This window comes from Macadamia integrifolia, unplaced genomic scaffold, assembly GCF_013358625.1.
Source record: "Macadamia integrifolia cultivar HAES 741 unplaced genomic scaffold, SCU_Mint_v3 scaffold538, whole genome shotgun sequence".
NCBI lineage: Eukaryota > Viridiplantae > Streptophyta > Magnoliopsida > Proteales > Proteaceae > Macadamia > Macadamia integrifolia.
Window position 1 is genome coordinate 122,649 of NW_024870479.1, and position 63,396 is coordinate 186,044.

Below are 63,396 nucleotides of genomic sequence, written 5' to 3' on the forward strand. Positions count from 1 at the left end.
CCTAGGTGCCTGGCCACCACCTCTGCTGGCCTTTGTGCCATGACAAGTATAGATTCGAATCATAGTTCATATGGATGTAATGGCTTTTAATTTTAATTTGGTCAAGTTTGATTTAACCAGTGTTATTTATTTTGGAAGGCCCGGTTGATCTTCACATTTATGTGTGTTAATCCATGAGGTCTTCAGAATATTCTTGACTGTCTTGTGCTTAAACTGATAGAGTAATACAAGTGTTATCTTTCCTATTTATGCTTGTGTAGTTCAGAATTTGTAGTAAGGTGGTCGAATCCCATTAATTGAATTCTTATTATGTTTCTAGGAACATGGATTGGGGGAGGATGGTTTAAACAGGATTTTGCGCTGCAAATCCGAACCTGGACTTCATGGCTGTTGGAAAGAAATTGGTGAGCATTCTTTGTGCTAACTTAGGTTGTATGCTCCTAATTATAATTGCTGCTCTTGCACTGTCTTAATCTTTTTCCCTGCTAGCCCTTATTATTTTTTTCTGTTTATTCATTGCTAATCCTACCTTGATCATATAGGCTGTTGGAAGGAAATCGCTGGGCATTATTTGTGCCAACTTAGGTTGTATGATCCTAATTATATATTGCTGCTCATGAGCTGTCTTATTATCATTCCCTGCTAGCCCTTTTTATTGTTTTCAGTTTATTCCTTCTTTTTTTTCTTGTCTTTCCTGTTTCATCCATTGCATGAGTGTTTTTCTAGTTCTTTGCAAAATAAATTTTAATGTATAATGATAGTTATTCTCATGGCATTGCTTATCTTTCCTGGTTATCGTCTAGATTCCTTCATCCTCTTCCCAAGGATGAGGGAGGCCTTGCTTGAGAAGAATCAAAGAAGTTAATTGAGCTAGCATTCTCAAGCTGATCTGGGAGCTTGCGGCTAAGAAGATAACTATCTCTCTGGTTTTCTTTGCAATGATTCTAATTAGACTGCTCCTCCTATTTTTTATGCTTCCTGGGTTTGGCACAAGGTTCTGAAGTTTGGGCCTATTGCTTTCGGGTTCATTTCTTGCCAAATTTATAATGGGGCTTCTACCTTTCTTTGGCTCAGCCATTGGCACCCTATGGGTATTCTCCGCATCTTTGGTGCTAGAACCATTTACGGCTCGGAATTTAGTAAGCAGTCCATGGTGGCATATATCATTAGTCATGATGACTAGGCCCCCCTGCCTACTTCTCCCTTGTTAAATGCTGTGTGGAATTCCTTGTATTCTATTTCCAGAAGGTCTCATTGTAGGGGAGATAATGTTGTTTGATCTACATTTTCTTCAGGTCTTTTCAGTTCCAAAACTGCTTGGGACTTCATCTTATCACATGGGCCATTGTCTCTTTGGCGCAAGTTAGTGTGGTTCAAGCACCACATCTTTTGTCACAATTCACTATCTGGCGGGGCCCTCCCAACTACTTCCAAATGCAGTTTTTCCTCATTCACCAGAATATTCCAATCTCTTATTTTTGCTGCATTTGTTGGAATGCTCTGGAAGATGTGGATCATCTCTTTTTTACTTGTTTTTTTCCTCTTCTTTTGTAAAAGGGTCCCGATAAAATGTTGGCAATGAAGCCAGAGGATTCTTCTATTCATGAGGGAATGGGTCTGGGTGGATGTCCTTTGTCAGTAAATGTTCCCGTGATTTTGTGGGTAAGCTCGCATTTAGTGCCACCATCAACCATATTTGGATGAAGTGTAATCTCAAAAAACGGTCCTTGAGTTCCAGATCCTTTCAATAGATTTGTGGCTCCATCTTCTTTGATATTAGAAGATTCAGAAGCAAACTTCCTTCGGTCTCCTCCTCTCGTTGTTGATTCCCCAAGGAATAGACATATTGTTGTCCTAGGGTCTTCCCCTCTCGCTTCTGCAGCTCGTTTCCTCCTCTCCATAAGGATTGGGTTTCTCTTTCCCCTTTTGGTAGTGAATTATTTATTCACCACGAGAAAATATATATATATATATATAAATATTTAGAAGATTTTGTATATTTATGTTTGAACCTTAAATACTTATCATTTATAGTCACACATAAAATGTTGCTAGTTGTACTGTTAGCGTGCTTAAAATTAATGTATGTTACTTAATACTTAGTAGTTGGATACTTATTAGAGAGTCTAGATAGGCCATGCATCAAATTTCAGAGCCTAATTCCCATATATGTCTGTACACATCTACTACTACTTAGATCACTACAGTATGTCTCCTGATTTTTCAGTGCTTTGTTTTGCCACATGTCAATAGGGTACTTTGGGGCCTACCTGTCCAAAAAATCTTAGCAGGATCTAATGTACCTCAAGTGTATCCAGTGTCTCTTATTGTCTCTCCGAGATGTCTCTTAAAACCATTTTCCTGATATGCTTTCTGATACCGATACTTGATACCTGATTAACATATTCAAAGAAATAAAAATGGTTGATATTTCTGAAGGCAAAGAGCCTTATGCAAAGGGTGCTGGGAAAGCTCAAGAAAAGATGCGGTATTTGGTATTGGTATCTGTCAGTAACCATAGAAAAGGCTTGTGAACCAAGTAAGAAGACCAGGATAGAGATTGCAGCTTCTATCAAATTTTAGAAGGTACTTGACGTTCCGACTAATTATATCGTTGGATTAATGGGTTTTCAACTTCTAAAAATGGGAAGATACTCAAAGGGTTCTTCTATTAGAGGCCGTTGATGGGGAAACCTTGAATTACTAGGATTGTCCTTTGGTCGTCCTTCAGTCCTCTTACTTGTTTGCTAGAATTTTCTTCTTCTCCTCCCCCCTTTGAGGAGCTTAGAACCCCCATTTATCTTTATAGTTTCCTTCTACCTTCAATGCATATATTTTTTTTATACTAATAAAAAAATCTGAACAATCCGGCAAGAATACAGGGCAGTGAGAATTAGTTCACGGTTATAGATGTAGAAATAGTGGAGGATGGAATTAGGGTTCTTGGGAAATGTATTTGTAGCAATCGAAACACCAAGACTAATGAAATATTTCGTTACTTTTCAATGGTCCAGTACTGAACAATCTGTTCATTCTCAGACCTGATTCATTTAGTGGGGTCCATGCCTGAACCTGGACCTGCTGACACCCCTAAAGTTATAGCGAGCTTCTCACTGCAGTCTGCTTCACTTGCTTTGAAGTCCTGGGTGTATATGCCTTTCATTTCTTGTTAAATTTGATATATAGTTCATAAGAAAGATCCAAAAACGATTTAAAGCAATACTTAAAAGTGTAAACATAGTGAGCAAAATTTGTGTACGTCAACATTAGGAATGTGATAAGGTGAAACCTTGCAGCCTGATCTTAAGTGATCACACACTCTGCGCTGCAACAACAATAACAACAGCTTAGCCTTTTCCCAACTAAATGGGGTCGGCTAAATGGATCCACGAAAAAAAGAAAAAGACAATACACAAGAAAAGAAAAAAGGCAGCACTGGAACATTCCGCCTACAATCAGTCGGAAACATGGATCTTTGCCCCCCAAACAGCTCTGTTTGAGGTCAAACTGGAGTCAATACCTAGCCTTTGCATGTCTTTTCTTACAACATTCTCTATGGTCATTTTTGGGCTACCCCAAACATGCTGCCCTGCAACAAACACATAATAAATTGTTGATTTTGTGATGTTATTGTTGTTAATTGCAGCTGCTGCCTTACCTTGGAGAACTCACCAGAGTGTGTATTATAGAGGGCATGTTTTGTTTGAAAGGGATGATGCGCATAAATGGACTGCAGAGGAATATGAACTTGTCCGAAGGTGTGTTCAATTATATATTGGCTTTTACGTATTCTTTTTTTCATTCAAATCTTGTGTGGTTTTACCCCGACCCTTTGTAGAACAAGTATGTATTGTGTTGGTGATGAATAATAATGTTGTATATTTGGTACCTTTTTGTATTTAAGGTTGTTAATTTTTACTTGATTATTATTATTATTATTATAATTTTTAAAAAACTTGTGGATGACAATGCATATACTATAGAGTGCATGAGAAGCATGGTTCGAAGTGGAGGATGGTGGCTGATGTGCTTGGCAAACATCGGTTTCATGTGAAGGATGCATGGCGCAGAATAAAGTTGGCCAACCAGAAAAGGGGTAAATTGCTAATTTAACTGCCTTTATTTCCCCCACTTTTCCTCTATAAATAAACCAAGACTTAATGATTTCGTATCAAACTATCAATCATATTTGATGTATTCTTGAATTCTGACTTGAGGTGTGGTTTCTGTCATTGTTGGATACCTTGTTTCCAACTTGGTGCTTGAACGTGATTCATTTTGGCTAGGTACTAAAATAACGTAGTAGTAGGTTCACACTTCACACTGGATAAACAAACTCCCAATATTTGAACAGCCCAAACCAAAGCAATTCTGAACACTCAAACCAGTCTTTACCGAAACTGGAAAATAGAACCAGAGAAAATAAACTCAGCAGAGAAGTTAGTGACCAAACCTGTCCAGAAGTATCTGGGAACAACTCAGAAAAAAAAAAAAATCACTCACAGCAGCAGGAACAACTCAGCAACAGATCTCAACAGCACAAACACTACCCATACAAATCTGGGTTTCTGCCAGCACAGGGAGAAACCCTGCGGTTCAGTTTTGACTGGGCAGCAGGGGCTGAAACCTTGGTCGAGTGGTCCCTTTGAGATGACCTTTGAACCCTCCAAATGGATTTCGAAGCTGCTGGACAGAAGAAAAGAAAAGGCCCTGCTGATTTGTATTTTGAAACCCTAAAAGGCTGCAATCGACTTTGAGCTGTTGAACTGATTTTCAGAGGTTTTGATCCTTGTTAAGTCTTCAAATAAGTTTAGGCTGTGTTTGGTGACGTTCTAAAAAAACGTTTCTGGAGTTTTTTCGTTGGAATAAATCGTTTGGTGCATTTATGGTGTGTTTCGGTTTTTTTGGAACAAAAAGTGGAAAAAAAAAAAAAAAAACGAGAATTACGAACGACAAAAGGTAGTTTGTTATCCAGTTTCGTAAAAAAAAAAAAAAAAGACATTTTGACACTGCAACTGAAATTTCCATATTTGACACGAAACGTTGTTACCAAACGCAGCCTTAGTTTATCTCTCAAACACTCCTCTCACAGCAAGTAACAACAGAAATCAGAAAAGAAAAGAAAAGAAGATATTAAGCAAGATAGATGGGGGGGGGAATGGCTATCTCAGACTGGGTATCTCACCTACAACTATCCCAGCTGTTTGTTTTCCTTTCTCAGGAGAGGGAGCAAGCAATAGCTGCAACAAACTTCATTAATTCAATCCTGTTTTGTGTCTACGCAGCCTCTCTATATATAGAGGCCTGAAATTACAAAAATTAGAAGCTTAACTCAAATTAGAAACTAATGCAAAATAGAAACTATCTCTATCTCTTCTAATTTAAGAAACAAATAGCAGCTACTAGGGACTTTCTAAAAAGTGTAAACAACTACTAAAACAAAGAAAATAAAGGGTTAACTAAGCTGGCCCGATAGGTCAGCATAGGAGTGGTTCGAACTCAGCCCAAAGGCTGGTTTGATGGCTTCTTCCTCCTGTGGTATTGTAGCCCATGATGGGAATCTACATCGTAAACTCCTACTATCAATGGTTGATTAACTAATGCAATTATTTATATATTTTTATTTTATTTTATTTTATTTTTGGTAGACCAAGTGGTTTCACTAAGGAAACTAAAAGAACTTTACAAGCCCCTAACATGGGGATATGGCACATATCAAATTTTCAATCCATGGGTATGCGCTACATTTGCTCAATATACAATGATTCTTCCTCAACCTCCTCCCCTAGTCAAGTAATCTGTGAAGGAATTTCTGGATCTCAGATTCTCAGCTTCCAAATTAAATAAGTTTCCGGCAAAGATGGGCCGCTGGCTGTCTTGGTAATGTGGTACTGATGTTTCTAATCAATCACCAACACAACAGGATCGAAACAGAGTAGGAAAAGTTCAAATTTAGGTGAAAATTAATAACTCTGAATCCATGACTTAGATCAGGAGATCCTCCTGTTCGAGTGCTGGTTCATAAGCCTAGAACAGATGCTGAAAATATTAGCAAGATCCAAGGGTTGGATCTGGTTGCGTGGACAATTCCTAGTGTCACTAGGAGAATTCAAAACTAGCCAAACAACAGATCTTTTGAAGAATCAGATATCAGATTCAACATATGCAGTTTCAGATTTGTCTAAGAAAAAGAATACACCCAGTGCATGAGGCTCCAACAAAGAAGAAGAGTTAACCTGGGTGTTTAACCGCAAGTCCTAACTGTGATGCAGATCAAAGCTTGAAGAAGACGACCAGAAAAAAAGAGTGAGAAAATACTGTTCACAAATGATAAAACACTGCTGACATAAACAGTAATTTTGGTCCATATCTCCTATTTTAGTTTCCTATTTAGGTTAGTTTAATTAGTTTCTATTTTATTTCTTTCTTAGTGAGCAAGTTAGTCCTTAGTTACTAAAGTCTATTAGTTTCTAATTTCAAGTTAGTTTCCTTTTGAGTTACTTTCTATTTTGTAAGGTTGTACTCTCTCCTATATAAGAGAGATTGTTGTAACAGTTTGAGAATTAATGAAAGAATGAATTTTACAGCCATTATTGCTCCTTATTCCTGATATAGGATGTTCAACAGCTGGGATTGCTGTGGCCTGTGGCCGTGGGTGAGATACCTAGACTGAGATAGCCATTCCCCTACCCCCTTTCTTCTACCATTGATTTTCACCTTCTTCCTTCCTTTCTTCATTTTTTTTCTCCATCTACCATTTAAAGTGAAATTGAAGCCCTATAAGATTGCTGATTGCTGATCAGAAGACATGCACACAGCCTATCGATTTTCAGTTACAGAGTTTTCCTGGAAGAATGTTTGAGTGCGTAACTTCCAGGTCAGATTGCTGATCGCTGCAGGATTTTGAGTGTTGGTTGAGGACCTTACGAGGACAACTTGATCCAAATTTGAGGATCATCTGGCGCTTCCAGCCGTAGTTTTTGAAGATTCACCAGACCAGCCTAAGTCTCAATCCGGCCAGCAGAATTTTTTCAATTTTTTATGTTTTGTTCTCTCATATAGGATTTTCATTCGATCCAAAATTCATCTTCATCTGATTTGTGGTTTGTGAGTAATTGAAATTCTTATATTCAGCACTATTTTCCAGATCTGAGTTCTCTGTTGAAACTAAATTTGATTTGCATGTTGGAGTTTATGATAGATCCTTCTGGGACTGATTACCCCTTGGTAATTTAGTCTTACATCAGACTGGATTCACCACTTGTAGTCGGCTTCACCATCCTGAGTCATCATGGGAGAATGCTCTGATTCATCACAGAACATGAAGGAAATTTTTTTCAAATACTGTCAAAATCATGGGGAGCTTGTACCCCATGCTTTACTTATAGTAATCAGTTAAGGGCAATCACAGCCCAATAAGGAATAGTGATTCATAACAGGACTCATCAAGCAAATCATACTCTGAATAGGAAATATGTCCTAATGAAATAAAGACTAGGGTAAGATAAGACCCATGGATGCCCCAGTGAGGAAGAGCGATCAGTTTTAATTACATGGAGGACCTAAAATGACTATTGACGAAGTGGTAAGAAATGATATGCAGCTGGTAGGGCTCGATTCTAGTATGACCATGGATAGAGGTAACTGGAGGACAAGGACCTGTGTAGCCGACACCTTGTAAGTGATGTTCCAATGATGCTGCTTTGTTTACTGCTTTGACTACTTCTTTTACCTCCTTTGACTTCTTTTTAGTACTTCTATTTATTCTTATGCTTACTATTATCTTAGACCAAATCAGATCCATGTGCCGATCCCATCAAGTTCGGATAAGGTTATGGTGGTTGTTGTCATAAGATAACTGACCCACAGGACTGAAACAACTGACTTAAAACAAAACATAACCAGACCCAGGTCATGTTAAGCCTGTACAAACACTAGGCCATGTTAAGCTTGGTTCTTCATGGATCTTCTCCTCTGATATTTCTTAAGTTCTGCCTCACTTGGCCTGTAATTGTTACTTTCTCAGTTTGGCCTGGTTTGTTTTGGATGCTAATTTCTGAGACAATTATGTTCTTTTACGATTTGGATTGTGCTCAACATGTCTTTCTGCTTGGCGGGACTATACACTTGGCTCACCTACTATATGAAGTTTTAACTTTTAATGCTATAATCTAATTGGTGCTCTTTTCTATTTTGCCCCCCCCCCCCAAACACCTAATTCATGACAAAGGGCATTGGTCCCAGGAGGAGTACCAGACTTTATTTGATTTAGTGAACATGGATTTGCGCATGAAAGCCTTTGGGGAAAAGAAATCCAAGCATGGGATGGTAAACGATTCTTTTTGCTTCATTTAAATCCACCCCCCAAAAACCCCCCAACAAAAAAATGATAACATTACGAGGACCCTGTTACGTTCGTTATTTTCTGTGTTTATTTTCATCTTCAATTCTTATTGAAGCAAGATTGGAGTACTGGAGTACTTTTTATTTTCTAAATGATTGCTTTATGAGAGACCTTGAGCAGTTGCGAGATAATATTAGTTGGGGAGCAATTAGTGACAAGTTGTCCACTCGAATCAATTCATCTTGCTGCGAAAAATGGTGTGCATTCTATTTCATTATCTCCTTGATATTGCATTTTTCAATATATATTTTGTTCTTGGTAGTAAGTTTTGCTCGGAAGAAAACATTGCTGTTGTTAAATTTTATTTGGCTTATTAAAATGTATGCAAATAGGCGCAATATACATACATATATATATATGTATATATATAAACTTCCGCACATGCATGTGTTTTGACATATTGATATTTATATAATTGTCGTGGGAAAATTGACTTGCATATATAGAATATGGTACATCCAAAATTTTGGGGACCTTGTGCAAGAATAAGAATTCTATTAGAGGAGTCTGATGAAAAGAAAGGTCAAAGAAATCTGATTTAAATGCCACTTGAATTGTAACCTCATTTTCTGTCATTATAATGACATTGATTTTGGTTGTAGAAGCTTTGAAAAACCTACACAATGGACCTGTGAAAACATGATGTAAACTGTGAGAGTCATCAATTGTGGACATGGTGCAGGTTCTTTTTTTTTTGGGGGGGGGGGATGTGGGAGGAGTATTTAGACTGTCGATGCTGCCTCCTTGATGTCTGATTATTTTGTTTGGGAGATGTTGTATGAGTGAATCATCTTCTGGTTCAGTGTTACATTTGAAGTGTGGGGAGCTTTCTATATTAATCAGTACGAAATGGGTGATGCAATAATCTTGTTAGAATTGAAAGGGCCAACTTCTTTATGCAAGGGGAAAGAAACTATAGTACTTTATGCTAGCCTGCAGTTATCTTGGTTGATCCAGTTACAAGAAAGCAACAGTGGTTGAGAATCATATGGAGCCAGTTTGCGGGATAGTTCTGAAGATAAACATTATTTTGTGGGCCTAAATTTGTAAATAGAGATTTTCTGATTGACACATTTGAAGGAACTGGGCTGGTTCGCCAACAGCCTGACCTTTTAGCTCTTGTATTGTTTTGGGACCCTGTGGTGCAACAGTTAAGTTGAATTATTGCAACATGTTGGTCATAGGATTAAAACTTGGAAACAGCCTCTTCTGCGAAGCAGAGGGTAAGGCTGTGCATATTTGCCCCTCCCAGATCCTGCAGTAGAAGGAGACTTGTGACTGGGTTGCTCTTTTATTGTTTTGGGGCCCTTATTCCCTTTTTTGCCTTTTTTTATTATAGAAATTTGACTAGTCAAGAAAGTTGGGGGACTCATATTTAGAAGTTATTTCGTTTGAGAATTAATTTTATGCTTTAAAGGGTTTTTGTTCATTTTAATTTCAGATTGGTTAGTCAATGGTTTTGGACCTATCTATGTACTTAGGACCTAGTAAGCTGGAGTCCTAGTGATTAGAAGTTACTTTAGGCTGCTTTCTGTTATGTTCTGACTGTGGTTGTGCTAAGAAAATATTTGAGAAGCTTTTGAGAAATCCTGCTGTAGCTGTTTGGTTGCACTGATTGTTCAGAAAATTATGAAATCATAACCCTAATCCTAAACTTTAATTGGACAGATTACGCACTCAAATATCCTAAGTAGGATAGTGGTATATGAATCTCAGATTGGAATATCTCCAGGTAAACCTAAACGGAAAAGGAATTATGATAGTACAAATCAAAAGGCAATAGACCATTATGACAGAAATTTTGGCCTATTAACTTTGCTAAACAGCTTTGATTTAACAGTAAACAGAAATCAGAAGCAGGAACTAAGGAAAGGAAAAAAGAGTTGGAATAACTGAGATTCCACCCAGATAATGTCTAGACAATCCACCCTAGTCTTTAAGGAATCCACTGGTTTAGAGGAATCATCTTCATGGACAATGAATCCACACAGCTCAACAGAAGGAAAAACTTCATTACTTTATTCATAAATTCATCTCTCTATGGGCTCAGGGGCGCAAACTTTCTCATAAAAGAGAAACTTAAACCCCACACTCAAGTACTCAACTCTCAAGATCATGTAAGACTCGTTTACCCCCCCCCTCCAACAAAGAAAAGGGATATGGTACTCTAAAAAGGAAATAGAAACAAAAAAGAGACTTAAGATCCTACTTCTATTAGAAAACATAAGTAGAAGCTAATCATTAGAAGGGAGAAAAATAAAGCTAAACAAAATCGAAAATAATTCAAAAAAAAAAAAAAACCGTAGAATAGCTAAAAATAAAGCAGAACCAGTATTTTTCTGCCTTAAGAAAGGCCCATAACAGTGAATCCAATGGACCATAAGCCCAACATAGTCAACATGAGTACTTTTTCTGCCTTTGTTTTTTGTTACCATGTGTATCCTTAATATAGCCCCATTACAGTGAAAATCCAATGAACCAGAAGCCCACATATGTATAACCCATCCCACTACTCATTTTCTTGAGTCCTTTTTCTGCATTTTGAATGCGTCAATTGTTGTTTTTTGATATCCCTGTGTATATACAAACACACATACAATTAGTGGAAAGCATTTTATATTCTACTTTGTAAAAGCGGTAAAAAATGTTTACTTCATGGGATAATATTTTACTGCTGTCTTAAGAGTGGGGACTTCTGGAAATCTTGAATTATTGATGCTGCAGATACAATTGTCATTTAGTTGGTTGCATAAATAAACTTTCAATTTCTCCTTAATGTCCTCATCCTTTATTAATGCTTTACCATCTTCACTTTTAATACATCCAACATGGTCAAGAACTCTACTCTTCCTTTCCCTCATTTTAGTTATCTTATAGATAGCTTTATCCCATGTTCCCCTTCCACTGTAATAATCATAATACATAATCTAACTCAAACATATGGTATAAGAAAATGAAAATTGTATCTGCAACATAAATAATTCAAGATTTCCAGAAGTCCCCACTCTTAAGACAACAGTAAAATATTATCCCATGAAGTAAACATTTTTTTACCGCTTTTACAAGTTAGAATATAGAATGTTTTCCACTAATTGTATGTGTGTTTGTGTACACACAGGGATATCAAAAAACAATAACTGACGCATTCAAAATTGTTGTATAGGAAAAATTAGGGTGTCTGAAGTAAAAGAAGCTTTAAGGAGGATGAAAGTAGGCAAGGCACAAGGCCTAGATGAGGCCACAATAGAAATGTGGAAGTGCTTAGAAATCTATGGTTTATCTTGGTAAACCAATTTGTTTAATAAGATTCTGAGCAAAAATAAAATGCCATATGAATGGAGGAGAAGCATTGTGGTTTCAATTTACAAAAATAAAGGTGATATTCATAGCTGCAATAACTATAGAGGCATACAACGAATGAGTCATACTATGAAATTATGGGAGAGAGTTATTGAAACCCACCTGAGAAAAGAAACTACTATTGCAAAGAATCAATGTGGTTTTATGTTAGGAAGATCCATGACATAAGCTATCTACTTGGGAGACTCATGGAAAGATTTAGAGATTGCAAGAAGGATCTCCATATAATCTTAATTGATCAAAGAAAAAGCTTATGACAGTCCATAGAGAGTTAATTTGGCAAGTACTAGAGACAAGAAGTGTTCAAGTAAATATGTGGACATAATTAAAGATATGTATGATGGTGTGTTGACTAGTGTAAGAATTGTGTTTGGGGTGGGGGTCAAGGTAGTGAATTCCCAAATATAGTTGGGTTACATTAAGGATCAAATTTAAGCCTCTTTGTTTGCACTTATCATGGATGAATTAACTAGAGAAATTCAAGATGACGTTCCTTGTATGCTTTTTGCTGATGATATTGTTTTGGTGGATGAGACAAAAGCAGAGATTAAAACGCTAAGTTGGATTTCTAGAGATCATCCTTAGAATCAAAAGGTTTTAAGATAAGTAAAACGAAGACAAAGTATATGGTGTGTAACTAGGACGGATAATGAGGTGGTGAAAATTGATGAAAGGGAAGTTCCACGAACTGATTTTTGTAGGTATCTAGGTTCAATCATAAATAAGGAAGTTGATATAGAGGATGTTGTTTCATAAAGAATTAAAATAGTATGGATGAAGTGGGGAGGTGCGTCTGGAGTGTTTTGTGATCGACATATTCTTTTAAAACTTGAAGGAAAATTTTATAGGACAATCATTCTACCGGCTATGATGTGTGGTGCAGAATGCTGGGTAGTTAAGAAGCAAACAACAACAGCCATAACCTTATCCCAACTTGATGGGGTTGGCTATATAGATCTGATATTGTCTAAGGTAATAGTAAGCATAGAATAAATAGAAGTACCAAAAAGAAGTAAAAGGGGGTAAAAGAAGTTAAAGCAGTAGTCAAAGTAGCATCACTGGAACATCCCCTACAAGGGGTTGGTTGCATGGGTTCTTGTTCTCCATTTACCTCTATCTGGTATCATACTTGAATCGAGCCCTGCCATCTGCATATCTTTTCTTACCACTTTGTTAATAGTCATTTTAGGCCTGCCTCTCCTTCTATTTCTATGTAATTGAAACTAGTCACTCTTCCTTATTGGGGCATCCATGGGTTTCCGTTGAACATGGCCATACCACCTCAACAGACTCTTGCGGAGCTTGTCTTGGATTGGTGCAACCCCTAACTCGTTTCTAATACAATCGTTCCTTACTCTGTCTCTCCTGGTCTTGCAGCACATTCCTCTCGACATCCTCATCTTTGCTACACCCAATTTATTCAAATTACTCTTCTTAACTGCTCAACACTCTGCTCCATACGCCATAGCTAATCGTATTACTGAATTGTAGAATTTTCCCTTGAGTTTAATAGGGAAGATGTGGGTAGTTAAGAAGCATTATGCAGATAAACTCAGCTTAGCGGAGATGTGGATGTTGAGATGGATGAATGGTAAAACTAAGAAGCATAAAGTAAGAAATGGTCATATTAGAGCTGGTTTGGGAGTAGCAACGATACATGATAAGCTACGAGAAAGTCATTTGTGGTGGCATGACTATGTTCAACAGAGACCTTTGGATGCTCCAGTACTGAAGAGTGATTTGATTCAGATCAAAGGATCTAAAAGAGTTAGGGGCAGACCCAAAATGACCTTAGGAGAAATGGTGAGGAAAGACGTGCATAGCTTAGGCCTTGTATCAAGTATAATGTCGAATAGAGCTGATTGGAGGGCAAGGATCCAAGTAGCCGTCCCCCATTTAGTTGGGATAAGACTCAGTTCTTCTTTTATTATTGCTAAATGTTGTAAACATACTGCAGTCTTTGGTGTTTCTGAGTACAATCTCAAAGACATTTAATGCCTGCAAATATCTTGATTTTGATAATTGCAATCACTAAATCATGTCTCGCTAAATGCTTGATACTTTTAACTTTCCAGGTATGGCCAATTAACATCACCTATGGTAGCAGAAGGTTTATGGCAGGATTCTGATGATTATCGTCTGCTGATTGCGTAAGGCTTTGGCTCCACTAATCCATATCTATTGATTTTGTTACTCATTCTCTCTCTTGCAGACTCAAACTTAATCTTAGCATTAGAGAACCTAAACTGTTAGAACAGAAGTTGGAAGAGTAGGAACAAGAAAGCAACATAACCACAGTAGATGGCTATACCAGCAATTCAGATTAGCTGGAAGTAACTGGAAAATGCTTCAGCATAGCCAAGAACCTAAGAGATTCTTGCAGGGAACCAATAATCTTTCATTTGATAACGAAGACAGTGAGGCTCTCAAAGCATATATTTGTAGTCTCTCTGATGTAGTACTGTATTTGAAAGACTCAAAACAGTAGCCAATAGATGAGATCTTTAACTCAAAGGATAAAGGTTATAAGGAATGATGAATAGATTAGATTATGATAGGATGGGAAGGGCTGAGATGCGGGTGTGGTGTAGGAACTAAGGAGATTGACTGCTGAAAGTTACAGTCCAATCGGCTAAGTAAAACAGCAAATAGAGGTGAGTCCTAGTGAGTGTAGGACTAGGGTTATTTAGGTGATTTAAGGTCCTGAAATTAGGGTTTGTTAACAGTGAATCAAGTTACTGTTACAGGTATTGATTAATCCAGAACAGTAACTGATTATGAAGGTGAAAGCCAGACTCAATTTAGGTCTTGGGCAAGGTACAAAACAAGGTGTTAAGGGGCAGGGACAGAATTGAAAATATGAAGATATTTTGAAATCCAATCACAGGGAGCAGCACAAACTTGAATCAACTCAATTAGGGTTGATAAAGGTATAAACAAAATTTCAGATTGACCGGATGGCTCAGTTGCTTAATCTGAAATAACACATTGTCTCCAATCTTCTAGAATCTGGAATTTTAATTGAAGAACTTCAAGAATAGTGCTTACTTGATAATGGCATGAAGGGGAGATCAAATAAGAAAAAGAATGAAGTTCCAGCAGCAGTAGTGAAGCAATAACAGTAAGAGAACCATCTGTGCTTCGCACCACAGGACGTTGATGTAGGGGATTATGGATTACCGAGGAACTAGGGGTCCTACAAGGGCTGACCAAGACAGGCAATGATAGGCTAGGTAAACTCCAAAGAAGACCTAAATGGGGACTGGTGGCAGCATATTCATGCATACATTTAAATCAAAATGGAGGTTTTTCAAAGTAGTAATGAACATGATATTCTAGGGCAGCATACATTCAACTAAACGAGAAGTTTGATTAGGTAACGCGGAGTTCGATAATAAGCAGCTTTAAGATAAATTACATTCATGAACTTTCAAGATTCTGAAAATTGGGAAATGCTATATTAATCTATCAATAAACCAACTTAAAGGATAAAACATTAATTTATTAACTTGTAGAGATCTTGAATCAATGTTAGTTTATAAATTCTTCAGGGTTCTGTAGAACAGTGAAATCCGGGGGAGGGGGGATGCTTTAAAGTAACGTAAACCGTGGGGAGAAAGGTTATAGACAGATACAATGATTAAATAAAAGAAATTAGGATTGGAGAAAACAAGAAGTGGCAACGAAATCTGGAGTTAGAAAATAAGAAGGATACCAAGTAAGAGAATGGTAAATACTAATAAACATATTTTAGAAATAAATATTTTAAAAAGATGCTGTCCATCTCATATGAGGTCTATCATAGGGTCCTATATGCGTCTCATCCTTTGGTAGACTTTAAGGCCACGGTCAGGTTAATGGGCTGATGTCCTCATCAGACATCAGTTGGATCAGACACCAACTCCTTCACCTTGATCACACACAAGGACCATTATTCACAGCAAGAAGAAAGTTGCAGCAGCAAAACTATAATTTTCAGAATCGCTGGTGAGGTAGAAAGCCTTCCACAGTTTGCATTTTACTGATCCCACAAGGCTGAGTTAGAGTTGGCATGGGAAGCCCCAACCGACTCCAAATTTTCCAACAAAACATAGTTCTAAAGCCTATAGGAAACCCCAATAGTGGACTCCTTACTTGGCCAAGGAATTATACTAATGACATAGCCATTTCATATTAACACCTAACAAAATAAAATCACTTAGAGTGGACCACCCATTGGACCATGGTTCTGTACATAACTGAAGGACTAAAAATAAACCAAGTATGGAATACTGAAGCAGCAACATCAACTAGGCCACAGTTTGGCCTCTCTTGGTCTTCTTCCTATGTGAATAGGTCTACATCTCTGCATCACTCTCATCTATTCCTTTTGTTATGACTAGGAAAAAAGAGACTTTAAATATAAACCAAGACTAATATGGCTCCCCATACCATTTAGGAGCTCCATGAGTACTTAGACTGACACCCTATTAGTAATTTTGGCCATAACTTTCTCGATACAGATTGGAATCACAAGGTCTTGGTCTTGTTTGAAGGTTAAACCAGTAAGCTTTCAAATTCCTGATAAAGCTAGATTAAATATTCTTGACATTCCAAAAATTACTCCAAATAAAAACAGCAGAAGAGCCCAGATGACTTAAATCTATAAGAAAACTGGCAATGTTCTACACATTATGATCTCCCTTGAGTTTAGTATGGACTTTCTGAGAACATCAAACAGATTTGCAATTCCTATGGTTATTACACCCAACTTAAGTTCAAAACAAATTATGATACAATATTATAATACTGTTTTTGTTTATAACCCATATGAACTGTCATTGTGATGTTACCTGATTGAGTTATGGGTGGTTTTAAGGAATTTTTGTTTGTGTCCTCTGTGACATTTGATTTCATAGATCAAGTTTTTGAACACATATTTGCCTTTCTTTGGAATATTATGAGTTTTTTTTTTATTGTTCATTAAAATTTATTGAGAAGGCTTCAACTTTCTGAGACTTGAACAGACTTGGCCTAGTTTTGGTGAGTTGTTACCTTTTATAACCTACGCATGAATTTTATCACATTTTTATTTTTGTATCGCTAGTTACATGAAAATATTGTGAATCCAGGTCCGTCCTTTTAACTCTTTTTCTGTGATCTCCCTAAAATTTTAGAGTCAATTATACTTGTCTATCTGATACATACTTGCTTGCAGACTTTATGACTTGGATGCTTCTTGCATTGAAGATGTCGACTGGGACAATCTTCTTGACCTCAGGTAATTTGTTCTTGTTCTAAAATTTTCTATGAGCATCTATGGTATTTGATTTACGGTGCGCAAATTTTTTTCTCTTTTGGTATACTGTTTCCCAGGGTGGGGATTTATGATTGGTTAGGAATTTGGATTTTATTCAGAAGAAAAACCCACATGAGCAGCCCAAACCAAAGAAGGCAAATAAAGCTATTACCTGTTAATGCTGCCATAAAATGTGGCTGTAAAGTTTGACCGAGCAAAATTCAAGAGGGTGGAAAATGCTACCCAAAAGGAAGAAGGCATATAAAGCTACATTCCGCTAGAATGGTTCCATAAAGCTTGGGGTGGAAGGAAACTTTTAAGGTAAGATTTTGAAGAGGTTGTCTAAGGAACTGGTTTGAGGGAAAATTTTTACACTTGGCCTTCAAAATGCTGCATGGATGTAGTTGGAAGAAGAAACTAGTTCTTTGTATCAGGACTGCAGACACCTAAGGTTGTGATTGGAGAAGTAGGGTGTGGGAGTGTGGCCTAAGACTTGTTGGGATTGTTAATTGAGGGAAATTGGTTGGCCATGCTAATTAGCATTCAATAGATATTTTCTTTTTTTTTTTTTGGGGGGGGGGTGGGGAGTGTGCGGGACAAAACTACCCCCTCTTTATAACTGTATTCTCTAAAGTTGTCCCATCTGTTTTTTGAAAATATGCCATTCTTGGCTTCATTCCCCTACCACCTCCTGAGCATCTTCATCAGTAACTCCCTTTGCTTTTATACTTGCATGCTAACTCATCTTTTTGTGAGGACTTAGGGTAGATCTTCACAACACAAGAAGGATGAAGGACGGTGCGATGTACTAGCTGAAAGTTGAAGTGTTGAGGAAGTGGTAGATGAGTTGCATGTTGTAGGATGAAAACCTCGACTTCCCATGGTTGAGCTTTACCTTCTTGAGTGGATTCATGTAATACCTCTTGCATTGGCCTTCTCAGATTTGCAATAAGCACACAGTGGCCACACTTTCTGTTGAAGATGGGAATGACATGATCTCCCTTTTCTCTTGTCCAAACGCCTCCAATGCTTTCCATGATTCTGTCAGTCACAATAATGGAAGGAATATTCCTTTTTTGCTCTCTTGAGTTTAGAGGAAATCTATCTCCATCATCCTTCCGTCTCATCCTTTGATCTCCATTGCCCTGTTTTGATCAGTCTTGAAATGGCAGGAGAGGCTGGGGATGGCCATCTTGGATGTGGCTAAGAGCAGTGGAGGCTCAGCTTTCCTAACATGTGCTGTCCGAACAGGTTCATGGGGTTTGTCAGACCTTCCATTAAAAAACTTAAGTCATTCACACCGCCACGAAATCCCACAGCCAAATGGTTCTGAAGTACAATATGGTAAAAATGATTGATTAGAGGATATGTGGTTTAATAACAAACATGCAGATTTTTTATTAGATGCAGTACACAGAAAGAATGCTCCCAACATAAATACAATTTAGGAACCAAATTCTAACATGCATAAATCCATAAAGAGACTTGACCCAAACTAATTTCCTAACATTTAGCACTAATTGCGGTAAGTCTTCCATTTTTCCTTTATTTGTTCTTTTGTTTATTATTATTATTATTTTTATTTTTATTTTTTAGGGAAGTGGGTATTCGTTCTCATGTAAATGCATTTTCAGGTCCGGAGATGTTTGTAGGAAGCGTTGGAACCAAATGGTCAGTCACATAGGCAAGCATGGGTGCAACTCGTTCGCAGAACAAGTAGAAGTGCTTTCAAAACGTTATTGCCCAGAATTGCTTGAAGTGAGAGAGGCCTACGATAGCAGACCTGTTACTCCATGAAGTTGTTCATTAGTCCTTGGCTGCAGCAAGGTGCTTGGTTTGGAGTTTGGTGTGTATCAAAACACCATTAAAACATACAAATGAGATCATGACTATGAAAACAGAAAACTTGCAAATGGTATATCACATCCATGTGACCCTCCTAAGTGATGGTAAGGTTGAATTCTACAGGTTTTTGATACAGAGAAGAGAATCCACATTTTTGGAAGGGAAAATCTTGTCAGGAGGTGTGAATGAATAGCTAGCCAGCCAGTGTAACCACTTATGTAATCCATTGTGAAGTGAATATTTCAAAAGATTTTAATAGAATTAGGGGCAATAATATATTATGGTTAAGACTTCCAAATTTAAAAGAGAAGTTCGTTCCATCCTTTCTCTGGAGCTCCTCTTTCCCTAGAATTGCCAGAGTTATCGCAACGGATATTTTTAAAATTCTAGTCCAAAACTAATCATGTATGGCCCCACAGAGAAGTTTTAGTTTATTTTTGGAAAAAAGAAAGTGTTTTCTTCGGTAGGATGAAAAAAAATATGTTAAATGGTCATTTGATCCATGCCCATGTGCGAGGTATAGGGACATAAAAAATTACTGCCCCATCTTCTATGAAATACAAATTTCATTCGTGGTGAAGATGATGCTACTGTCTGTGCTCTCATTGGTCTCATGTTGATGTAGAAGTGCCCTAGCAACAAAAATTAGAAAAGGGATGTTTTTCATACAACTAATATACTGTATGGCATAATTTACCAAAAAAGAAAAAAAAGACATTACCAAAAAAGCAAAAAATATACTGTATTGCGTATGCTCTCTCACATGGGCTTTTTAATTAGTTTTTTTCATACCATGATCTTGTGGGCTTCATATGAATAATGTCTTTTTTAAGCTGCCACTGGCGTGGCGTGAGAGATTCCCCTCCCCTCCCCTCTATCCCAAACAATGACATGATCTTAAAATGTAATAAGGCTTGCTTTGGTTGTAAAGGGAATTAAACAGAAGGAAAGTGAAATTTTATAATCATTAAAGCCATGTTCTTTTTTTTTTTGGGGTTTTTGGGGGGGGGGGGGTGGTGGTGTGGGGGATGAATAAACTTAAAGCCATGTTACTATAAGCATATTAGCATTAACTTCAAATCATTCCATATTCCATTATTAAATTTCACTTTACCTTGCTTTGCATCTAAAACCCTTTGCTACATTTTAACCCAAAAAAAATCCCTTTACTACAAAATATATAAAAGAAATATATAAATGTGACTGCTGTAGATATTTGTTTTAGGTGGAACTTGTGTTATCTTCTATACTCATCAAAGCGAGTGCACTCTAAGCGGGTTTGGTTTGGTGCACCCTTAACCATAAGCAAACCTTCCGTAGGGACATCAACATCATACTTTCTTTGCACATCCTCCACAGGTGAAAGACACCTAACAACCCCTGGTAGCGTTCAATACATAGGGTGCATCAAACCAAACCCACTTAGAGTGCACTCGCTTTGATGAGTATAGAAGATAACACGTGCAAAGAAAGTATGGTGTTGATGTCCCTACGGGAGGTTTGCTTATGGTTAAACAACAAGAAGGTGGTGCATTATGGCTTTCTAAATACCATCTTCATTGAAACATTAGAAGGAAATACTCTGAATCCAAGGAAACGTAAGACTTCGAAATTTAATATAACCTGTAATTTCCTTCATGCCTTTCAAATGAACAGTTATTGCTGGAATGAAGAATACCCATCTGATGCCTAGGCCAGGAACATTTTGTTTTGTTGGAAGTGCAACACTAGTTATGTGGAGAGCTAGATCATGTTTTGGAGATCAACTCAAATTTTTTTACAATTCAGAGAATCCATTCCTTCAATGCAAAGAGGTCAAGGTATTTCATATATCATGGTTTTAAGTGATGTTGAAAATTGGAATGAACTTGAGACTCATTGGTTCTTAGCCAATGAGCAAGTACAATTGGTCTTGTTGCTGCACATTTCTGCCACGCATTAACCTACAGAACACATGTCAAAAACCAGCCTAGAGGAGGCTTCGGGACTAGGCTCCGATGCAGTAGTTAGTCTTAGTGATGCGATATTGCCAGCATTCAACAAGAATGAGAGCTTACCTTCTTCCTTAGCCCCTCTTGCCTTATATCGAGCGCAAAGGTCCCTCCTATTGGTCGAGGATCATGGACCCGTGTCTCCTCCTTATTAGGGGAATCTTTTCTCATCGTGGCTGATCGTAATGGCTAACTCGACCCAGGTTGGGAATCAAAACTGTTAACCTAACTATGGTGAAATTCCTCCAACAACTAACTCTACCACAGTCAACCTCATGGTTTAGTGGCTTGAGGGTCAAGCAACCAGATAGTCCCGCTCAAGTCCCTCAAGGTTTTAGGAGAGGTTAAGTGATCGTGGAATCAAGTTCGACCTACCTATCCTGATCCTAGCGGCTTCGGGATCATTTGCCCAACCAGTGATCGGTCAATGGTTATATGGCATACCATAGGCCCCCCACTCCTTGAGCTGCTAGCATAGGAGCTTAGGGAGTAATCAAGGTCTCGAGCATAGTTGTTTGTCGTATCCTTTGCTCGTGTCACTTTCGGGCCTATGGTTGAGTTTGGGAGCATGCTTTGGCTATATTATGACTTGGGCCTCCCACCCATCTTGTGTTGGTATTTGCGCTTTTGTGGGCGAAAAAGCTGCCACCAGTCGTCGTTCATAATTAGGGGCTATCATCATCAGACGGACGTGTCGATTAATGAGTGGTTCCAACCACTGAATGGGAGATCAGGTAACCATACATCGTTTGAGTCGTTGATTGTCTCTCATCGGATGGATGAGGAATGACCAAATTTGTGTTTCCTTTTGAATTTTTTTGAACTAACATTTTGGGTAATCAAATGTCACCCTGTCCGATCAATGGCTTTAAAAGGGAATGTCTCCATCCTTGTGTCATTTTGGTTGTGAGGTTCGGAAATTTGGAGTGGAACGGAGCTTTAGAGACGTTTGAAGAGGAGATCTTGGTTCCAGACTTGCCTCATTCTTCGTTCAAAGTGTCTGCCTGCCCTTTCTTGGTAAGTGTGTTGCTCGGTATTATTCGTTTGTAGTGAGTTGTTGTATGTGTTTTAGGACATCGGAGTCTTTTGGTTTTGATGCCGTTTCCCTAAGGTCTTTATCTTCTTCTTCTTCGTCATCTTCCCCTGAAGTTGTTGTCAGAATGCCTCGGGAAGTGATTAGGGATACCAGTAGGAGTCACCAGACTTCAGCAGCAGGTCCTGCTGCCCCCTAGGGGTTGCAGAGGATTTCCATGAGGATACGGGACCCACTGTTGGTCTTTCTGTGGGGGATGTGGCCTCTAGGGTCACTCCTGCCGACCTAGAGAAGTTCTGTACTAGGTATTATATCCCGACCTTGGTGGGACTTCGTGTGCCAGAGGTTCACGAGAGGGGGAGAGATTTATGTTTATAAAGCTGCCCTGATAAAAGGGGTTGCACTTTCCCTTTTATGCCTTCGTGTGCTTGGTATTGAGGCACTACGGTCTTCTGCCTGCTCAATTGGTTCCCAATTCTTGGATGAGTTTGTTAGGGTTCTTCTGTCGATTATCTGAGCTTTAAGTTTATTTATCGCCGTGTATTGTTTGTCTGCACACAACATGTTTCTCGGCTGGTTCTGTTTCCGTCGTCGGAAGAAAGTATACCAAATTACCAACGGAATACCGACCTCCATTCCTTAATGGAAGGATGATTTCTTTTACGCCCACCCCGCTGATGTGTACGACATTCTAAATTGATGGTTGTTGTTGAACACGGGCAGGGCAAACAAGATGCCTAACTTATGGTCTAAAGAGAAGGATGTTCTTTCCTTGTTGGGTAGTCGTGCTCAGGTGGTCCTGGCCACACACCTCAGTCTTAAACAATACTTGTTGAGGTTTGGTCTAAGTCTGGGTAAGTTTCACTGAGTCCATCAGGTTGTTTCTATGTTGTGATTTTCTTTTCTCTTTCTTTGTTGCTGTTGTGTGCTGGTTTTGATCAGGTGTTGTCTTCGTGTAGCGCCAATGGATCCAAACTTCATGCTTAACATAATGGACCTCACTTTGAGTCAGGAAGCTTCTCAGGGGCCAGGTGGCAAAGGAAACTGAGCGGGTGCTGGGTCGAGTCACTGGCCCGTGGTCCCCGAGCAGGAAGTTGGTAGTGCTCGTGGCGATAGCAAAGAGCGAGTAGATTCTGAGAATGATCTTTTGCTTGCCCAGGTCATGTCAAGGAAGTGTCGACGTGAGGAGGAGACTTCGGCAGGTCAGTGGAGTGACCAGAGTGGTGGTCATGGAGGACCACTGGGGCCTTCACGTTTATCCAACCTAGAAGTGTTCGGTACAAGTGCCAGCATTGGTCCCGATGTCGTGGAGCAAGAGGCAGGAGCTGAACCAACTTAGGACCTAGTGAGGCATCGAGAAAAGGGGAAGTTGGCTGAGGGGATGGCTGTGACCATCGGGGAGCCCTACGTTCCTCAATATGAGTTGACAGTCAATTAGTCCATTTTCGATGACCCAAAGGATCATTGTTCTGGAAAGTTCGCTCCCTAGAAACAAAGCATATTATAAGCGACCGACTTATTACGAGCTTCTTAGTTAATGCTTTACCCAATTGGTAGAGGTGAGGCACCTCTTTCTTCGTCTTTCCTTTTTTCCTTTAGTATTTCCTCCCTTTTTATTGCTATGGCTGATCATTGTGATGGCTATTTTTTAGGGGCAAGCCATGATCGGAGAGATGCTTGTTCGCTCCGATCAATGCTACAGTGCGTTGAAGGAGTGTGAGAAGAAAGTTGATGAGGGTTGTTTGGAGGCTATGAGGTTGCAGGAAGCCTTGAATGCGAAAGAGAAAGAGAGGCAGGAGATGGAGCATCATCTTGCTCAGAAAGAGAGTGATGTCCGCAAATTACGAGGACGGAATGAGGAGCTCCACCATCAGAATCTCGTTGTCGTAGCCAAGGCCATGGTATTTGAGGAGGATGTTAAAGAAAGAGATCTTGAGATTCATCGGCTTCATAATGACTTAGATAAAGAGAAGAAAAGGGTTGTTGTGGCAGTTACAACATGAGATTATGACAGGGAGCAGTTGGCCGTGGTTAGGGCGTGAGCAACGGAGAGTGAGCAAGTAGTGATAAGGAGGCATAAGGAGTCACCGGAGTATCGAATTGAGGTGGCTCTTGCCGGCATTTGTTTATATCTCAAAGGCATGTTACAAGTTCACGATGAATGTGAGTGGAGGAGTCCTAGTATTGACCTGAGTGTGTTTGATGCTGAGTGGGAGAAAGCGGCGTCCTTGGGAGTCGCGACCTCTAACCCATCATGGGGTACTGCTCCTCTTGCTACATAGGGGGCCACCTTCGCTCCGATCCCTACACCCACTCTACTGTCTCTTACAAAAAGTGTTTCTACCTCGGGTGCTAGTTCTACTCAGCCTTCTTTCCAGACTGCTATCCCAGATGTTGCTCCTTTCTAGCCCTTACCAAAGTTTCGTGCTTCGACATTGCCTCCTGTAGAGGTCAATGTCATTGTTCGCGAGATTGAAGGTGTTCTTCCTACCTCCGAGCCAATTATGGATGTTCCTGGTTCAGCTATGGACGTCGCTACTTCTCCCTCTAAAATTGTAGAATGATTTTTGTGTAATCTGTTTGTAAGGTGCTTTGTGATTTTCTTTGAAATGAAATGAACTTTAAATTTTTCTTTAAGTGTGGGAGCTCGTGGTTTGCACGAGATCTATCTTAGTCAATCTTCTCAAAAATAGTTATAGATATGAGGTTTTCTATGTCTTCGAGCTCGATCCTTGAAGAAAGTCGAGTGTCTCAAGGTCGGTTGTGTGCTCCAGCTTGAGCTCGATCCTTGAGGAAGATCGAGTGTCTCGAGGTCACATGTATGCTTGAGCTCAATCCTTGAGGAAGGTCGAGTGTCTCGAGGTAGCGTATATGCTCGAGCTCGATCCTTAAGGATGGTCGAGTGTCTTGAAGTCGGTGTATGCTCGAAGCTCGATCCTTGAAGAAGTTCTAGTGTCTCAAGGTCGGGTGTATGCTCAAGCTCGGTCCTTGAGGAAGGTTGAGCTTCTCGAGGTCACATATAAACTCGAGCCCGATCCTTGAGGAAGGTCGAGTGTCTCGAGGTCGGTGTATGCTCGAGGTCGATCCTTAAAGAAGGTCGAGGGTCTCGACGTCGGGTGTATGCTCGAGATCGGTCCTTAAGGAAGGTGGAGCATCTTGAGGTTGAAGGATTTTCTCATGTTTCTTGGTAGAATATGGAAAAAGTACGTGTGAAAGTCTGGGTAACCTTCTTCATTGATACTATAACTTTTCAAAATGGACAATTTTCAAAGAAACAGAGGAGCTTTTTTTTTTACTGATAATATTGTCTAAGGTTTGTAGAATTCCAAGCTAGCTCAATCTCTTTTCCCCCCAAGGATGACAAGTAGTATGTGCCTGGCCTAATCACCTTCGTCATACGGTACGGGCCCTCCCAGTTTGGTGATAATTTTCCTTGGTGTCTAGGATCTAATACTTCGGCTCGTCGCAGCACCGAGTCGCCCATTTGGAAGTGTCGCTCAATGACCTTTTTGTTGAAGTGTTTTGCCACTCGCTGCTGGTATATCGCCATTTTTTCTTGTGACTGTTCTCTTAATTCTTCTACTAGTCGAAATTGTCCCCGAGGCCTTTTCTTACTCGTCATACACCTGCATTCTTAGTGACATTTCCCTAACTTCAACTAGGTTGAGTGCTTCCGTGCCATATGTGAGTGAGTATGGGGTCTCTCCTGTTGCGGCCCTCTTTGTAGTTCTATGGGCCCAAACGATGCTTTAGAGTTCCTCTACCCATCTTCCCTTCGCATTGCCAAACCATTTCTTGACACCCTGGAGGAGGGTTTTGTTAGTATTCTCTGTGAGCCCATTTGTCTGAGAATATCCCACTGCAATCTTTCTATGGTCGATCGCCAGGTCGCTACATAGGTGTTTGAAGCTTCTGCTGTCAAACTGCTTGCCATTGTCAGTGATCAGCATGCGGGGGATCCTAAAATGGAAGATTATTGCTTTTTTTAAAAACGCTAAGGTTTTTGCTTCCGTTATGGTGGCTAGCGGTTCAGCCTCAACCCATTTGGTGAAGTAGTCGATCGCTATGACCACAAACTTGCATTGTCTGGTAGTAACAGGGAAAGGTCCTAGTATGTCCATTCCCCACATGGCGAAGGGTATTGGGCTACTTAGGGTGCTCAACTTCGTTGCTCGCTGTCAAGGTACTGGAGCGAAATACTGGCACTACAGACACTTCCTGACGTACTCTGTTGAATCCTTCAACATTCGTGACCAATAGAATCCTTGGCATAGGATTTTATGGGCTAGGGCTCTCCCTCTAAGGTGCTGACCGCAAATCCCTTCATGAACTTCCCTCATCGTGTATTCTGCCTCTCTCTTTCTTAGACATGTGAGGAGTGGACCAACAAAGGATCTCATGAGTAATGATCTATCCTCAATCAACATGAATCTCAGTGCTCAAGTTTGAACCTTCCGAGTCTCCTGTCGATCCCTTGGTAATGCTTCATCCTTGAGATGAGAGATGATAGGGGTCACCCAGCTACCTTCTTCATCAACTTGCATCATTTCCCAGGTGCTCAAGCTAGAATGAGGAACAACTTCGACAAAGACTGGTGGCATGATATTCAAGCATTGGGTGGTCACCAACCTTAAGAGCATGTCTTCTAGGGTGTTCTCTGAGCGAGCAATCTCCTTTATTTTTACGCTCTCAAATGTCTTCAATAGGTCATTCGCCATGTTGACGTATTCTTCCATCCTACTTTCTCGAGCTCCATACTCGGTTATTTGTCGCACGACCAGCTAGAAGTCACTGTGGATGGATAACCTTCGTACCTCTAGTGATTTTGCTAGTCTGACTCCTGCTAGAAGGGCCTCATATTCCGCTTCATTATAAGTTGCTTGGAAAGAGAACCAGAGAGCACATTGTATCTGGAAGCCACCTGGGCTGAAAAGGATCACTTTCGTCCCACTTCTCTTTGACCCCAATGATCCGTCTATAAACAAGTTCCATGCGGTCGGGACTTCCTGGTTGGGTATGCAATCGGTCTGTGGTGGCTGGTTGTTCGGCTCTTGCTCATCTCCAATCGTGGATTCAACTATGAAGTCAGCCAGAACTTGAGCCTTGACCGCGGTTCGTGGATGGAATATGAAATTGAACTCCCCTAGCTCGACTGCCCAACCAACCAGTCTTCCCGATGCACTAGGGCTTTGAAATATCCTCTTTAGCGGTTGGTCAGTCAATACCTTGATGGTGTGAACTTGGAAATACGATTGGAGCTTTCGCGCCACAACAACTAGGGCATACACTATCTTCTCCACCTTAGTATATCTGAGCTCTGCGTTCGCCAACACCTTGTTCACAAAGCATATCGGCTATTGGCGTCTGTCTTCCTCTTTTAGCAGGACTGCATTCACGGCTACTGAGGAAACTCCCAAGTAGAGTTGTAATTTGTCTTCCTGGATGGGCTTGGTTAGAAGAGGGGGAGAGGACACGTACTTCTTGAGTTGCTCAAAGGCATCTTGGCAGCTCAGCATCCATTTAAATCTTCTGGCTCCTTTCAGAGTTTGGAAGAATGGGAGATATTTGTCACTTGCATTGGAAATAAAACGGCCAAGGGCAGCTAGTCTTCCTGTCAGTCTTTGTACCTCTTTTACTATTTTTTGTGATGTCATTTCTAGGATTGCTTGTATTTTGTCAGGGTTGGCCTCTATACCTTTGCTCAAGACCAAGAGACCCAAAAATTTGCTTGAGGTCACTCCAAACGAGCATTTGGTCGGGTTGAGCTTCATACTGTATCTTCTCAGGATGTGGAATGCTTCTTCTAGATCGATCACGTGGTTGTGTACTCTCCTGCTTTTTACTAGCATGTCATCGACGTATACTTCCATGTTTCTTTCCATCATGGGTTTGAAAATTTGATTGACCAGTCTCTGGTATGTTGCTCCAGCATTCTTGAGACCAAAGGGCATAACTCTGTAGCAGTACAATGCTTTGTCAGTAATAAATGCGTCTTCGGTTGATCCTGTCAGTTCAAACTGATCTGATTATACCCCAAGTAAGCGTCCATGAAGCTCATAAGGTTATGCCCGGCCATGGCGTCTATAAGGAGATCTATCCTTGGCAGTGGATAGTCGACCTTCAGGCACGCCTTATTAAGATCAGTGAAGTCAACGCACGTACACCATATTTTGCTCGACTTCCTTACCATCACTGCGTTTGCCAACTAGTCGGGGTACCATATCTCTCTGATGAATCCAGCTTTCAGAAGCATCTCTACTTCTTCCTCAATAGCTGCCTGTCTGTCCGGTGCGAAGGTTCTTCTCTTCTACTTTACTGGTTGATGCATCAGATTAAGGCTTAGGCGATGCTCGATCACCCCTCTATCGATGCCCGGCATATCAACTGGTGACCATACAAATAGATCAATATTCCTCCTTAATAACTTTGTAAGTTCCTTGTGACCTTCAGGGGACATAGACGCTCCTACCAGTAGTTGTTTAGAGGTGTTAGCTTTGGAAAGATTTATTCGTACCATCTCCTCTGCAGGTTCTCCCCTGGTGACACCCTTCTCTGGTCATTCATCATTCTCGACTACGAGGATGTCCTTCTGCTTTTTGGAATCCTTTAAAGTATTGATGTAGCATTTTCTTGATTCCATCTGATCACCCCGACGCTCTCCGATTCCCTTTTCGATGGGAAATTTCATCTTTAAGTGGTAGGTCGACACCACCACCCTGAGGCTGTTGAGGGCTGGCCTACCCATAATAGCATTGTAAGCCGAAGGAGTGTGACCAGTAAGAAATTTACCATACTTGATCTCTGTAGCTCGTCGCTGCCCGCTCAGATTTGGAGCTCGATCATTCCTTTCGACAGAACAGGACATCCTGAGAATCCATACAAGGGAGTGTTGACTAGCCTCAACTTCTCTTCTTCGATCTCCATTTTTTGGAATGCCTTCCAAAAAATGATGTTCGCTGAACTTCCATTATCGACCAGGACCCGCTCCACCTTGAAAGCCCCTATCCAGAGGTTTATGACCATGGCGTCGTCGTGAGGAAACTCCACCCCATGGGAATCTTCATCATTGAAGGTGATCATATGCTCCGTCCGGGCCCTCTTGGTTGGGTGTTCGGTGTAGAAGACCCCTCGAGCATAGTTCTTCCTTGCCGCCCTTGAATCTTTACCACTGGACGGTCCTCCTAAGATGGTAGTGATGACTCGAGCACGTGGGTCCTCAAGGCGGTCTTGTGCTTGATCGGTCCTCCCCTCATTGCCTGGTCGTGGATGCGACTTCGAGCGGGCTCGGGTGGTCTACAACGATTATACTGTTTGTTATTCTGGTGCATTGCCCATCGGTTTTCCCTTTCTTTCCGGCGTGGTGCCTCTCTGTGTCGATCTCGACCCTCATCTTGTCCTACTGTGAATCTTCTCAAGAACCCCCTCTGGATGAGCTCCTCTATTGTGACCATGGGCTCCCTGCACTAGCTGGTTGAATGACCATGATCTCTATGATAGTCATAATACCAGTGTCGATCCCGATTCTCGGGAGGTGAGGGTATTCTCCTCGGAGTTTTCATCCTTGCCCTTTCCACAACATTGATGTTTATCAGTAAGTGGGATCAGGAATTGTTCAAGCTAGTGTACCCCTTGTAAGCCTTTCGCCTTGTTCCTCGATCGTCAACCCTGGAATGCTTATGTCTGTAACCCCGATCTCCTTCATCCCTGCCAGAATTTTTTCACTGATCCACCTAGCTACTCACACCTAGACCATTGGTAGTAAGCTCTTCTGCGTTACTATATCTTCGGATCTTCTCTCTTAGTTGGGCCAAAGTTTTTGGTTCAGACTTAGAGAGGGAGAACTTCAAGGTTCCTCCTGAATCTCACTTTTCAAGGCCGAGAACTCAGTGGTCTAATCAAGGTCTTTGACCTCCAACATTTCCAAGTTGAATCTTCATATGAACTGCCGAAGAGTCTCACCTGACCATTGCTTCACATCCATGAGGTCTGATGAGGTCTTACGACGTCCTTTGCTCCCCACGAAGTAATCCAGGAACTTCCTACTTAACTGCTTGAAGTCTCGGACAAACTCTGGTTCCAAACACGAGAACAAAGTCGTGGCCAAGCCCTAGAGGTAGGGGTGTCAACCGGTCAGGCCGATTCGGTTTTGGTCAGGCTTAATTGGGCTTGAAGACTTTCAAAGGCTACACCGTGTCCGCCCATTTAACTAATCGGGCTTAGTTATTGAGGGTATTGTACACTTTATATTCTGTCGGTCGGTCTCGGGCTATAATCGGGCTACCTTAATCGGGCTTTAGTCTGGCCTTAACCGGGCTACGGACATGTTTAATGTTAAACGGAATTTAATCGGTTTTTAAACGGGCCCTCTTTAAAATGTGCTATTATATTCCGACCCACTCATGCAAGCCCAAAAAAATGACAATAAATCAATAAATGATACCAAATATAACCATTATTTAAAATGAGAACATGTCTTTACTTTTTAGTTTTTATTCTTTAATTTGGGGGGTAAAATAGGTATTTTACAATCATCAAAGGGTCGGGCCAAGTCGGTGCACAATAGGCCGATCTCGATCGGGCGTTATTCGGTCAGTCTCGGTCGGTGCCCGACGGTCCAAGTAGCAAAACCGAGACTGACCATTTATAAACGGGCGGGGCTCAAGCCTGACACGTTTAATAAATGGTCCGGGCAGGGCCGGTCTATAAATGGTCGATCCCGGTCGATTTAGTCAGGTCGGGCCACTAATTGACACCCCTACCTAGAGGGATGCAGGGAACACCCTGCATAGGAGTGCCTCTGTAGCCCCCTGAATGGTCATAGTCAACGATACGCGTAGAGGTGCTCCCAAGGATCTCTCGTTCCATCGTAAAGTTGACACGTGGGCATTTTGGAGCTTTCTGGCAGTGGGATCCACATGATCTCTTCTAAGAGAGGGATTTCGCCAAACTTCTCGAGGTCTTCAACCTCCCTTTCATCATCGTCCTTCTCCATTCTTTCCACCTTCACCCTCAACTCCCTGAGCGGTCTCTCCGAGGGCATTTTTGGTTGGTTGGCTTGATCATACAGGGGTTGTTCTTGATTGGATCACCTAACTCCAGCCCTATGTCTGGGCCTTATGTTTCTGGCATCTTCCTTCCCATGAGAAGGATGTCCTGGTCCATCCTTTGGAGGCTAATTGACATAGCTGCTATGATCAGGTCCTTCATTCCTTCCATATCTTAGTGGGGACTGCGCTTCGCTAGGAAGGCTGAAATGCCCTCCGCGACTCAGGCTTTCCTTCGTAGAGATAGATAAGCTAGCTGCGGACTTTTTAGAAACTTCCTTCTCGCAACTATGCTGGCCTGGTTGGTCAATACGTGGTTGTTTACTAAAATTTCTTGAAGTTTCATGGATTGAATGGACCAGGCCCTGAACCTGCTTCTGAAGGTTGCCAAACTGTTCTGCCATGACGGGAGGAGGTGGTACTATTTCAGGATCTGAACGAGCTGGTACAGAGGCATTTGCAGCATCATTGATGACCGGGTCTTGCTTGACTTCTCCTACTACTTCTCCATGATTTCCCGGTGGATGGAAGGTTGTGGGTTTTCCTCCTTTCTTCGAGTAAGTTCTGGTGGTCTTCGTCATTCTCCCAATCTCATTGATCGTTAGGATGGCTTATCATAAAGTTTTCCACAAATGGTGCCACTGTTGCTGCACGTTTTCACCATGCGTTAACCTGCAAAACACATGTCAGAAACTGGCCCGGAGGAGGCTCCGAGACTAGGCTCCGATGCAGAAGTTAGTCTTAGTGATGCGGTATTGCTAGTATTCAACGAGAATGAGAGCTTACCTTCTTCCTTAGCCCCTCTTGCCTTATATCGAGCGCATAGGTCCCTCCTATTGGTCGAGGATCATAGACCCGTGTCTCCTCCTTATTGGGGGAATCTTTTCTAATCGTGGCTGATCGTAACGGAAAACTCAACCCATGTTGGGAATCAAAACCATTAACCTAACTATGGTGAAATCCCTCTAACAGCTAACTTTACCACAATCAGCCCCATGGTTTAGTGGCTTGAGGGTCAAACAACCAAATGGTGCCACTGAAGTCCCTCAAGGTTTTAAGAGAGGTTAGGTGATCGTGGGATCGAGTTTGACCTACCTGTCCTGGTCCCAGCGACTTCGGGATCATTTACCCGATCATTTACCAGTCAACAGTTATATGGCATATTAGGTCTTTCATGCACTTAGCAGCTCAGGTGCTTGTGTGATCATCTTGAGTGGAGATCAATGGCCTTTGGAAGGAATCTGTGAAAAGATAGATTGCACATTGGATGTTCAAAACTGTAGCTATGCATCAGTAATCAGAAGCACCATACTTGAGACATGGAAAACCTAGTATTCCTGATAGATTGACACAAAGGTACAACAACTGTAGTTTCTACAAATAATGTTGAGACAACAGAGTGCTAAGGAGGATTTAAAAAGAAAAACTCCAAAATCTTGTTGTGATTAGGGGCAATTAATTCTTTTCATTTCGAAACTAACATCAATCTAACGGTGTTAGGATTTGTGGGTTTAAATATTGAAAAGAAATTTGAGGGGGGAGGACGTAATATAGGCAAGCGTGAGGGGAGGTTGATGTAAATCACCTTTTTTTTTTTTCTATTATCCTCTCATGTCCTATTTTCTTATTTCAAAAGTTTAGATTTTTTTTATTTTATTTTTTATAATCATGGTTAAAAGAGGATTTCAAAATATAATTTATAGGGAAGAGTTGGTCCGTGACCACAAGGATCAATGAAAGCATGCATGAGAGCATCAACACAAATTAAAATTTTCATTTCATGGGGCGTAGGATGATAGTTTCGCGCATTCATGTTTGTGGTCACAAGAACCAGCTTTCTACCAAAAAAAAAAAAAAAAAAGAAGAGTCGGCCAACTGACCGGGTAGCATTCTTGTTCCCATAATTTATAAATAGGATTTGAATTCCTTATCCGATAGCATAGTATACACCAACACCTCCTTATGTCACTCTCTCTCTCTCTCCCCTCCCACAATAATAGCTATAATATCATATCATACTACTATTCAAAGTACGTATTTCACTTCTTTGGTATACTTCTTGAAAAAGACAAAAGAAAAAAAAAAAAAAAAACCATTAGCATCTACAAAAAAAAATTCAAAATGACTAAAAATCCCTTTGACATCTAAAAATAAAATAAAATAAATTCCAAAAACAAAGAGACACAAGACGAATGGCTCTCCTGGGCTGCATTTAGTAAAAACCATTGGCATCTACAAAAGAAAAAATCTAAAATAAAAAACTAAAATAAAATAAAATGACCAAAAAACCGTTTGATATCTAAAAATAATAATAAAAAAAATTCCCAAAAACAAAGGGGCAGAAGTCGAATGGCTCTTCTGGGCTGCATTTAGTGTAATTAAATGGTCTATTGATAGGGTTCGTTTGATTTTGTTTCTGGAAATGTGTTTTTCTGTGCTCGGAAACGGAAAAACATCCCAAAAACCGTTTGATTCTTCTGTTTCGTTTTACTTGTTTTTCGAAATAGAAATAGAAATTTATGCCTATTTCTGTGTCTAGAAATTGGAATGCAAAAACAAATCACACTTATTTTTCTGTTTCTAGAAATAAGTGGGAGGGATAAAAATTGTGAAAAACTCGATAGTTCACTTGACCTACCCCAACCCCAACCCATTGTTGAAACTTCTCGCTATCCAAAAGCGGCAACTCCAACCTGGTTGTGCAACGCTCATAGTTTTGTACTGCCTTCACCCTTTTGAAGCTCATCTCCACAAAGCATACCTGCAACTCACCCAATGTCGCTCCTTCACTCGTGAGTTGCATACTTGCAACGTCGTGCCTTCACTCGTGTCTTGAACCCCGATTGCATTGTTGAAAATGTTTCGGGAAATAGAAAAATCAAACACCTTTTTGCAATTCCAAAAACTATTTCTTAGCACAAAAAAGAAAAAAAAAAAAGAAAAAAACCATTTCTATTATTTTTAGACACAGAAACAGCCGAAACAAACTCAAACGGGCCTAAGAATTACATTAAAATCTCCAAGGTACGTAAATCCATGGGCCAGAGATAATTTGTCCCAATTGAGTAAGCTCACCCATTGGCTTTGCTTGATTTCAATGATAGAAACCAAACAAAGACTAACAAGTGAGTAGAGTCTGCCCAAGAATTAAACTATCAAGAACCGACCACACCCTTTTAAATGTTTTTCATGTAAAGGAGAGATGCTACAAAGAGATTCTGCGGTAAAGGAGTTGAGGTGGTGAAGAGAGTTTGAGAAAATCTCTTCTTCCCATCTTGAGTGTTGTGGGATACCTCTCTTTCTCTTCTTTAGTTCCATGAGAATGATGGGGGAAAAGGATAGCGTAGAAGTTTTGTGGTTTCCCCTAAAGAGTTCTGTTTTTCTGTTTTTATATTTTCAAAAATACCCTTCAAGATTCTATTTCTTTGACTATGAGCAAGGGTTGCAGTCAAGTAGCAGCTAAATTTTTCCATCATTTTACAAGGAGAGAGATAAAATCAACTTCGTCTAATAAAGGTTAAAGTAATTATGACTAGGTGTGTCAATCGGTTGGGCTAGGTCGATCTCGGTCGGGCCTATATCCTCGGACCATGACCTACCTATTTAAGAAATGAGTCGATCTCAGTTGGGTTTCGGGCTTTAAACGGGTTTCTCCTAATCGGGTTATAATCCGGCCTTAAACGGGGTAATGTACCAATAAAGCCTTGAATGAGCCCTAAACGGTCTTTCCTTTCTTAGATTTAAGATACTTTAATTTATTTTGTTAAATTATCAATAATTTTGAAAATATATTACACTTAATTACAGTCAATAATTGATACAAATATCAATATATACCTATTCTATCCCAAAAAAAATCAAAATACCTATATAAAAGGTCAAGCTAAACGTGTCGGTCCGAATCGGGCTTGTAAATGGGCCGGGTAGTTCGGGAGGCCCATTGGGCTTACCCCTTGCACCATGTACTACCTATTTATAAATGGGCCAGTCAAGGTCGGGCCATAAACGTATAAGACTCGATCGGACCTACCGATGTGAGCTTGGAATTGACACCCCTAATTATGATTGCTAGATCGTGGGAAAAATGCTTTCTCCTTTATTTTACTTCGAAACTACATATCCCACAAAAACTAGAAGGCTTTGATGGTCATCACGTTCTGCCAACTAGCAAAACAAATTATCCTTGGGGTTGTCCTATGATATCTTTCATGAATTCCATTTCCATTTTTTTCCCCTTTAAATCAAGTTAGTGTTCAACATGTTGAACCATGTGTCAATAATGCATCTTGAAAAAGAAAATTTGTTCAATACAATCTCTCTCTTCCTCTTATTCTTCTCCATTAAAATTATCCTTTTTTTTTCAGGTGTCCCATGCAATGCACCACAGACGAAGGCATATATTCCTAAGCTTACGAGGAAGATGAGGAAGAAGGGTTGAAGGGCACCTGTTCGGTACAGGTTAGGTTTTGATAGGGTCCAGCTTGGTCTTGGCCAACTCCCACCAGATCAAGGTAATTGAGGTAAAAGTTGATGATGTTAGTCATGGAATCCATGTTCCCACTCTGACCACACACCTGATCAGCATAGAGAATGTTCATTGTGGTTCCAAAGCCTGGCGTCCGATTGGACAACGTGTCGTTCCTGGTGGGCTTCCAGTTGCCAACAAAGACTTGGTGTGCCGACGGCTGTTTCTTCTTCATTGCGTTCATCCACCTCCACATAGCAGCTTGGAATGCAATGGTAGCATTCTGCTCTAAGTATTCCGGATGGGTCAACAGATCCACCTTCAAACCATTCCCAATCATCCCATAATTGTAGTTCCTGAACATCAGATGAATGTAACAATTAATTTTTGTTTTTCAATTGAACCAGCTGGTATTTTTCATATACTTGATAGATTAAGTTGTTTCCATTGAGAGGCAGGGAAAAAAAGGTATAAAATATGGTTGCAAGTGTCGACAATGGCCATGTGGTAAATCAGATAGAGCCCAGATTTTGTCAATTGGAAGGCCCCTACACATCCATCCCCCTACTCATATGCCAAGTTCTAGTGTAAAATAGAGTTTACCATGTGACAAAATGGATGTTTGAAAATCCAAGGATATGGAATACTGCATAGTAGTACTATACCGTAGGTGTGTATAGACATGCATGGAGATGTATACCAGTACACATGAGGATATTGATAAAATTACAACAGTGAAATTTGATACGTGACTAATCCAAACTATGGCCTCTATCCAATGGTCAGAGTAACCATATCATTGGTCTAGATGGCAAAAGAATTAAGCCATGAGGAAAAGATTCCCACCACGGGTGTGTAAGAAACATTTTCACCAAGTTGGAAGGTCTAAGACTACAACATAAAATAATGAAAAATCAAAGGAACAATTTTATAGATGATGAGCTATATGATTGAGATAGGTCACCAAATTTGAACAATTGACTTATCAGGATGATCAATCTATAAGAATATGCAATAGGAAAACCTTGTAAAAAAAAAACTAGGAAAGTTTGAAAAAAGGCATACCAATAGACAGGCAAGGCACCCCGACCATAGTACTCAGCTCCAGGAGCACAGGGATAGATGTAGCTGTTATCACAATAGGACTGGCTTGGGCTCATTTCATGGTTGTAGCATAGCCCCCAAGCATAAGGTCCCCCAGGGGCAGCTGCATGACCACCTGAAATCAAACAATATATATATGAACCTTGAAACCAAAGCATGATATGTTATAAAAGCCAATCCTAAATCCATCCTCTCATATGGGATTCTTTATCAAATGATGAATGATTCCATGAGATGAATTGATACTCAAGAAAGACAACAATTTAAGATACTTAACAGGAAGTCTGGCTGCCGACGTGGGCAAGAAACGCGGCAATCTCCTTCATCTGCATAAGCTTTCCACCAGTGGTGCCAAAGCCAAGGGGTTGGAAGAGGGAGGAAGCAGTAATGAAGGATTGGTAATCCCAAAAGCCAACAGCTTGAGCTACTGGTGAGTTACGCTTGGGGAAGAGGTTCTCAAACAGGTCTGCAGTGAATAATTCTGATATGGTCTTGTTGCAGCAATAGATTGACCCTTCGCATTCCAATCCTTTATTGCACTTCTTCTCCCCATTCACATTATCAATCGACGCTGCAACCACCACTGCTACAATAGCCATCACCAACACTGTTCTGGGTCTGCTACCCATTCTTTTAGTCTTCTTCTAATGCAGCAAAATGTAACAACCTGAAATAGCTAAAAGAGATGAATGAACCAATAACCACTTGAATACAACATAGATTTTACTTCAAGTAGATTGAGAATAAGATCAATAAATCAGGAAATAGAAATTCAAATTGAAAACAATGAGAGTTTTGATAATCCACACAAGAGCAGCAACAAATAGGGGAGGAATGACAACAAAATGAGATCCTCCTCCTACCCCCTTCACCTTTGTAATGGCATGGTAGGCAAATTCTCTCTCTGGTATATAATATTAAAGCAAACCTAACTAATTCTCTCCTCATTCTAGGTGATGACACATCTATTTTGGTATGATCTTTCCCTCATTACTTTATCCCTAAAATCTCATAAGCCTAGTAGATCCTTATATCAAATTAAACTTCTCACACAGTTTTATTCCTTAATTATTCAATACAGTTTCTTTATCCTCTAAATAGTTAGATTTTAGATTCCTTATCTAAGACCCATTTTGCTGCTCCACAGATGAACCAACCAACCAAATTTATCCTCCCTCCTCAATTCATCCAATTCTCTCTCTCTCTCTCTTGTTTCATATAGACAGTTGCAAAGTCTTGTTCAAATAGTTTGACAAAATATAATGAATATTTAATGCCTTTGTGGAGAAGCACTATCTAACTAGTCAATGAGCTTAAATGAACAATTTTGTAGCGTAATCTTTTCAAATAAGGAATATTCAACAATTAACGGGAAGGGTTTTTCTGAACAACCTAAATATATCTGCCACATGGCTACCCAATGGGGATTAGCTTGCAGTTGCAGGTGCAACCATTATGTCCATATAGGAGTTTTCTTGGTTGGATGTGGGGAAAAATAGAAATCCAATTAGCCCTCATATAGACTACTCCAATCAGCTTTCTCTATTGAACTGTTGGTCCCACTACTTGTAGCTGTACTAACTTATTAGTATTTCTAAATCCTCTACAAATAAGTTATTTATTTATTCATTTATTATTCTAAAAATATTATTATTATTCTTTGTTCTAGAGATTGGTAGTTGTTATAGATGATCTCATCAGTTGCCTTGTCTCTGTTTCCAATGTCAAAAAGAATTCATCTGTAATAATCTAGTTTATCTCTGCAGGGACTGAAACAGGGATCCTCCAACAGCTTATCTGCCACCTGTGGAATTGCAGACCCAAAAGACAACTCTATCTGAGTTGACACAAACAAAGCAATATGGTTTTCTCAATCTTCTCCCAACAAATATGCATGCTAATATACTTTGTTTATTTTTATTTGGTACCACACCTCACACAAGCTTCATTAGATAAAGCCAGAAAGGGAATTAAAACATACAAGGAAGGAAATAACACAGTCCTATTCCAGTTGAAAGGGTCAAAGTCTTATTGGCTTATAAGCAAGCACCTAGATGATTACATGATCTCCTCACAAAACAAAATTTGCAGGAAAAGGTGATTAAAGATGTACAAGATATCATGAACAATAAGTGTCCAATGTTACACATTCAACTATGTTAATTACTCTTCAAATCAGTGCAGGGGCTAATGGGAATGCACAAAAAAGAATCAAGAGGGAAAAGGATTTCCTCTTTTCACTGAGGGTGGGCCATGGGCAATCATTTCAACCCATCCTGTATTGAAACCCCGCTCTCCTGAAGAGAGTCCTTTTTCTCTAATAATAATGTATGGTACTTTGGTTCCGGAACCTACCAAACACAAGGGTCTTTATTGTTTTGCTACGTCCATGTTGGCTCTATGTAGATATTTTATCTAGTCACCATTGACATGGGAGAGACTCTCTACACACCATGATGGAAAACCTTCCCCTTTTTTTTCAATGGGAAAAAAAAGAGATTCAGATCCTTGATCTCCAGCCGTGGGGGTGGCTGGAGAGGTCAGCAGGAGACAAAACATGAGAGAAAGTGAAACAAGAGAAAAAGAAGGGGTTTTACTCTCTCTCTTGTTTTGTGTCTTGCTGTTCTATCTCCAGCCACAGGCCAACCACCCCACGGCTGAAGAGGATCTAAATCCAAAAAGAAGTTCCTAATCATGCGAGGAGCATACATGGGCATAAAAATAGGGTGGGTTTTCTGGGCTTCACGGTGGTGGAGGCGCCTTAGTGTCAAGGCACAGGGCCTATGCGAGGACCATTTTTCTGTCCTTTCAAACATAAACAAAAAAAGAAACTGAAAGGCAATGTGACCCTGCGTCCACACAGACACATAGGACCAAATGACCACCATAACCCCCTCATGGACGGTGGAGCTCCCGCCCCGATTGATGCTTTTATTACCAGCCTGAGTCACTGTGCCTCCCAGCAAAGGATTTTTGTGCTTTTCAAGAAACGCTTTCAAACAAAAATGTAGGGCAAGAGATCAATGTCTAGTTACCACCATCCTGGGGCCAATGATAGCATTGGTGGGGCATCAACATTGATAAAATTTGTACATTCCCAGGCGAGGCAATAATTTTCCGCGCAAACCACGCAGAGACTAGGGAACGTCCGTTTTTACCAAACAGGGTATTCTAAAAATCCAAATTACCCATATTATTATACATATAAAACGGTATTACTCAGATAAAGAAAAAAAAAAAAAAAAAAAGGCTAACTTAATTAAGGAATGTTAGTCTACCAAAAAAAATTAAGGAATGTTGGAAAAACCGTATCACAAACCCTTCGTCCCTTGTTTTGTCAAAGCAGAAAATCGAGAAACGGATCTTCCGGAACCCTAAATGCACAGCGGGCACAACCAATCGCCAATCTGAGCATCAACACTGAGATGAGAAGCGACCCACGGCGACCGTCTCCCGCTCTGTTAGTTGCGACGAAAAGCACGAGAGGGGTTGAAGAGGAAGAGGAAGCGAAAGAGCCAAGAAGCAAAGAAGTAAAGGTAAGGTAAGAGCCGACGCGAAGAGGGTAAGTCGGAGGAGAAGTTCTTGCGAGGGCGGGAGGTCCGACCGAGGCCCGCGGGGCTGTTGAAACACGGAAGGCCGGAGGGTGACTGAGAATGGCTAGCGAAATGCTGAGAGGAGAGAGGATGGTTTGTAGAGAGTCTTGAGACAGTGAGATGGATTGGAGTTTGGAGATGAGGGCATAGTAGAGAAAAAGTAGGGTAATGGTACTGAGGATATCCTGCAAATGAAGATATTGGGAGATAAAACGTAGGGTAATGGAGTGATGCTACATTGGTACTGATTACAATTTACAATCCTGCAAACAAGGGACACAGGTCACGAGGAATGGAGGTAGTAGGGCTATTTTCTTTTGTCGTTTCAAAAGTTTCTTTTCGCCGTTTGAAAGGTGGCAAATCAGAAACGTCTCTAGTGCCGCTTCAAAGGTGGCATAACTGATTTTCGCAGAGAAAAAGTAAGTTGGTTCTGCAAACAAATATTCAAAGAAAGATATTGGGAGATGAAATGAAAGTATGAAACCGGAGAAGAGACTGTGACATCACAAGCTAGTTTTATGGCAATAAAAGAAAAGAGAGACATCCTTCACATGCTACTACTACTGCTAGAGAAAAGTGTTTAGGTTATGATCAATCATTCAAAAAGGGTCTCTCTCTCTCTTTCTTTTTTCAAAATTTGCATAATCGATGGGCTAAGGATATCTATCTTGCAACCAAGGAATATATTTTTTAGATTTTTTTTCTTGTGTTTTTGTGTTTTTTTACAAATTGATAATGTAATTGATAAATACAAAAAGGGCAAGTGTTTCCTCAAAGTCCTATGCATGGCTGCGCCCACACATAGCAGGGGCAGGGTGGTCATGGTGCTCATATGTGTTTATGGCGCAATGACCTCTCTAAAAATAATAATAATAATAATAATAATAATAATAATAATAATAATAATAATATTAATATTAAAAAGAATTACTCGCAATGACCTATCTAAAAATAATAATAATCATATTAAAAAGAATTACTTTCCTCAAGAGTGCTGAGGACAACGCCACAAGGAGAGAGACGAAGGAGATGTGCCTTGAATGTCAAGGCTTTGGTGCAAATTGTCAACTTTCACTTTTATTTTTAAACAAAAAGCAAATTAAATTTTTTTTTTTAGAGGTGGGATTATAAGTGTTTATTTTATTTGTCGTTCAAAAGAATTACACACACCCAAAGGTTCTCTCTGCCCTTAGATATTTAGATGCGTATTAGAGGGGTTGGAGAGGATCTGAGTTCATCCTTAATAGACTAATTATAATGACCCTTAAGAAATAAGTGTTTATTTTACTTGTAACAGATGTTTGAAAAGAATTGCACACACCCCAAGGCTCTCTCTGTCATTAGATGCATAGTAGAGGGGTTGGAGAGGATCTGAGTCCATCCTTGATAGGCTAATGACCCTTAAGTAGGAGCTACTTGCACACATCCCAAAGGATTCGGCTCTTTTCTTGAGCACCTATTGCCTAGGTCGGCCTATAGCTACTTGAGCAAACCCCATGTGTCTAAGCGAAAATCCAATGCTTTGAAAAGAAGCACGACAAACGAGGCATTAACGAGGCGTAAAAAGCGAGGCGTCGAGAACCGTTGAATCCTCACTCAAACACATGGCACTCGCCTAGGTAACTATAGGCAAAACTTGGGCCGCTCAGGAGAGGAGCCGGATCCCACCCCAAATATTCCACTACATGGATGTGCATCTCCATGCTCTCTTAGCCCTGGGATCTTTACTTAGGCATCCAATTAATTGGAAAGGATTTTTTTTTGCCCTTTCCCCTTAGGTACATCTCAAACAAATATAGTGGGAGATGACACTTGAGGTGAGATTGGGCCATGAGAGGAAAAGTAGGCTAATGCCTAATGGCATTGAGTACATCATGCAAAACGAAGGACACGGCTTATAAGCATGGTTTCAAGAATTGAGAATATGATCGGTGAATCAATAGGTCACGATCATATGACCAATCCAACATTTCCACCGATTTTGAATAATTTTCCATCGATTCCAATCGATCCAAATCCAAATCGAATCAGAAGCCACACTAGCCAACTCGATTCCTCTTTTGTTTCTATAATGGTATAACTGATATGCATAGTTGAGCAAGAGGCAAGCACATCCTTTTTGACTATTGAATATTTGGTTAGGGTATCAAGTCCATATTTAGAAAGAAAATTGTTTTGAATTCTTGGCCAACTTTAAATATTGTTTTTTAGAATAACTTGATGTAGATATCTCATTTTGTCACCCTAGGGATGCATGGAATGATGATGATATTTTATTATAGAATTATATAATTAACAACTCGTTGTAGAGATCTTGTACCAAATATCATATCGATTGACACCCTTATCCCCACATAAATCCTCACTCTCATCCCTTAATGCCCCCATTGCCATCCCCCATTCTCACCCTCCCTTAAGTTGCCTTACTCTCTCCACTCGCACGACCCGCCTTCCCAATAACTCAAATTTGTGGAGACATTTCTACCACAATCCAAGGCTCGAAACATGAAGAATTGCACTATACAATTGCCTCTCTCTCAACCATCAACCAGTCTCCGACCCTGTCTTCCCTACTTCATACTTCTTAAGCATCTAGGTTTTGGGAAATTGATTCCACTTTGTAGTAGGAGGAGGTGGAGGTAGAGAATTGCAGAAACACTTCCCTATTACCAAACGTCATTCTACCATATCGAATCACTCACTTAAAAAGAATTCACAAAAATTCACTTCTACCCCAGAATCACTCTTGTAGAACATTTTGATAGTTAAAGCATGTACAAATGTACAATGTTGTCAAACGACCTTGGATTCTATACCCACATTTCACAACATTTTGGTAGTTGTCCTTAATAATGGCTCTAAAAATTAAATTTACATAGAATATGTTTGGTTGTAAGGGGATTTTTTTTTTTTTTTAGTACAAGGTTGTAAGGGGAATTAAAGGAAAGGGAAATGAAATTTTCATATTTAAAAAAGAAACATATGTAATCATTATCCATATGACTTTAACATTAACTTCAAATATTTGGTTATAAAATTTCACTTTACTTTGCATCCAAAACCCTTTGTTATAATATGGAAAATAAAAACTTCGTGTAAAATACATTATTACTAAATATGGGGCTTATATAATTATATGGGTTTATGGTTTCTTACTTATTTTCTCGCTTGATAATGAATTATTTATTCACTAAAAAAAAAAAATTCCCATTGCAACCAAACAGAACCATAGTGTCTTTTGTGTCAATTGCAAACTACAATAACCAAAAAAATTATAAGAAGACAGTGAGGTTGAATATTCGAAGGTACATTTAACCATTAAAATTCTTAAAGAAGGGTTTCTTTCATGCCCAAACTGACTTATAAGCTATATTCTGATCTCCTTTAATATTATTAATACGATCGCTTCATCCAAAGGAAAAAAAAAATTCCATGTACTCAATCTGAACCATCGGTCTGATAGATCAGCCACTTGATTGGTCATATTTCAAATCTCATGATTATTACACTTTCGCTATACATTTTTGAGATCACATGGTTCAAGCGAACCACTTGAACCATGTGATCTCATCTAATTCATCATGGATCTTCATCACCCAGTATGGTCAGTGTCTCCTAGCACTGACCATAAATTGAGGTGTAAGGATTGTCCGCAATTCCCATCTACAACCCCAGACCTGCATTCATTTTGCAAAAAATGACATGATCTAGGTCTTACAGATACTACTTTGACCATCTCCTAACCATCCAAATATTCTTGTGAAACAGAAAGAAAGACATATATATATACATACATTTGTTTGGGAGTGTATGTACAGATGGTAGCAGTCACTGAGTTTTACCACATAGGTGAGGGACCAATCAAGCAGGCTTCCAGAAAGTGAGTATCTCCTGAAACATCTCAACCACAAGTTCCCTATCCGTATGTCGTAAGAAACCACTGATCTCATCCCTCACATCATATATCTTGCCAAAGTCAAACAAGTATGCCAAGCACCCTTTCTTCAGCTTGTTTAGTTCGTATAACCAGGCCTCCTGCAGCCTCTCCAACACATTTCCAGAGTTGATATCCTCCAAGAGGCTATCCTCACAGGCATCTTTGAGGTCTACAATGTCATATTTGTTTGCTGCTCCTAGCAATGCCAACCGATGCCTCCAGAAATCCTCTTGCTTTATAGTACCATACAAGTAGCTTAGGAGGGCTGTACATGACTCCAGTGACATGTCTTCTATCTCCACCGTGGAGGATTCCTTCTCCTTGAGGTTGTGCTCAAACATGCTCTGGAACACTGGAGAGGTTGCTGACAGAATAGCCTTGTGGGCTCTCAAAGTACCATCATATATGTTGATTGTGACATCTGCATGGACAGCCTCGTTGAGCATACGGGAAAGGCATCTCATGGTGCTTTGCGTCGCAAGAGACTGCGTTGCTCCTTCACAGGGCCATACAGAAAAGGATTCCCCACCCTGTAAGTGCCAAAAGAATTCAAGTCAGAAATGTTTTGAAGAGGAAAAACTTGTACATATAGGTTGCAAGCGGAAATGATACTGTAATAGAATTATCTGAAGAGACTGACATTTAATGAATAGATCTTGAGGTCAAGGAATTCAACATCAATGATGAATCGACCATGAAAGGTGGAATCAACAGGCCAGACGAAATCTTCACTGGTCCGGAGCAATCTCTCATGAACTGTAGCATCAAGCAATAATACATTAATAACCCGAAAAAAATAGCCAACCTACCACAGGCACCAACATTACCGCCACAAAAACCAAATGTTATCTTTCAACTGAACAATGTAACTACTTGATAGGACCACAAAATTATTGGATCCAACCAAGGATTAAAGTATCGGTATCGGTCGTCGTATCGGTCGGCCAAAATTAAGATACGTATCGGAGGGTATCGTATCGTATCGGAGATAAGCTAAAGATACGCACATAAATGGATAGGAAACACTTTTTTATACATTTTTGCATAAAAAAATAGTTACAAAAGTTATATATAACATGTATTATGTATAAACAGTAAATTGAGAGTATCGCACTAAGAATCCAAGGTTTGTAATTGTCCCATAAATGTAAAATCCTTATTCACAATTTTGATTTCCACTTTAGTTAGAGAGAAAAATGGTTGGTAGCAACTTTGGAACAAAAACACCTCAAAAAATTATGTTTTTCTAAAAAATTACCCATTTTGGCCATTTTATGACCGTATCGGTATGTATCGGTGTGTATCGGTCTAAACATACCGATACACACCAATACGTACCGATACATACCGAAACGTACATTTCACTTCAATTTTGAATTTTTCATAGAGTATCGGTACGTATCGGTGGTGTATCGTAGGATACGTATCGATACATAAGGGTTTTAAAATTTTCATGTATCGTATCGGTATGTATCGTGTCGATGCCTACCGATACGGATACGTATCGACCGATACAGATACGTATCAGCCGATACGGCACGATACACACCGATACTTAAAACCATGGATCAACACAGCCAAAACAAGAAAACAATATACACAATATAGATAGTGGCAATAAAGCAAACAGAAAAGATGCAATCACCACAATAAAGAGATTTTTATGGAAAGCTCACTAAATGAAGGATCACAGCAGGGAAAATCCAAGACAGCTTCCACTATGTAAATACATGGACCACAATAATGTTTCTCCCAAGTTTATGTCCACAACTTGAGATACATGGTCAAATGGAGAAAATGCAGGGCAGAATGTTGAGCTGGTTATGTAAGCCATGTATCTGGGAGGAATTTCAAAGAAGGGCTTTTGGTTTTTTGCACACTGTTTTGGTCTTGCAGCTAAGAATTTACAAAGAGAAGAAAGAAAAAGACCAACCAAGTTCACTTAGGAGATCCCACCAAAAAAGATCAACAGAAATAATAACGCTAAATGAAGGAGGAGTTGTTTACGAGTTCGGGGTAGTTACCAAAGGAACTTAATGAGCCCCTTTCCTCTCAGCACAACACAACTTCCAAGCATGTGAGAGAAAAATTCAGTCTTTTAGAGACAACCTGCAGCTGCAGAGATTGATGTTGTTCCCAATCACAATGACCTAGAGCAGTTAAGATGAAGTTTCGCATAAGCCCTGCCCTGGCTGTCCTCCTTTTCCTTGAGTTTTTCTACTACCACCTCAAGAGAACCCCACAAAAGTTTTGATCTCATGGGCATTTCTCAAGTGAGCAAAACAAAGAAGGAAGAAAAGGTTACTAGCTAGGACTAGCTGGAATCTTCTTGTAGGTGCCAGCATCCAAAATTAAGGATTTTATTCCATTACTTTTCGATTATACGGGGAAAAGTAACCAAAGAAACACCATCCACAAAGCTATGCTGAAACACTTCAATTATCAATTTCAATGCCAAAATATAATTACCAATAAAACAATCTAAAATGAATTTTTTCTGTTATTTTAGGGTCCAGAAAGAACAATGTGAAATATCATGGGAGCTTTATGGCCGATTTGATCTCAAATATAACATTTGGGAAAATGCTAGGCATGCCGCCAGGGTACCCCTGCATATGTGATCCTCTCCACTCCCCCATTGGAAAAGACTTCCTTGCCCTCCTGTGATTATTGCATGACACTAGCTCACCGAAAGCCGGTGGCATGCCCAACCCTCACCCATAATAACTTTACTTGATTTGAAGCTTGAACTAATTAAATCCAGCAGAAACGACCACTTCCACCAAGTTCCAGCTCAACATATGGGGTATGGATTGAGAAAATAAGATTTTCTGTGCAGGTTTTACTTCCATTAATCAGGGAAAATATCAGGTTATTACTTTCAAGTACATAACCCAACCGAATATATTTCAGAAACAACACCACTTAGATGATCTTCCATCAATTTAAGAAGAAACACTACATTGTTCAAATGCAAAACTTATAATGATAATTGTCTCCCCATTTACTTTTGTGTCACCCACAACATTGTTCTAGCTCTTACAGGTTCTCATGTTAAGCCAAGATTCTCTCTTGATAGAATATTAACTATAGAATCCAGCGTCAGATCAGAAAGGTAAAACCTGCTCCTAAAGCACAACACACACTGAAATATAGGAAAAAAGATAAAAACAATTTTCAACTATGGCTCTTTCCGCTCTTATACTTGCCCTCTTATGATGAATAGAAGAATCTTTTCCTCAAACAAACTCAGGATTTAGAATAAAACAGCATGTTCTGCAGCCTTATGCAATAAACTACAGGTGATCTTAGTTTAAAAGGATTGTACAGTGACACTAGTATTAATACTCAATTCAAGAACAAAATACTAATATTTTTAAAATAATTCCTCAGGCAAATATTTTATAAATCTAGATGCATATCACGGGACATGTGGGAGCTAAGCTTAGGTAGCTGTTTAGGTCAGTTCTACCTTTACCCATTAAAATAAATGAAAAAAAAAAAAAAAAGGAGGAAATCTTCAGACCAAAGTACGAAGAAGAGATTCTAGAACTAGGCTCAATGCAGGAAACTCTCCCCTTTGTTATTTGGGACTTGGGCAGCAGTTTGAGGTAGAAAGAGCAGGAATTAGAGAAAATGAAATAGTAGTGAAGGGATGATGGGAATCTGGAACACAGAGGAAGCAATCAATAGCTTCAACTAAGAACGAACAACTGATAATCATCAATTTTTCTTTTTCTTTCTCCCATAAACGAATTGCTTATGAATTTGCATACTTTAAATGGAAGTTGAAAGAGACATACTTGGGGAGATGTAGGGTCTCCGGTTTACGCCAAGATTGGAGACTCGAAGAACAAATCTAGCAATTGGAGGCTGTTCCTTCGAGACCCGACAAGGCTCTGGGAAGAGACGAACGTAGAGATACCGATTCTTCTCTATCGATAAGTACCTGAATTTTAAATAAACGATTATAAAACAAAAGTTTCCGCTGAATTAAAGAAGAAACCACGGATTCAAAGAACTAAAAGAGATGAAAAAGCTAGAGATTGTGCTAAGAAGAAGAAGGGATTAATTACCAGTTCCAGATTCCGACCTTGAAGGATTCAGAGCGTCTGTATGAGCATGGGCCAAATCCATCGATCCTCCATTGAGCAAGTCTAGAGATTGTCTCCACCTTCGAATCACTCATCCCTTTCTTCTCCGTCCTCTCTCTCTCTCTCTCTCTCTGCAACTTTTCCTTTGGCTTCAGTCCAAGCAGAGTTCGTTCACCGTTACCGGTAGAACTGGACTAATCTCTATATATAGGAATGCGGGAGAGAGAAAATAACGGTCACATGAATTTACAAGAATAGCCATGAAGGTTTTCCTGAAAATGACGAAGTGGGCCATTAAAGCTACTTGTCAGGTTTCATCTTTAACAGATGTCACTGCGACATGGTTTTTTGGATTTATGTGTGAGACTAATACATAAAGGATAAAGCCTCGCGAATCTAGGCTGGATTGGCGTACACGTGGCAAAACTTTGAAAGGGTTCTTGTAAGGTAATTCTGAAATGGGCTTAGAGGATGAAAATTTCGTTCGTCATTATTAATCTAGGACGGTGGCCTTTTTATCCACACGAAATATGTTTTTTCTTGCTTTTGGAGTGTGGTGGTCAGATCCAGGAGAGCATAGGGCTCATAAGTAATCCCACCATTTGGAGGACCCTATACACGTCCTGAGCTCGTTCTAACCGAGAGATCACTATTTAGTCCCTGAGTCTATGTAGTGGAGTCTTATCCCAAGTGATCGCAGTGGTATGTGAGGATGTGTGCTCTTACATCAATGTGGGATCAATGAGAACACAGGAGGCATCTATTAAGGATGGGATTTCTCATTTCAAAGTGGGTGGGATGATCATTTCACCTTTCCTTATGCCTATCAGTGGGACTCTATGCAGTCGTATAACCTTTAAACTTCTCCCCCTTCTCTTTGGAATCTTCTCTATAAATGTCAACATTAAACTAAAATTATTTATCAAAATCAAACAAAGCCATTTATACTGAAATAATGAAATCGTTTCATAAATGATTCCATTTTGGTTTCAAAATTGAGACTGCTTAGCTAAATTGTTTAAACTGAATTGAATAGTTTAAATTAAGGATAAATCATTTAAATGAACTGTTAAACCGATTATTATATACACAATAAGTTCAAATCATAAAATGTTAACTTTATATACATTCAATAAAAAATTAAGTTCACATCAAACAATTATTAAAAGAAAACATATAACAATAAACAATTCAAATTAATGTTAAATTTACATCCATTTCAATAAAAAAATCTAATAGTAAAGAAATCGTTTGAATAAAAAAAATTAAAGAATATAAAAAAATCGTTTAAAATACCATCATATACAATGATAGATTTATCTCTCTCTATGATGAAGAGATTCCTTGTGATATTGCAAGAGCAATGTCAAACTCCATCCATTTATGACGCAGGATTGGTAAATTGGTCGTACACACTACACGGTATGGACAAAGGGTGAACTTGGAAAAAAAAAATTTGACTAAGAAAACCTAAGAGCGAAACTGTCCTATATGGTCAATCTATAATGATTTCTACTATTACCTGATTCATGCCAATACCCGATCCAATACCATATTCTGAAACCATGCATCCAATCACATCACATGTGGTAGAAAGACATCCAAGAGTTTGGGATCAGCTCCCCCAAGTAATGTCTAATGTCCCCTCATTTGATCCAGCCATCCGTAGGGGGCCCTACTCAAGGTTAGAGGTGTCAGACCCCATAGACAGTGGGATAAGCTGAGGGGAGCTAATCTAAACCTGGCATCCTAGGCCAGACATTTTTACAAAACCTACCCTAAGATGTCCCTTTAGCTACTTTTATGCACTTAAATCACTATGGAAAAGAAATTTTTACAAAAAAAAAAAAAAGAAAAAGCAATAGCAGCCCCTGGCCTTTTGCTTTTCATCTAAAACAAGCAAAAAGGAGAAAAGAAAGAATTTTAATTTGAAGGAGGGAACTTAGGGCTTAAGAAACCACATAACACATCGTATCTCAATCTCAACATGTTACTTGTGTATAATTTATAACTTTCGAGGAAAATAAATCCCAACCTACCATTATTATTATTATTATTATTATTATTATTATTATTATTATTATTATTATTATTATTATTTTATTTATGAGTTAATAAGAAAAGTTTTCATAAACTAAAAATATCTTAGTACATCTATTAAACCAGCCTACCATTAGTTGTTTTGAAGGTTTTGGTAACCAATTCCCTCTTGATGAAGAAGTTCCTTTGATGATTGTTTCATACGCAAATAATTTATGTTATATGTTAAGATACTAAGACATGTTTCAATTTAATTCTTCCGAGTGAAAATTATATCTAATATTTATATTTTATACGAGACTAACATGAGATTTCAATTCTTTTTTTTAATTACTTTTAACAATTTACTTCATGTTTCTTTCATGGGATTTTTTTTTTTTTTTTTTCACAACATTGCTTTATTTTGATCAGATAGTTTTACCGTCCAAACTTATCATATATGGGAAAAGAAAATGATTTAATGACTTTAGAACTATCTACTTGTTACTTTCATGGAGATACCTTTCATGACTTTCCATTACTTTTAAAGAGGTATATTTCACCGTCCAAACTAATATATAACTTCTATATTTTTAAGTCAATGACATGAGATCCATTACATATAGTGCTCAATGACTTTTCTTAACCAATGATGCTCAAGGACTTAGCACCTTATTGTGTACTTTAAAAGGTGCAGCTTATTTGAGGTTGACATCTAATTTGGAATTCATTTAAATTATATATGATTTAATTTATTGGTGGGGATACAGTATTTTGCCTCAGGAAGCAAGGTCCCGTGATTAAACCTTCGCCGCTGCATGTAACTTCTTGGAACCACCGCATGAGAGTTTCCATCTCGAACTGACCCGGTCCTGTGTAAGCGGTATCATAGTGACCCTAGGGACTAGTTGGGTCAATGATCCAAATACCCTGGGTATAAAAAAATAAAATAAATAAAAAGTTTTGTTGCATCTTTTATATCTATGTTAAATGGAAACTCTAACTATTGCACATCTAAGAACCATCTAAATTTGTTGTCAATTTTAACTTTAAATTCAATCATTTATCATGTCGTTTAATGTATAAATGTTCATTGTTGATTGATAATGCCCTTTAAAGTTTTTTATTCAAGATAAAATTAAGATCAAACCTCATGTAGGGTTAGAGTACTCAAACCATCTAATGGAGAGAACAAGAGTTATTTGTTGTGCTGCTAGTAGAGTATCTCCTAGGGGATATGGCTCTTATCTAACTGAGCACATGAGTAAAAATAGAGAGAACGCAAACGATCATTGTAGCAACACTTGAATGAACTTGAAGAAAAATTTCTCCTCCACATTCTTAGGGTTTAAAATCTTAACACACCTCATTGTGTGAGAAAGAGAAAATAAGAGAGAGCACCTGTGATCTTGCAAAAGGATGGAGAGAAGAGAGAGAGAGAGAGCCAGCCTGATTGTGTGGAGTAAGTTTCTCCCCTACCTTCTCTCATATTTATAACAAATAGAAGTTTTATTCTTTTACTATTCAAATTAGTAACGTGTATGATCACATTTGGTAACCATTTTAGTCCATCAAAATGCCTTATATAAAGAATCTTAACCATTGGTTGGACACCAAAACACTTTTACAAAATGGTAATTTATATTTTAAAAAATTTAGTTAATCATTTATAAAGCGGGTCACCAAACCCAAATTTTCAAATAATCATAATCAAATATATATTTTCTCTATTAATATTTACCTCATACAGGAAATGCATTTCATGTTGAATGTTCCTACGTATATATGTCCATCAAATCATATGCATAATCATTTTATGTGTGATGTATTGTCCTATGATTATACCTTAAAGTGTCAACAACTATATTAGGCATATTGTTCATAGGGTTCTCATTATATATGTATATATATATATATATATATATATAGTTCGGAATATGATTCAAGAATATAAATGTGAAGATTCATATTCTGTAGCAGGCAACCTGATTGTGTTAGAGCACTGGAATTCGACTCGACAATGGGCATTCCAGTTTACTGATATGTGGGTGCAATTCTATGACATACCAGAGGAATTACATGACCACCATCTAGTCACCCGTTTTGTTAAAATGATTGGTGATGTGTCAAGGCTTATGCATATAAATGGAGTGCGTTCTGGGCAACGAATTCATTTCTTTAGAGCACGTATCAAGATCAATGTTACAAAAGCATTAAAACCCACGTTGCACATCAGACGTCAGAGTGGATTGCAGCACCCTGTTCATGTCCGGTATGAACAATTACCATTATTCTTTTATTTTTGTGGTACACTTGGTCATGATGAGCAGCGTTGCACCAATCTATTTGAAAAGGAACAAGCTCACAAGAGGGATCATGGATGCCCACCCAATACCCCATGTTCTCTTTTCAAGTATCGGTACTTCCAACCATCTCTTCGTTGTCCAAAACCTGATGTCGGTCTACTTGAGCAGGAAACTGTTATTCTCCCCAAACCTCCACCATCTTCCCAGCCTTCTTCTACTACTTTACAATTATTTCACTTCTTTGTATTCTTATGAACCAATAGATAATGCCTCTGTCTCTCTTGTATTAGAGGCTTTTCAACCTGTTGTTACTGATGATATTGATGAATCTCTATGTAAATCACCAACCTTAAGAGGAAACTCGGCAAGCTCTGTTTGCTATGGCACCACTCAAGTCTCTAGGACCAGATGGAACGCCACCAGTATTTTTCCAAAGATTCTGGGACCTGGTGAAGAATGACATATATCACTTTGTTGCAGAATTTTTTCAAACAAGTATTATACCAGTGGAACTGAACCGCACTCTTATCTGTCTTATACCAAAAGTGGGCAACCCGGAGTCAGCAGATCAATTCCGCCCTATAAGTCTTTGTAATGTTGTTTCTAAAATCATTACAAAGATTTTAGCAGATCGCTTGCATAAGGCCTTGCAACAGATTATATCTCCTTCTCAGTCAGCATTCATCCCTAGAAGGCTAATTTCCGATAATGTCATGGTTGCACATGAGGTGTTCCATTATGTCAAGAAACAAAAGAAGGGGAAGGATAAATTCCTAGCCTTGAAATTTGATATGCGTAAAGCATATGATAGGCTGGAATGGAATTTTATAGAAGCGATATTGTCGAAAATGGGGTTCAGCCAATACTGGGTGGTTTGAGTTATGGCTTGCATTAGGACGGTTTCCTATAGCCTACTAGTTAATGGTGCAGTTAAAGGGCCAACTACACCTACTCGAGGCATTCGGCAAGGAGACCCTATTTCACCAACAATTTTTGTTCATTGCTCTCAAGCTCTCACCTCTATTATCAAGAAGGCGGAGGACTCGGGTGAGTTTCATGGAATAAACGTAAGGCATAGGGGGCCATCAATTAGACATTTGTTATTTGCAAATGACTGTCTTCTATTTTCACAAGTTAAGCTTCAACAAATATCAGCCCTCAAATCCTGCTTAGACTTGTATTGCAAGGCTACAGGTCAGTCTATTAATTTGCAAAAGTCTAACCTAACCTTTAGTCCAAACACTCATATAAAGTTCAAGAGATGGTTTTCTCAGGTCTTACAGATCCCATATGGGGATGGGCCCACTAAATATTTGGGACTTCCAATAGAGTTTGGGGCTTCTAAGAAGTTTTTATTCCAAGAAGTGAAGGAGAAGACCATCGAAAAACTGCAGGGCTAGAAAGGGAAATTGTTGTCTTATGCAGGAAAAGAAGTGCTTTTAAAGGCGGCTATCTCTCCAATGTCTAACTATGCTAGCTCCCATTTCAAGCTACCTGCTTCCCATCATGAGTCAATAAGGAAGGCTTCAGCTAAATTTTACTAGGGCGAGATAGAAACAGGTGGGAAGATACATTGGATCTCATGGAGACGTCTTTGTCGAGCTAAGCACTATGGGGGTTTGGGTTTTAAGGATACTAGACTTCAAAACCAAGCCTTGTTGGCTAAAGCAGCATGGCGTCTTTAGTCATCCCCTGATTCTCAATGGGCAAGATTCATCAAATCCATTTATTTTCCACATTGTAATTTTCTTAATGCAAGATTGGGAACTAATCCATCTTGGGGGTGGAGGAGTTTGCTTGAAGGTAGGGACACCCTTAAAAAGAGATTGATATGGAATATTGGAGATGGTAACTTGGTCGATATTTGGTCTGATAAGTGGGTTCTATCTACCTCAAATTTTAAAATCCAGCATCCATGTCCAGCTGATTGTAACCTCTCTAGAGTTGCTGAACTCATAGACCCAACTACCCGCACATGGAAGACAAATTTGTTGGATAGTTTCTTCCATCCTACTGATATAGAAGCCATTAAAAAGATTCATCTCAGCATGTATCCTTCAACGAACAAGCAAGTGTGGGGGCCCTCAAGAGATGGAAATTTCTCAGTGAAAATAGCATATCATTTGTTGTCCAACATTGCTGAAATGCACCATGCTACAACAGTGTCGTCTTCAAGATTACACTCATGGGAGCAGATATCATATACGGTGTGGAAGAGAATATGGGCCATACAATCCTTGCCGAAAATTAATTTTTTTTATGGAGGGCTTGTATTGTAGGGATCGCCACCAGTGGAACTCTTTCTTCTCGTGGAGTAACATTAGATGCATCTTGCATTAGATGTGGGGCTGAAAAGGAATTGGTGGACCATTTGCTCTTCGAATGTCCTTTTGCTCAAGCAGTATGGTTTGAGAGTTCACTAACCTACATTCCACCATCTAATCAACAACCCAAGCTCTCGAAGTAGATTGAAAGTTTGAACGATCTGTTTCATAGGGATAAGAAGCTTGCCAGACAAACACTTTCTCATGCGTCATTTATATGTTGGCACTTATGGAGGGCTAGGAATGATACAATCTTCAACAATTAAGCCTGGTCTCCAAGTGAAGCCATCAAAGTGGCGGAGAAAGCTTATTTGGAGTTTCAGTTAGCAAAGTCTCTACCACCATCTTCTAGGATGACATCTGAACTACCTCAATCTTCCATGGCAATAGGATGGACACCTCCACCAGTGGGTTATATGAAAGTAAACTATGATACTGCTATCCCCATAGGTAATACTTCAGGAGGTCTTGGGATCATCTTCAGAAACAATGAGGGGAATGTTCTCCAAGCTGTATCCTTACCATAGATCCTCGCTTCTCCATTACAAGGTGAAGCCCTCGCTGTTAGATTGGCCTTGTCTATAGCATTACAGGCTGGTTTTACTCATCTCCAAGTGGAGTCAGACAACAAAGCATTTATTCAATACATTCAGGATACTAAAAGAGTGCCACCTTTTGATGCTGCTGCAGCCATCAGTGATATTTTATCCCTTTTTGGTTCTTTTGTTTCATTATGTTTTCACCATGTATCACAAGCTCTGAATTGTATTGCAGATGCTCTGGCTAGGAAGGCCCTGTCTATCATGTATATGACATGACAGATTGGCCGTTTTCCACTCCTTGGCTTCAAGACCTTTGTTTGTCTGAGGCCAATGGCTATACACAGGTTCCTAATCAGTAAATTTCCATTAAACCAAAAAAAAAAAAAATATATATATATATATATATATCTTTATCTCCTCCCACCTTCTTTTTTTTTTTTGGGGGGGGGTGGGGGGGGGATGTTATCCACAATAATTGCTATCTTAAATTAAAGAATCTCTAAATACATTTTATTTCAATTCTTTCTTTATTAGTAAAAATGTAGCACAAAAGGATTAGCTTGGTTTGCACAACCACCCCCTTTAATTTTTTCCATATTGCACGTGACCATATGGATAACCATCTTGGATTAGCTACAAGTAAATTTGGTGGATTATAAGACCATTTTGTAGTAGATTAATATTCTTATGTATTTTAATGTTCTATATTTTCGGCTCTTGGTTTTGACCTTTTAATCAATCTTGGAACTTGGTTTTCTCTTTCCACCAAAAAAAAAAAAAAAAAAACCTTGGTTTTCTCTTTGTTTTTTAATTTGGGTTATGGTGAACTTTATAAGTAGATGGTGCATTTTGAGAGAATATTTGTTAAGGTATGACATCGACTATAAGGGTGTCAACTGGTCAGATCAGGCCGGTTTCAGTCAGGCCTAATCGGGCTTGACCACTTGAAAGTCTTGCACCATGAATGCCCGTTTAAATAAACGGGCCTAGTTTTGGGGGACATGGTACGGTTTATGATCGGGTCAATCGGTGTCGGGCTTTAATCTGGCCTTAATCGGCTTTAACCGGGCTATTGACCTATTTAAGTCTAAACGAGCTCTAAACGAGCTTTAAACGTGTCTGCCCTAAAAGTCTATTCTTAAGTGGGTTGAGATTATTGTTGTTCTTTTTTCTTTTTTTAAAATGATTATGACCATTATAACTTACAAAATAAAACTTAATTAAATCAAATCCTATTACAAAGCAAAAGGTAAGAAAGCTTAATTAGTTTCTTACTAGTAGTGGCAAAATAGGAATTTTGTGTAGTATTAAATGGGGTCGGGCTAGGTCGGGCTACAACGAGTCGGTTCAAGTCGGACATATAAATGTGTTGGTTCTGTCAGACGCCTGATGGGCTAGCTACCTACACTGTGAATACCAGTTTAATAAACATGAGCCCGACATGTTTATTAATCGGGCCATAAACGTGTCGGGCTCGATCTGACCTCTGAGTGCTAGCTTAGAATTGAACCGTTTAAATATTTACAAAGATGTCTAAATACAAATATCAAAGCCATGAGTTTATGCATTTAAGAAGGAAACATGAAGGACTGTAGCTGAAGATGTCTCAAGACATAAAAGTTTGAATCATCTGCCTTTAAAAGGTAAGAGGGAGTTAGTCAGAAATAACAAAGCTAATCTAGCCCTTTGTTTGAATTTATCTTCAGACATCTTTGTAAATGAGATAGATGGAAATATGGAATGATCACAATTTTAATAGGCCACGTGGATTTGAGGGTAAACACCGTTTAGATTTGGAAGCCCAAATAGAGCCCATATCCAGGTTACAAACAGTAGACACTTTAATTTCTCCCTTCAAAATCATCAACTTCCGTCAGGGTCTGCATCACCTTGCTCATGGGAACCATCTAGTGGATGCACTAATGTACTATGGGCTGCGGATACGAAGATATGACTGGATCAAATGGTCGCACTAAAGGGAAATGATCGATCTCCCTCATCATTGTTACTCATATCATTCACTTGCTCATGCTCATCAGAAGGGTTGGCAACAAGAACAATAAGTTCTGGAGAAAGGTCAATATGCCCTAGATACGCCATAGTCAGTTAAGGAGTTCAAATTTTTAATCTTCATAATCTTCAAGTGGCAGTGTCATGCCTTGGAAAAATTCTATTTTTGATCCCAGCAAACATGGATTTGGGACTTCCTAAAGGCACTGCTGGACTCAAAGTAAGTATGAAAAAGAGTCAATCCATCCGGATCTCATCCAAAATCCCCTTGCCGTCTGGGTCCTTCTCCCCTGTCAAATTCTTGTTTGAACTTAATCAATTGTGTCGTCTTTGTGGCCGACTCACACAGACTGATGACTTCTGCACTGCTGAGTTTAAAACTGGCAAGGGGCATAAAAATAGTGCATTGTTTAAAGATGCCATCACTACCCCTTTATTTGTTAATTGCTGTCCTTTCTTTGCAATGCACCTTCCAAATGATGGTGTCAACCTCTTTGTTGGAGGGGCTGCTTCTGAAACAGTGACAAACTTGGGTTTCCCGGTTAGTGGCTCTGAGCCGCCCTCCACACCGGTACCAATTGTCAGAGACACCGCAGCCCCCTCCACCTCGAGGTTACCCGACCCTTTTGTGATGCTGCACCTCCATTCATGGAAAACTTTGATCCATCTGCTGGCCAGAATATTTTGATGGAATCTGCTCAATCTCTCTCGTTTACGGATTTGGGCACCATGACCACACCTGAAATGTCGAAATTTTTTTCCCTGCTTTTCCTATGGCCGAACCAGTAACCATCCCTGTAAGTCTGAATCTCACTAATCAGTATGCCCCAATCTACCCAACCCCACCCAATGTCGATCAAGTTGCACCACAACCAATCCAGGGATCTAATCCCCATATCCCAACAAGTGATCCACGACCCACAACTTTTAACAATGATAGAGGGCCGAGGTGGAAGCACGGATTGATGAAAGATCGAGGCGGAAGCACGGATTGATGAAAGATCGAGGCGGAAGCACGGCCTGCTGTTCAGGTTTGCATACACGCTTCAGCCGTGCTGAGGAAGGGACATTTTTTGCCTCACCACAACCAATCCAGGGATTACCTCGGGCTACAGCTACTGAACAACGCCAAACCCTGAGATCTGATTCCTCTTCCTCATATGATCATTATGAACTTCACAATGTTAAGTTCCGTGCCAAACAAGTCTCCATCCAGTACTTTCTCCGATCTTCTGACCATATCCCACATCCTTTTGGACCGCGTGAGCCTGAGCCCTCCTCGATCAACATCCTTACCGAACTGATAGAAGACACCGACAACCCAAATGCAACACTCCAACAGCTGATTGAACATTTTTGGGTGAAGAATTCTCAGCCAGATCCTGATGTTCCACAGTCGTGCTCAGACCAAACTGCTAGAGCTGCTGCTGGACCATCAATGCAAGAGAGGGACAATTTATCCCTCGATGTGTTTTCTTTATTCTTTTTCACACTATTTTAATTTCCTTCCTCTTGATTGTGTATGTATTGTTGGATTTATGGGCTAAATTAATTATTCGGGTTGATTAAATGGGTGAGAGTCAAATTGCATGAACCGGTTCGATCCACTCTCAAGCTTAGGGATATGCTGGCTCAACCCATTGTGGTTTAGGGTTTTGAGTGTATGACAGTATTATAAATACTAGGTTTTGGGTCCCTACAGCCATTATTCACTCTTCCCCACTTTACCACTAAAGTGAGAGAACCAAGGAGGTTTAAGGGGCTATAGAAGATCTATAGTCAAGCCAAGAGAGCAAAAGTAGGAGTGACCAACATCAATCATCTTCAGCATACTAGGTGAAAGGTACAAATCGATCCTCCATAATTTTATTAGATTCATGTTCTTGTTTTTCCTGTGTGGTTTCCTCAATAGGGTTTCAAACTCAAACCCATAGGGAGTTCTAACATGTATATATTCATTCTTCTCTCTTTTTAATTTTTCTAGCTCTGCTTGCTATAATAGGTTTCTATTATTTACCTCTCCTTTGGTGTGTGTGTGTATATATTTGGATTAGAACTGCTAGATCACGTTATTCTTGTGTCTACTCCTTTGGTGCTCTTTTTATAGAATTTCTGTTATTTATCTGCTATTGTTGTATGATGAGGATCCTTAGTTGGAATGTTCGTGGACTGCACTCATCCATGACAAAGAGATGTTTGTTCAACCACATTAAAAAGCTCAATCCCGATGTGGTTTTTGTATGTGAAACTAAAATCACAAACCATGCTTCTTTTTCCCCTTTTTGCTCACTTAAAAATTACGATTCTTCATATTTCATTAACAGTGAAGGTCTGGCTGGGGAAAGGGTGTCTATGGTTTCTTCTTTCCCATATTCTTGGGAACTACAAAGTCACTATTGGATACTTTTTCTTTCTCATCACCTTCGATGCTTTCAGAGACACACCCTCCCAATGGGCTCTTGCTTGTCTCTATGGATCACCCCAACCCGGACCTCGAGGTGAAGGTTGGACTAAACTTTTTCAAACCCTCTCACCCTTACAATACCTTATTGCCCTGATTGGTGATTTTAATGATACATTATTATCCTCTCAAAAATTTGGTGGGTCTGATTTCCACCTCACCCAGCCAGCTCGTATGCTTCGAGATCTTCTGTCCTCTCTACACCTTGAAGAAATATCCATCTCAGGTAATCCCTTCACCTTGTCTAACAAAGAAAAGCCCCAAAAACTGATTAAAGTTTGTTTGGACCGTTTCTATGCAACCCCAGAATGGCAGCTTTATTCCCTGATTCCTCATTATCCAAATTGGCCTCCCTTGGGCCTGATCATAACCCAATATGTCTGAATACCACCCCTCTATCCTTTAGATTTAAAAAATTGTTTCACTACCAACATGCATGGGCCTCCCATCATGAGTTTTACCCCTTCTGTTTTCAACATTGGACCGCCCAACAATCATATCCTTTCACTGATAAGCTAGCAAACCTCAGCCGCTTACTCCTAAGGTGGAATTCTGAAGTTTTTGGCAGAATTGAACACCTCAAGGCCAAATTTGATACTCAATTCCTCCTCATGGAAAATCTCTCTAACCCACCTAAGGATGAATGTAAACAGATTGAAAATCTCTTCGGATGGATCCTTAATTCTGAGGAATTGTTTTGGATACAAAAATCAAGACACTCATATTTTTTTGAAGGGGATAGGAACACTAAATTTTTCCTTACTATTTCAAAGGTCAACCCACACAAAAGGAAAATTTCTTTTCTTAAAACTGCAGATAGGTCATCAGTCTCTGACCCCGTTTCGATTGCCAATGAGTTCACTGGTTTTTTCAAACAGATTTTTACAACTTCTAATCTGCTGGACCCTTCTTTCATCGAATGTCTTTTTACTCCGCTACAAGGTTTGGATTTTTCACACCTCAAACACTTCCCATCCCACGATGAGGTAAGAAATGCAGTGTTTTCTATTGGCCCTTTCAAAGCTCCTGGAGCTTATGGTTTTCAAGCTATTTTTTACCATAAAATTTGGGAGCTTTTATCTCATGATGTAATGCATTTTGTCAACATGTTTTTCACTAATGGATACGTACCTCCTGAATCCAACCACACCCTTGTATGTTTAATTCCGAAAAAGGATAACAACCTATGTAATGTCTCCTATAAGATTTTGGCTAAAATTTGTGCCAACAAGCTCAAGGTCCTTCTACATGATGTCATATCCCCATGTCAAGCTGCTTTTGTGCCAGAAAGACAAATCTCTGACAATATAATTCTCGCTTAGGAGATCTTTCCTTTCTTGAAACGAAAAAAAGGTAAACAAGGTTTTGTTGCCATTAAATTAGACATGGCGAAAGCCTATGACAAATTGGAATGGAATTATCTCCTCTCCATTTTCAATTTTTAGTTTTGGTCACAAATGGGAGGGGTTAATTTCCAAGTTGATCACAACAACTTCTTTCTCGATTAAACTCTTTGGCTCAACCTTTAATCATTTTATGGGTTCTAGAGGTATTCGGCAGGGTTTTCCGCTTAGTCCCTTCTTATTTATAATTGCTATGGAAGGACTCTCTCGGCTACTTTCATATTACAGAGATTTGAACTTGTTCAAAGGGGATTAAGATTTCAATGTACACCCCTGAAATTTCTCACATTTTCTTTGCTGATGACACGTGCATTTTTTGTTGTGCAACTGAAGAGGACCTAAGTACCATTAAATGTATTCTTGATCTATTTTCTGATCTCTCTGGACTAATGATCAATTTTGATAAAAGTGGGCTAGCTTTCAGCTCCAATATCCAAAATGAAACTCGGAAATCCCTTTGCCATCTTATTGGTATCAAGGAAATGGATACCAATTCCACCTACCTGGGTATCAATTTTTGTCACCACTGGAAGAAATCCATCCCTTTCCGGAATATTGTTAAGAGGATTGAATCCAAGCTTGGCATGTGGAAAGCTAACTTGCTATCATATGCTGGAAGATCTGTACTCATTCATTCATTTTTAGCTTCTATTCCATCCTATGTAATGAAGTGTTTCAAACTCCCCAAATACATTTACAAAAAAATTGACAATATATCTATGCACTTTTGGCATAATGATTTGGAATCACATAAACACATCCACTTGATTGGGTGGCATAAATGTTGTCGTCCAAAGATGCATGGTGGTCTTGGCTTCTGGAGTGCTGAAATACAAAATCAAGCCCTCTTGTTAAAATTGGGATGGCAAATCCTAATACTCTTTGGGCTCAATCTCTAAAAGCTAAATATTTTCCACAAAGGTCAGTATTTGATCCTAAAACCCTGAAATGTAGGGCTCCCCTTGCTGGAATGCAATTGTAAGTATTCTTCCTACCCTTAAGCTTTTAATTTCAAAGAAAATTGGTAACGGAAATAGTACATTTTTTTGGTATGACCCATGGATCTTTAAGAATAAAACAATCCCCCTTACCAATTATCAATCTATTTCTTTTTCCCCTATTGATAAAGTCAGCATGTTCCTCATTGACAGTTATTGGAATAGAAGTTTAATCAGTAACGCTCTTCCCCCCAACTATGCCACCATTGTTTTCGAGATTTCTCTTTCACATGATGAAGATAGGTGGTAGTGTCAGATCTCTAAATCAGGCATACTTACTGTAATATCCCGCTTCTTAAACCCGGTCTGATTTCATGGTTGAACCGGTTTAACTATGCAGGAACCGAGCCAGAGGATATTAGAGCGGGTTCCTTATGGGCTATGATGGCACGGGTGACCTTAAACACCGGCTGGCCCGACAAGTCCGAGCCAGTGCCAGAAGAGACGGGAGTGCCCAAACCGTGTACGTGCACCTACCATAAGACTATGTACGGATAGAACAGGTATTATATCCGTATTTTAAGGTATATACGTATGCTACATCGTATGCTTGGGGTAGGGTCCGAGCCGAGGTCCGAACCCGGTTAAAAATCCCAAGTCTTAACTCTCGGGTGGGTATAACAGGTGGGTACACCCACCCACCTGAGTGACCCATCCAACACTATTCACTTAAGTAGGAATAGTATATAAAGCTTTATGATTTCTTTTCTTTCCATTTATTACCCTCGTACGTTTGGTGAGAAAAGTAAAGAGGAGAGAGAAAAGAAAGGGAAGAAGAAGGGAAGAGGAAGAAAGGAAGGATTTCAGTGGCGCCGAAGCTCGATCTTGCCATTCCGGTGCCGGGAGAGTAATCTTCAACTCGAGATCTACAGTTGGAGGTAAGAAAAGCTGGGTTTTATGAACATTCACCATACCCAAGCTTTAAACCCTTTATTCGAGTATGATTTCTTAAGATCTTGTAAACACCCTTTGAAATGATGAATCTAAGGTTTAATAGATGATTTATGTGTTGATCTTGAAGGATTTGAAGAAATATTGACAAGGTAGAAGGAGCATTGTGAGTTGGAAGTGATTTGGAGGGTTTGAAGTCATTCTTGAGCAAAGAAGGTAAGATGGTTCCCCTCACTTGAATCTAACTTAGATCTAAGCTAGAACCATCCTATAGGACTTTAAAGGTGTGAAGAA

At 39.5% G+C, this 63,396-nt stretch overlaps 3 protein-coding genes across 6 annotated transcripts in view; 1 reads left to right on the forward strand and 2 right to left on the reverse strand.

Moving 5' to 3' along the window:
- The window catches only part of LOC122069155 (RNA polymerase I termination factor-like), a 26,095-nt gene extending 6,885 nt beyond the window's left edge, over window positions 1-19,210 (forward strand). The window contains exons 3-10 of one of the 2 annotated variants that reach the window (XM_042633101.1): window positions 320-404; window positions 3,647-3,758; window positions 3,984-4,096; window positions 8,231-8,328; window positions 8,525-8,601; window positions 13,840-13,914; window positions 16,962-17,024; window positions 18,677-19,210. In XM_042633101.1, coding sequence (XP_042489035.1) covers window positions 320-404; window positions 3,647-3,758; window positions 3,984-4,096; window positions 8,231-8,328; window positions 8,525-8,601; window positions 13,840-13,914; window positions 16,962-17,024; window positions 18,677-18,839 — 786 coding nt within the window. In that variant the 3' untranslated portion in view covers window positions 18,840-19,210. The remainder of the gene's footprint in view (window positions 1-319; window positions 405-3,646; window positions 3,759-3,983; window positions 4,097-8,230; window positions 8,329-8,524; window positions 8,602-13,839; window positions 13,915-16,961; window positions 17,025-18,676) is intronic. The other variant, XR_006137380.1, reaches the window with a different exon arrangement.
- Window positions 19,211-35,201: 15,991 nt separating this feature from the next.
- Window positions 35,202-40,645, reverse strand: LOC122069142 (chitinase-like protein 1). 2 transcript variants are annotated; one of them, XM_042633079.1, is made up of 4 exons: window positions 39,803-40,645; window positions 36,802-37,191; window positions 36,486-36,639; window positions 35,202-35,776 (listed from the first exon to the last, which is right to left on the reverse strand). In XM_042633079.1, the coding sequence occupies exons 2-4, from the start codon at window positions 37,151-37,153 to the stop codon at window positions 35,365-35,367; spliced, it is 918 nt and encodes a 305-aa protein (XP_042489013.1). In that variant the 5' UTR covers window positions 37,154-37,191; window positions 39,803-40,645; the 3' UTR covers window positions 35,202-35,364. The 2 variants fall into 2 exon arrangements, with proteins under 2 accessions (XP_042489013.1, XP_042489012.1); XM_042633078.1 differs by having other exon boundaries at window positions 39,844-40,644.
- A 3,134-nt stretch (window positions 40,646-43,779) lies between these two features.
- Window positions 43,780-48,337, reverse strand: LOC122069144 (BTB/POZ domain-containing protein At1g21780-like). Of its 2 annotated transcripts, none has more exons than XM_042633084.1 (4): window positions 48,148-48,337; window positions 47,858-48,003; window positions 44,695-44,810; window positions 43,780-44,584 (listed from the first exon to the last, which is right to left on the reverse strand). In XM_042633084.1, the coding sequence occupies exons 1-4, from the start codon at window positions 48,189-48,191 to the stop codon at window positions 43,979-43,981; spliced, it is 912 nt and encodes a 303-aa protein (XP_042489018.1). In that variant the 5' UTR covers window positions 48,192-48,337; the 3' UTR covers window positions 43,780-43,978. The 2 variants fall into 2 exon arrangements, with proteins under 2 accessions (XP_042489018.1, XP_042489017.1); XM_042633083.1 differs by having other exon boundaries at window positions 48,131-48,337.
- Window positions 48,338-63,396: the final 15,059 nt, after the last annotated feature.

Coding starts and splice junctions, on each gene's coding strand:
- LOC122069142 (XM_042633079.1), bottom strand. CDS start 37,153: ATGGGTAGCAGACCCAGAACAGTGTTGGTGATGGCTATTGTAGCAGTG. Junction 36,640..36,801: donor CGTCGGCAGCCAGACTTCCT/GTTAAGTATCTT, acceptor GTTTGATTTCAG/GTGGTCATGCAGCTGCCCCT. Junction 35,777..36,485: donor GGTGCCTTGCCTGTCTATTG/GTATGCCTTTTT, acceptor TCTGATGTTCAG/GAACTACAATTATGGGATGA.
- LOC122069144 (XM_042633083.1), bottom strand. CDS start 48,243: ATGAGTGATTCGAAGGTGGAGACAATCTCTAGACTTGCTCAATGGAGG. Junction 48,004..48,130: donor AAGGTCGGAATCTGGAACTG/GTAATTAATCCC, acceptor TTTAAAATTCAG/GTACTTATCGATAGAGAAGA. Junction 44,811..47,857: donor GAGACCCTACATCTCCCCAA/GTATGTCTCTTT, acceptor TTGATGCTACAG/TTCATGAGAGATTGCTCCGG.